We start from the raw sequence: 72089 nt of genomic DNA, 5'->3' as shown, positions 1-72089 counted from the left end.
GGAAACAACCTAAGTGCCCATCCTCAGTGGATTGGATAAAGAACATGTGATACATATACACAAAATCATATCTTTTGCAGCAACAAAGATACAGCTGGAGGCCATAACTCTAACTGAATTAATGCAGAAACAGAAAACCCAGATACTTTTCATGTCACTTATAGGTTAGATCTAACATGCAGTACACGTGGACATAAAGATGAGACAATAGGCATGGGGAATACTGCAGCAGAGAGAGAGGGATAGGGCCAAGGGCTGAAGAACTACCTATTGGGTACGATGCTCAATAGCACGGAAACAGATTCCGTCATATCCAAAACCTCAGCACCATGCAATGTACCTCTGTAACAATCCTTCGCATGTAAACCCTGATTCTAAAATAAAAGTTGAAAAAACAAGAAGAAACGCTTGAGTTAAGATGAGGAGAGTTGTAGAAGCCAAGGTTCTTTTTAAGAGGATGAAGCCTCCAAGTAGCAGGCTGCAGAGAGAGTATTTGGTAAATCTCTCTCTTCTGACCTTGAAAAGATCCAGAAAAGACCTACAAAGGGAAGGAGGTTCTCTATAGAATGCAAAGTTCCCCCCGACAAGACAACCTTGCAAAGTCATATAAAAATATGTCAAATCAATATATTTTGGAGTAACATACTTTGATTTTTCTCAGGACCCACTGTCTGTCTTGTGGGGCTATACCAGAGTCAGGTTGGAATTTGTTATCTTATTGCTACAAAGAATCTGTTTTGTCCATCTTATGAACTCTGTTTTAATGTTATTGCTGGTCAGTTGTTCCTAAACTCCGAAGGGAGGGGTATTAAGGGCCTGTCCAACCTCCCTTCCCATCATCACCTAAACTAGTTTTTCAGATTTCTTTGGAATCCCCTTGGCCAAGGAGGTGGCCAGTTCAGTTGGTTGGGAGTCTTAGAATTTTGTTTTGGGTTTATAAATCCTATTCAGAGCCACTCAGTGTGATAAAAAATAAAACTATTTTCAGATGTGCATAGAATCAGAAAGGTTATTACCATCCGATATTCTCCTAAGAATAACTTAGGAGATGCTTTAAATGAAATAAAAAAATGAATTAAAGAAAAATAAAGATTGAGAATCAAGAGAGCAGAGCAAAGAAAGGACCACATAAAATAAATTAATTCCAAATGAATGTTAATAATTTTTATTAAAAATAATTAGGGAGCTAATTGTATAATTATGTCTTCTGATTTATTAACATGGTAAAAAACATTGACAAGTAGCTTTAATTATTAGTCTTTTTTCTTTTGAGTTCCTGTAATGTCAGTACTTAAGCATTGGATTTTCCACTGATGTAGGGGAAATACAATTAAAAGCAAAATCTCTTCCCAACTCAGAAAAGCTTTCCACAAAGGTATAAGATAAATAAAATAATTTTATTATTGAATTAGCATTGAATTAGAATGTGAGGTGTAGCACAGGTAATCTAAGAAGATTGCAGAAATAATAAAATCTCACCCTTTTATATAAATAAGCAGATAGAAGCAATAACAGACATATTCTCAAGAAAACAACTAGTTTTGAAGTACGAGGACTGGACAGCACTATTGGCCATGCCCAGTTTATCCAGTTTTCACCTGGTAATTTGGGTGGCAGTCTGTGTTAATTGGCTTTATCCAAAAGAAAAATAAAAAGCTCGTATCTTTATGACTAAAAGTAGTTATGCACCAAGGTGTCTGCACAAAATTTGGCTGTCGTTCTCCCCACAAAATGGAATAGTGCCCTTGTTGATGATTACATGTAAAAGAGATGGCTCTCTGATTTTTGATAAATCCATGCATGAGTTGTAAAGTTGGTAATTTTTCTTTGTCCAATTATTTATTTAGCAGTTTAAAATATTTACATCATTTCAAGGGGGCAAAGAAAGAACTGACACGTTTTTAAAAGTGAATGTTCTAAGACAAGGAAAGGGGGAAGGAGGAAGTCTCTTCTCTTATTTTCAATAGGGAAAATTAAGACTCTTATTTCTAATTTGTATTTGCCCTTATAGGGCATATTTTAGCTAGACTTCATAGGTTCTAATACACATTTGTTTTAGTATCATCACTTTCTTATTTTAATGTTTATGGATACATAATACTTATACATATTCACAGGGTGCATGTGGTATTTTGAGAAAAGCATGCAATGTGTAATAATCAAGACTGAATAATTGGGATATCTATTATCTCAAACATTTATTTTTTATTTGTAAACATTCCAAATCTACTTATCAAGCAATTTTGAAATACAATAAATTATTGTTAACTATAGTCATCCTACTGTGCTACCAAACACTACCTCTTATTTCTTCTATCTGACTGTATTTTTGTGACCATTAATCAACATCTCATAATCTCTTTCTCCCCACTTCCCTTCCCACACTCTAGTAACCATGATTTTATTTACTACCTTCATGAGATTAATTTTTGTAGCTCCCACTTATAAGTGAGAACATGTGACATTTTTCTTTCTGTGCCTGGCTTATTTCACTTAACCTAATGTCCTCTGGTTCACTCTGTGTTATTACAAATGACAGGATTTTATTCTTATGGTAGAATAATATTCCATTGTGTATCTATGCCACATTTTCTTTATCTATGCATCCCTTGATGGGCATTTCCCACAGCTAGCATCATACTTGAATGGAGAAAATCTGAGTCTTTCCTCTAAAATCTGGAACAAGACAAGGATGCTCACTTCTACCATTTTTATTCAATGTAGTACCGGAAATATTATCCAGAGCAGTTAGACAACATGAGAAAGAAATAAAAGACATCTAAATAAGAAAGAAAGAAGTCAAAATGTCCTTGCTTTCAGACAATATGATCTTATTTTTAGAAAAACCTAAAGATTAATGAACATAAAATAAATTAATTCCAAATGAATGTTAATAATTTTTATTAAAAATAATTAGGGAGCTAATTGTATAATTATGTCTTCTGATTTATTAACATGGTAAAAAACATTGACAAGTAGCTTTAATTATTAGTCTTTTTTCTTTTGAGTTCCTGTAATGTCAGTACTTAAGCATTGGATTTTCCACTGATGTAGGGGAAATACAATTAAAAGCAAAATCTCTTTCCAACTCAGAAAATTTGAACTAATAAATGAATTAAGTAAAGCTACAGGATACAAAATCAACACACAAACTTGGAAGCATTTCTATATGCAAACAGCGAACAATCTGAAAACAAAATCAAGAAAGCAATGCACTTACAAAAAATAAGACAAAATACCAAGGAATAAATATAACCAAAGAAGTGATAGAGCTCTTCAATGAAAACTATAAAAAAAATTGATGAAAGAAATTGAAGAAGACATGAAAAATATGGAAAGAAATCCCATGTTCATAAACAGAAGAGTTAATATTGTTAAAATGTCCATACCACCCAAATTGATTTATGGATTCAATACAATTCCTATTAAAATACCAACAAAATTCCTCACAGAAATAGGAAAAAAATTGTAAAATTTATATGGAATCACAGAAGATTCAAAATAGCCAAAGTAACACAGAGCAAAAAGTATATCATTGGAAGCATAACATTACCTGACTTCAAATTATACTACAAATCCAAAATAGCATGATTCTGGCATAAAAACAGACATGTAGACAAATGAAATAGAATATAGAACCCAGAAATAAATCTACACATTTATAGTCAACACATTTTCAACAAAGATGCCAAGAACATACACTCGGGAAAAGGTAGTCTTCAACAAATTGTTCTGGAAAAACTGGATATCCGTATACAAAGGAATGAAACTATACCCCTGTATTTAACCATATATGAATATAAAATAAAATGGATTAAAGACTTAAATATAAGACTGAAACAATAAAACTACTAGAAGAAAACATTGGGAAATGCTTCAGGACGTTGTTCTGGGCAAAGATTTCTTGACTAAGACCTCAAAAGCACAAGCACCTGAATTAAAAATGGACAATTGGTATCACACCAAGCTAAAAAAGCTTTTGCACAGCAAAGAAAGCAATCAAAGTGAAGAGGCAGTGTACAGCATGGAAGAAAATATCTGCAAAATATCTGGCAAGGGATTAATAACCAGAATACTTAAAGAACTCAAAAAACTGAATAGTGGAAAAATAAATAACCTGATTTTTAAATGAACAAAATAAACTGAATAGTAATTTCTCAAAAGAAGACATATACATGGGTAATTGGCATATGAAAAAACACTCAACATCATTAATCATAAGTGAAATGCAAATCAAAATTATCGTGAGATATTATCCCACCCTGGTTAAAAACTGCTTTTATCCTAAAGATAGGCAATAGCAAATGCTGGGCAGAGTGTGGAGAAAATAAAACCCTGGTACAATGTTGGTAGGGATGTAATTAGTACAGCCACCATGGAAAACAGTTCGGAGATTTCTCAAAAAACTAAAAATAGAACTACCATATGATCCAGGAATCCCACTTCTGGGTGAATATGTAAGCAAGAAATGTAGTATATTAAAGAGATACCTATACTCCTGTGTTTATGGTTCATTGTTTTCTATATTGTTTCCATTTTTATTTCCCTTCGTATTAAGTGTTATTTCAGAAATAAGTTTGATTATTAACTAATATTATAGCATATACAAATGAAGCTTAATCTGTTTACATTTATTCATTTAAATACATATTTGCTCATAAAATTATCTTTCTATATAGAATGGTTTTTGTTTTTAACATTTGTGTTTTCTTTTTTGTAATTTATATACATTCCAGACTTTAATTTCACATTTCTCCTTCTGTTAATTTCAGAAATTTATAGTATGTAGTAATTTTTAATTATTTATTAGCATTTACTTTTATTTATCTTCAGTTCTAAATTTAAATTTAATGCAGGCCAGCATGGATTTGTCATCCACAAATTTATTCACTGAGAAATGCTTTATTAACAACTTTGTTTTATTTTTTTAAATTGGCAAATCAAATTTTATATACTTATGTACAATGTGATATTTTGAAAAATAACAAATACATATATATATGCGCACATTGTGGAATGGCTAAATTCAGCTAATTAATGTATGCATTACTTCATGTAGTTATCATTTTTTTGGTAATAACAATATCTATTCTCTTATGAATTTTCAAGAATATAATATATCGTTATTAGCCATAGTCACAGTATTGTACAATAGATCTCTTGAACTTATTCCTGAAATTTTGTGTCCTTTGCCCAAACTTTTCTAATCCTACTCCTCTACCCCACCACTCGAACCTCTGGTATAGTTACTATTTTAACTCTCTGCTTCTATGAAGTTCACTTTTTTAGATTCCACATGTAAGTCAGATCATGCAGTATTTGTCTTTCTGTGACTGGCTTGTTTTATTTATTTATTTATTATTTATTTTTCCTTATTATTTATCTTTTAGATTCAGGAGGTACACATGCAGGTTTGTTACATGGGCATATTGAGTGATACGAGGTTTTGGCTTCTATAATCCCATCAGTCAAGTAGTGAACATAGAATGCTATTGATAGTTTTTCAGCCCTTGATCTCTCCTTTCTTCTCCCTCTTCAGAATCTCTAATGTTTACTGTTTCCATCTTTGTGTTCATGTGTACCCAACATTTAGCTCCTACTTATAAGTGAGAACACATGGTGTTTAGTTTTCTGTTTCTGTGCTAGTTTGCTTAGGATAATGCCCTCCAGCTGAATCCTTGTTGCTGTAAAGGACATGATTTCATTCTTTTTTATGGTTGCATGGTATTCCATGGTGTAAATGTAACTTTTTTTAAAAATCCAAATCCACTGTTGATGGGCACCTAAGTTGATTCCATGTGTTTGCCACTGTGAATAGTGCTGCAATGAACATATGAGTGCAGGTGTCTTTTTGGTAGAACAAATTATTTTCTTTTGGGTATATAGCCAGTAATGGAATTGCTGGGTCAAATTGTAATTCTATTTTTAGTTATTTGAGAAATCTCCAAAGTATTTCCCACAGAAAAGCATTCCCTTTTCTCTGCAACCTCACCAATATCTGTTATTTTCTAAACTTATTAATAATAGCAGTTTTGAGCCGGGCGCAGTGGCTCAAGCTTGTAATCCCAGCACTTTGGGAGGCCGAGACGGGCGGATCACGAGGTCAGGAGATCGAGACCATCCTGGCTAACACGGTGAAACCCCGTCTCTACTAAAAAAATACAAAAAACTAGCCGGGCAAGGTGGCGGGCGCCTGTAGTCCCAGCTACTCCGGAGGCTGAGGCAGGAGAATGGCGTAAACCCGGGAGGCGGAGGTTGCAGTGAGCTGAGATCCGGCCACTGCACTCCAGCCTGGGAGACAGAGCGAGACTCCGTCTCAAAGAATAATAATAATAATAATAATAATAATAATAATAGCAGTTTTGACTGGTATGAGATGATATCTCATTATAGTTCTGATTTACATTTCTCTGATGACTGGTGATTCTGAGTATTTTTTTCATATATGTTTATGGCTGGTTGTATGTTTTCTTTAGAGTAGTGTCTGTTCATGTTCTTTGCCTACTTTTAACTTCTTTGTTTTTCTTTATTTGATTTGTTTAAGTTCCTTATAGATTCTGGATATTAGTCCTTTGTCAGATGCATAGTTTGCATATGTTTTCTCCCATTCTGTAGGTTCTCTGTTTACTCTGTTGATAGTTTCTTTCACTGTGCAGAAGCTCTTTAGTTTAATTAGGTCCCAGTTGTCAATTTTTGGTTTTGTTCCATTAGCTTTTAAGGACGTAAAAATTGTTTGCCAAGGTTGATGTATTAAACAGTATTTCCTAGGTTTTAGGTTTTCCTCCAGGATTTTTATAGTTTGACATCTTACATTTAAAAGTCTTTAATCCATCTTGAGTTAATTTTTATATATGGTGAGAGGTAAGGACTCAGTTTCATTCTTTTGCATATGGCTAGCCAGTTTCCCCAGTACCACTTATTAAATAGGATATTCTTTTCCCATTGTTTGTTTCTGTCAACTTCGTTGAAAATCTGTTGGTGGCAGATGTGTGGTTTTACTTCAAGGGTCTCTATTTTGTTACTTTGGTCTATGTATCTACTTTTGTATGACTGTCTTATTTTACTTAACATAATATCCTCTACGTTAATCCATGTTGTCACAAATGACAGGATTTTCTTCTTTCTTGAGGCTCAGTAGTATCCTTTTGTGTATATGTACCATGTTTTCTTTATGCATTCATCCACTGATGGGCAAAAATCACAAGCAATATGACAAAATATTAATATTTGTTAATTATAGTTTTGGCATTGCACATGTTCATAGTACATGAGTTACTATATTCTTGAAAGTTTAAAACTTCTACCACATTTAAAAAATAGTTGTTGATGTAATAATCTGGAGATACTTGGTTGTGATGGGCAGCAGAAAAAAATAAGTAGAGATTGAGGCGGGATGTGGAGTTAGAGGAAAAACACTTTATAGAATACTATTTCCTAGTGCATGTTTACATGACTATGGAAATACTCAATAAAAAGGAAGACAGTAATGACTGAGAAGAGAGAAAAAATGATGCAAATCTTAAAGAACCCAAAGAGCAAAGTCCTTGAGAGGGCAAGAGGGAAGAGATGATGTTAATATAATAAGAACTCAGCAAATGTAGCTGAGTGAATGAGTAAATGAACCAATAAATGAACTTCAGCATCCCTTTGGCTTCTTATATTTAATTACCTTTTCAACTCTCCAAAACAATTAAAAACTTGGATCACTTTCCTTATGTTTATAAGTTCCTTATGTTCTCTCTCTCTCTCTCTCTTTTTAAGCAGAGAATATCCCCTTCTACTTGTAAAAGACAGTAAAGACCATAAAGTTTATTTTCTGCCATTGGTGTATATATTTTACTAAGCACTCAGATTCCAGATGCTGTTTTAGGCAGTGTAGAAACTGCAGTGAGGAATGTAGACAAACAACTATACAGTGTATTATTTGGTGATGAAAAGTGACATCAAGAAAATCAGACAGGCTTAAGAGATAGGACGTAATGAAACCTTATGACAGGTGTTTAAAAAACATTCTTTAAAGGGTGACATTTGAACAATCTTGAATGAAATGACAGAGGGCATGCCATTTTTCTGGGACATTAAGTAATTTCTTCTGAAAAGCATGGAAGTCCATTTCAGTCTTCATATGTCTGTGGAAGAATAGGGTTATTAGATCTCAGGGCTTTTAAAAATTTTTTATTTTATTTTATTTTAAGATCTGGTATATATGTGCAGGACATGCAGGTTTATTACATATGTAAACATGTGCCATGGGGTGGTTTGCTGCACCTGTCAACTCATCACCTATGTATTAAGCCCAGAATGCATTAGCTCTTTTATTTAATTCTCTCCCCACCTTGTTTGCGGCACCTATCAAACTGTCACCTAGTTATTAAACCCAGCATGCATTAGGTATTTTCCCTAATGCTCTCACCACCTTGCCCTCCCGCAACAGCCCCCAGTGAGTGTTGTTACGCTCCCTGTGTCCATGTGTTCTCATTGTTCAGCTCACGCTTATAAGTGAGAACATGTGGTGTTTGATTTTCTGTTCCTGTGTTACTTTGCTGGAGATAATGACTTCCAGCTTCATCCATGTCCCTGCAAAGGACATGATCTCTTTCCTTTCTATAACTGCATATTATTCCATGGTTTATATGTACTACATTTTTTTTTATCTATTTTATCATTGATGGGCATTTGGGTTGATTCCATGTCGTTGCTATTGTGAATAGTGCTGCAATAAAATAAAACCACATGCATGTATCTTTATAATAGGATGATTTATATTCCTTTGGGTATACACCCAATAATGGGATTTCTGGGTCAAATGGTATTTCTTGTTCTAGGTCCTTGAGGAATCAACACACTGTCTTCCACAATGGTTGAACTAATTTGCATTCCCCCCAATGGTGTAAAAGTGTTCCTATTTCTCCACAGTCTCAGCAGTATCTGTTGTTTCTTGACTTTTTAATAATTGCCATTCTGACTGGCATGAGATGGTATCTCATTGTGGTTTTAATTTGCATTTCTCTAATGATCAGTGATGTTGAGCTTTTTTCATATTAGTTGGTCTCACAAATGTCTTCTTTTTAGAAGTGTCTGTTCGTGTCCTTTTCCCACTTTTTGATAGGGTTTTTTTTTTTTTTTTTTTTTTTTTCTTTCATGTAAATGTGTTTACGTTTCTTGTGGATTCTGGATGTTAGATCTTTGTCAGATGGTTAGATTGCAATTGTTTTCTCCCATTCCATTGGTTGCCTGTTCACTCTGCTGATAGTTTCCTTTGCTGTGCAGAAGCTCTTTCATTTAATTAGGTTCCATTTGTTAACTTTTGCTTTTGTTGCAATTGCTTTTGATGTTTTGGTCATGAAATCTTTTCCCGTGCCTATCTTCTGAATGGTATTGCCTAGGTTTTCTTCTAGAGTTTTTATATTTTGAGGCTTTACATTTAAGTCCTTACATTTAAGGCATCTACATTTGATGCCTCAAATGTAATTTTTAACTGTAAGTTTTTACATTTAAAAATGTAACAAAGTAACTCCATCTCGCATTATAGTATAGTTTGAAGTTGGGTAGCATGATGCTTCAAGCTTTGTTATTTTTGATTACGATTGTCTTGGCTCTATAAATAACCTTGGGCAGTATGGCCATTTTCACGATATTGATTCTTCCTATCCATGAGCATGGTATGTTCTTCCATTTGTTTGTGTCCTCTTTTATTTCACTGAGCAGTGGTTTGTAGTTCTCCTTGAAGAGGTCCTTTACATCCCTTGTCAGTTGGATTCCTAGGTATTTTTCAATGCCATCCCCATCAAGCTACCAATGAGTTTCTTCACAGAATTGGAAAAAACTGCTTTAAAGTTCATATGGAACCAAAAAAGAGCCCACATCTCCAAGACAATCCTAAGTCAAAAGAACAAAGCTGGAGGCATCACGCTACCTGACTTCAAACTATACTACAAGGCTACAGTAACCAAAACAGCATGGTACTGGTACCAAAACAGAGATATAGACCAATGGAACAGAACAGAGTCCTCAGAAATAATACCACACATCCACAGCCATCTGATCTTTGACAAACCTGAGAGAAACAAGAAATGGGGAAAGGATTCCCTATTTAATAAATGATGCTGGGAAAATTGGCTAGCCATAAGTAGAAAGCTGAAACTGGATCCTTTCCTTACTCCTTATAAGAAAATTAATTCAAGATGGATTAGAGACTTAAATGTTAGACCTAATACCATAAAAATCCTAGAGGAAAACCTAGGTAGTACCATTCAGGACATAGGCATGGGCAAAGACTTCATGTCTAAAACACCAGAAGCAACGGCAGCAAAAGCCAAAATTGACAAATGAGATCTCATTAAACTAAAGAGCTTCTGCACAGCAAAAGAAACTACCATCAGAGTGAACAGGCAACCTACAGAATGGGAGAAAAATTTTGCAGTTTACTCATCTGACAAAGGGCTAATATCCAGAACCTACAAAGAACTCAAACAAATTTACAAGAGAAAAACAACCCCATCAAAAAGTGGGCAAAGGATATGAACAGACATTTCTCAAAAGAAGACATTCATACAGCCAACAGACACATGAAAAAATGCTCATCATCACTGGCCATCAGAGAAATGCAAATCAAAACCACAATGAGATACCATCTCACACCAGTTAGAATGGCAATGATTAAAAAGTCAGGAAACAACAGGTGCTGGAGAGGATGTGGAGAAATAGGAACACTTTTACACTGTTGGTGGGATTGTAAACTAGTTCAACCATTAAGGAAAACAGTATGGCGATTCCTCAAGGATCTAGAACTAGAAGTACCATATGACCCAGCCATCCCATTACTGGGTATATACCCAAAGGATTATAAATCATGCTGCTATAAAGACACATGCACACGTATGTTTATTGCGGCACTATTCACAATAGCAAAGACTTGGAATCAACCCAAATGTCCATCAGTGACAGACTGAATTAAGAAAATGTGGCACATATACACCATGGAATACTATGCAGCCATAAAAAAGGATGAGTTTGTGTCCTTTATAGGGACATGGATGCAGCTGGAAACCATCATTCTTAGCAAACTATCACAAGAACAGAAAACCAAACACTGCATGTTCTCACTCATAGGTGGGAACTGAACAATGAGATCACTTGGACTCGGGAAGGGGGACATCACACACCGGGGCCTATCATGGGGGGGGGAGAGGGATTGCATTGGGAGTTATACCTGATGTAAATGACGAGTTGATGGGTGCTGACGAGTTGATGGGTGCAGCACAGCAACATGGCATAAGTATACTTATGTAACAAACATGCACGTTATGTACATGTACCCTAGAACTTAAAGTATAATAAAAAAAAAAAAAAAAAAAAAAAAAGGACTGTCTTGGCAATGCGGGCTCTTTTTTGGTTCCATATAAAATTTAAAGTAGTTTTCTTCTAATTCTGCAAAAAAGTCACTGGTAGCTTGATGGGAATCGCATTGAATCTATACATTACTTTGGGTAGAATGGCCATTTTCACAATATTGATTCTTCATATCCATGAGCATGGAATGTTTTTCCATTTGTTTGTGTCCTCTCTTATTACTGTGAGCAGCAGTTTGTAGTTCCCCTTGAAGAGGTTTTTCACATTCCTTGTTAGCTGTATTCCTAGATATTTTATTTTTTTGTAGCAATTGTGAATGGGAGTTCTTAGAAACCTACAAAGTGGCTTAGATCCCCACACACTAATAGTGAGAGAATTTAACACCCCATTGTCAATATTAGATCATTAAGAAAGAAAATTAATAAGGTTATTCAGGACTTGAACTCAGCTCTAGATCAGTTGGAACTGATAGATACCTACAGAATTCTCCACTCCCAAACAACAAAATATACAGTCTTTACAGTGCCACATGATACTTACTCTAAAATTGATCACACAATTGGAAGTAAAACACTCCTCAGAAAATGCAAAAGAACTGAAATGATAACTAACAGTCTCTCAGACTGCAATCAATCAAATTAGAACTCAAGATTAAGAAATTCACTCAAAACCACATAAGTACATGGAAATTGAAAAACCTGCACCTGACTGACTCCTTGGTAAATAATGGAATTAAGGCAGAAATCAAGAAGTTATTTGAAACCAATGAGAACCAAGAGACAATGTATCAGAATCTCTGGAACAAAGTTAAAACAGTGCTAAGAGGGAAATTTATAGCACTAAATGCCCACATACGAAAGCTAGAAAGAGCTCAAATTGACACCCTAACATCACAACTAAAAGAGCTAGAGAAGCAAGAACCAACAAATCCAGAGCTAGCAGAAGACAGAAATAACCAAGATCAGAGTGGAACTGAAGGAGATAGAGACACAAAAAAACCTTCAAAAAATCAATGAATCCAGGACCTTTTTTTTTTTTTTCCAAAAAATTAATAAAATAGATAGACTGCTATCTAGACTAATATAGAAGAAAAGAGAAAAGAATCAAGTAGGCACAATAAAAATGATAAAGGGGATATCACCACAGACACTGCAGAAATACAAACAACAATCAGAAAATACTATAAATATCTCTATGCAAATAATCTAGAAAACCTAGAAGAAATGGATAAATTCCTGGATACATACACCCTCCCAAGACTGAACCAGGAAGAAGTTGAATCCCTGAATAGACCAATATCAAGTTCTATAATTGAGGCAGTAATAAATAGCCTACCAACCAAAAAAAGCCCAGGACCAGATGAATTTACAGCTGAATTCTACCAGAGATACAAAGAGGAGCTGGTACCATTTCTTCTGAAACGATTCCAAACAATTGAAAAGGAGGGACTTTTCCCTACCTCATTTTATGAGGTCAACATTATCCTGATACTAAAACCTGGCAGAGATACAACAAAAAAAGAAAACTTATGGGTCAATAGGTGCAGCAAACCACCATGGCACACATACACCTATGTAACAAATTTGTTCTTTGTGCACATATATCCTCTTTTTTTTTAATTAAGAAGAAATAAAGAAAAGAAAAGAATACTTCATGCCAATATCCCTGATGAACATCAGTGTGAAAATCCTGAATAAAATACTGGCAAACCAAATCCAGCAGCACATCGAAAAGCGTATCCACCACAATCAAGTTAGCTTCATCCCTGGGATACAAGGCTGGTTCAACATATGCAAATCAATAAATGTAATTCATCACATTACCTGTACTAATGACAAACCACATGATTATCTCAATAGACACAGAGAAGGCCTTTGATAAAATTCAACATCCCTTCATGTTAAAAACTCTTGGTAAACCAGGTATTGATGGAACATATATCAAAACAATAAAAGCCATTTATAATAAATCCACAGCCAATATCATACTGAATGGGCAAAAGCTAGAAGCATTCCCTTTGAAAACCAGCACAGGACAAAGTACTTCCCACTCCTGTTCAACATAGTATTGGAAGTTCTGGCCAGGGCAATCAGGCAAGAGAAGGAAATAAAGGGCCTTCAAATAGGAAGAGAGGAAGTCAAATTGTCTCTCTTTAAAGATGACTGATTGTATATCTAGAAAACCCCATCATCTGAGCCCAAAATCTGCTGAGGCTGATAAGCAACTTCAGCAAAGTCTCAGGATACAAGATCAATATACAAAAAATCACAAGCATTCCTATACACCAACGATAGACAAGCAGAGAGCCAAATCATGAATGAGATCACAGTTATTTTCATCTCACAAACTGTACATGTTTTTTAGCCTTTCTTGTTTCCTGTATTGCAGATACAGTAGAAGCAAATATTATACCTCTTTTATCTTTTTCAGGGCCTAAAATTGTATTTATTTTTCAATTGAAACACATTGCTGAAGTTGTTTCGAATAGATATTTATCTCTCATATTAAAGGTGCCCAACAAGCTAAGTCATTTTAGTCTGAAGTATTTATTTGGCTCAGGGAAGTGTTCTACTCTAATTTGATTATCTCTTCTCTATTGTTCTTTATATATTAAAGAAACCTTGTCTCCTGATCAACAATAAAACTTGCACTTGGGGCGAGGACTCATTTTCATTTAAGATCCTCAGGGAACTTTTCTACCATGAATTCTCTCTTTTTCTCCTTTCTCCAGCCTCTCTACTTGCACTTTGTATTCATTACATACATGTGCTTACAATTTATACAATCATAAAAAACCCTTTAATGGTATTTTTGTCATTTGCATATAAAAGTTAATAGGGTCAACTCTTCCATATTTCTTTATCCAATTCAATATACCTCATTCTGACTTCTAAAATAGCTTTCTTAAGTTTATCAATGAGTTGCTAGTTACAAACCCCAAATATTTTTAATCATTTTATCATTTGATACCCAAAATATCTGCGAGTTTTGGGCTCTCTTTTTTTCTTGAAACCTTTTTCTTTTACCTCCTGGGAAACTACTAACTTTTGCTTTGTTTCTCCTCCTATTTTTTGTGTTAGATTTCTTTTAATTTCCTTTTCAGGGTTATCTTCCTTCACTTTACTCAAATGTCAGTTTGCCCAGAGTTTCATTTTTGTTTGTTCTCTTTACTTTAAATATTCCCTATGTAAATATATTTAATTCTATATTTTCAAGTGGAAAATGATTTCTAAATTTATAGCTAATGTAGGGTGACTCTGCTGAGTTTTAACAGCCTCTTAAAATAATTTTGTGTTCAGTTGAAAATAACAGGTAAAAATGGAAATGATTCTCTGCAGTCATTCCCTGCAAGCAAACCTGCTTATCCCTTTTTTCCTAAATCTTGGTGACTGGTACTTTTTGGCAACTGGTTTTCTAAGCAATCACCCAGGTTCATTCTAGATTTTCCTATTTCAACAGCCTGAAATCCAAATGGTACTAAATTATCCTGAGTTTTACTCAGTTAATAATATTTAAAACCTTCCACTCTTAATCACATTTCTAATGCCCTGTAGCATTCATGAGGTCAAATCACTGATGACGTAAACACTTCCTCAAAGGCCCCATCTCCCAAGGCTGGTGCAATGGGATTTTTAGGGAACAAATTCAGACTGTAGACCCTTGGTATATCTGACTCATTTTTTACAACAAAGTGTGGAAACACTTTTTCCAAGAAGGCATGCCTGATATCTAGCTGCTTCCATTTCCCATAGTATGGTTTGGGTTATCAATAATTACCTTGGGTTTCCATGGTACCTTGGGGAAACCATTATCAGAGTTTTGTGGCATGATATTCATTACTATTGATGTTTTTTTCTTTGCATTTCTATCCATGTGTTTCCCTACTAGGAGCCGAACTGTTTAATGAGATTAAAGTGTCTTTTTAAAACAACTTATCTTGAAATAATTTTAGGCTTATACAAAAATTACAAAAACAGTTCACCCAATTTCTTCTCTTCATGCTAACCTGTCTCATAACATAATATATTTATCAAAACAAATAAACTAAAGATTTTATTAAGATTTCTGCAGTTGTTTCCCTAATGGCTTTCCACTTTGGATCTCTTAATGGCAAATTAGCCTCCTATTTACTTAGCAGATTGTAGCTTTTTCTGTCTGCTAAGTCACACTTAAACTAGCACTCAATCTTTCCAATATGCTTCATATTTCCCCTTCACTGTTAATCTTTTCCTGTTCTGTGTTTCTTTCCTGATTTAAACAATTGTATTTCCGTAAAATATATAATTTGGGTTCCTTGGTGGAGGACAAAATTGCCACATGTGATCAGTCTACCATGGACAGTTAATAGCCCAATTATGTAGGATATTACAGAATAAATATGAGGTTGGTTTGGTGATAAAACAGATAAAAATGGGCTAAGAGCTAACTTGCTACATTTGAGTGAGTTACTAAAGAAACAAGAATCTGACAGGATCTAGGAAATGAGATTTTGTTTGTAAAGTTGATTGAAAAAAATTATAAATCACATTGGGAATCCATATGGATAAGTCATCTACATATATAGCTCATATCTGTATCAATAATGTATCCATCTATCACGAATCTATTACTAATGCCCTCTTGAAGTTGAGGACATAGAGGAAGATAATTGAATCTGTTATTCATTTTCATATGTAACAGTGAGTAGCAGTGTAGAAAGCCTTTCTTATTCTATCCCTCATTTGGTAATGGTTTTTCTACAAGCAGTATTTAAATCATTAAAGAACAGAGAATAGAAACAGAGCAAGAGAAGCTGCTTTACAAGTGAAACAAAGTACAACCATTTAGTGCAAGGGTTGGCAAACTTTTCCTATAGAAGCATAGAAAGTAAATATTTTCGGCTTTGCAGGTTATGTGTGTTGTCTGTTACAATTTTTCAGCCTTGCCATTGTAGCAGGAAAGCAGCCAGAAGTACCTAAACAGATGGGCATTACTGTGTTCAAATAAAACTTTATTTATAACAACAGGCAGAAGGCTAGATTTGGCCCAAGGTTGGTAGTTTTCTGACTCTTAATTTAGAAAGAACAGATTATGTACAAGAAGAAATCATTTCCAAAGTGCACAATAATTTCAGGACAACAGCCTGGATGCCAGAAGCACTTAAAGTCCAAGTGCTCTGTCTCTTAATTCATTATTTGCCATACTTTCTCATAGAAATAAAAACAAACCGGTTATTGATAAGCCACAGACTTCCAGCAATAATTTAAGTGACACTGAGGGATCTTAAAAGCTATCAAATAATTATCTTACAAAAAAAAATGAGAAAACAAGAAATACCAACAATAACAAAAAAAACCTCAGCACACCAAAATAATTTCACAGGAAAATGCTACCAATGCTTCAAAGATTAAGTAGATCCAATGATACATTCTAAATCACAGAAAATGAAAAAAACTTTTAAGTAAATTCTATGAAAACAATATAAAGTTGATCATTAAATAAGATAAGGAAGGCACCAAAAAATCCACCTAATTCATAGATAACGATCTTACTCTTTCAAGGAATGACTTCATGTTGTCCATTTGTCAATGAGAATATAAAATGACTAAAATTTGTGTGTATTTTTTCACTATTTATGTTTGTTATCTAGCACTTGACCAGGAAGAAAGGACCAAAGAGAGACAACATTTTCTCTTATGTACATTGTTTGCACATTGCTCCTTAACACGTCCAGCAAACAGAGCATCACCATGAAATTCTGTATTGAGCAGTAAAGAGAGACAGAGAGAGAGAAGAAAGAAGAAACAACAGTCTGGAAGTAGCTTTTTGTCTGTCAGCACTATTCACTATTGAGATGGTAACTGTAGTAAGTGGTAGGTGGTAGCACTAGAGCACTCTAATTTGTGTACGGGATTTAGGATTTGGGATGGAGGAGGAGAAACTATTATATAGTAAGGATAAAATTGGCCCTAAAGTCTTTCTTCATCCTATAATATGTTGAAGATGATAGTACTGTCATAACAAATTGGTCTTAGATGCTTTGAGCAAAATACATAACATGGAAGAAGTGAGCAAACTAGCACTACCTTTAGGGGAAATTCTGTAATTGCCTAAGTATAAAACCATTTCTAAACACTTCTCTGACATTTTCTTCTACTATCAAGACTTTAGCTTATGTAAATAACTAAAAACGTTTGAAATCACACAATTAGGTAATTGATGGAATTAATTGTTGATAAACATAAATTATTTCTCAAAATGATGAATCTGGCCATTAGCCAATCTTGTATGTTATATTCTGAAGTTCACTCTTCAGTTTTCTATATATAGGATAGTTGTGAAAATTGAGTGGAAGCCTTGGCCACACAAATGCAAACTGTGAATTGGGTTGAACACTTCAGAGAATGTAACAATATAGACACAACAGTAACAAGATTTAATTGAAGCGAATATGGGGAAGCCTCTGAAAGAAAAAAATGGTAATGGTTTTTAATAAATTAGTCAAATACTTTAAAATAGGCTTAGTAGAGTTGAACAATAAGTTTTTGTTTTGTTTTGTCTTGAGTTTTAATAGCTATAAAAGGAGAGAGGGATTGCCATGCTGCCATGAAATGGATATAAACAATTTTCAGCTAAGACACTGACCCAAAAGTAAGTTTTCCATCAACAAGAATTGAAAGCAGTCCTTGATTTATGGCATCCAGCAGAGACTGCAATCACAGATAGCACAGCCAGGAAAAGAACACTCATTATTTTAGAGAGTCAAAGAATTGTGGGATTGCACAGACATTACTCTAATAAACATTTTTATCACTTATGGGAAGAAGCCGCTCTCCCTGGTAATAGCAATGATGAGTACTTAAATTAAGGAGAACTTTAAATTGGTGAAAACAAACATCTACAAAAAGAATAAAGAGTAAATAATAAAAGACTGAAAATAAAGGCCACAGTCCACGGTAATCAGAGATGGTGAATGAGTCACTTGGGACCTCCCAAAAGAGATCAGCAAATCTGAATCCAAGTGGTGTTAGAATAAAGACCTTTTGATTGATCATATTTGATTAAAGCTTCCATCAGTTTCTTAGAGAAACATGGAAAATATAAATCTGGAAAACAGAAAAGCTATCAAATAATTATCTTACAAAAAATGAGAAAACAAGAAATACCAACAATAACAAAAAACCTCAGCATACCGAAATAGTTTCACAGGAAAATGCTGCCAAAGCTTCAAAGATTAAGTAGATCCAATGTTACATTCTAAATCACAGAAAATGAAGAAAAACTTTTAAGTAAATTCTATGAAAACAGTATAAAGTTGATCATTAAATAAGGTATATATACTGAAATATTTAGGAATAAGTTGTCATAATGATCCAGAAAAAGAAAAAGTATCTCTCTTTCTTTATCAATCATTGATTGACCTAGGTGATGATATATGGGTATTAATTATATTATTCTTTCAGTTTTTTCTGTATGTGTTACATTTCCAAAAAGAGTCTTGGGAAATGGATATATTAATATTTATTTGAATTTTTGTGCATTTCTCTTTGAAATGTTGTGTGGGCTGGTCTCAAACTCGTGTGCTCAAGTGATTCTCCTGCCTCAGCATCCTGAATAAGCTGGGACTACAGGCATGCACCACTACACTTGGCTTTGTACATTTTAAAGCCATAGAAGCCAATATTCTAAGAAAATTTTAGAAAGAACTCTGATATATATAAACAGTCATAATAACTTTTCTGGGTTGAAGCATGTCTACTCATGCAAACGCTCATCTGTTTCTTAACTCACAGTCTCTCTAAGACAGCTCTAAGAAATGCTGCATCTTTGGAAACTACTTAAAAATAACATTTCCATTCTGTTACACAGTTAAATATGGTAGTGAAACATGAGGTCTTTGTAGATATATTCTCTATAAAATATTTTTAAATTGTTAACATTTTGACACTTAAAGGAATGTACTACAAGTTTGGGAAAATAGTCACTTAGAAATACCACTATTTATTTGGCATCTAATGTGTGACTAGTACCATCCTCATTAATGTGTGACTAGCGCCATTCTAATTATTTTGCATGAATAACCCATAAATCAAAGAATAACCATGTACATTTTAATTAATTTTAAAATAAATTTGGCAGTAAATAACAGAGCCAGGATTCAACCAATATCTGTTTCTTTCAGAATGTTGTTCTTATCAATGCATACATATGAAGAAATTTGAAATTTTCCAACATATCAGGATGTAGGGTTATAGAATATAACTTATAATCTAACAAATATACTATACTAACAGGGGATAGAATTAAAGTAGATTACTTCCACTCTATCTAATAAATTTTAATTTTACTTAGGAAAGAACCTGTCTTCTGAGGTTATGAGGTTATCCCTATAGGTAAAAAAAATAATGACAGAAATGTTTGAATGAGAAGTTCAAGTAGTTTTATAAATGGCCTTCAGCACAGTTGATTTCCCCAAACTAAGATGTCAAAACTGAATAGGTTCCACTTTTTAATTTTTCAAATCTCTCTCTCTGTGCCTTTTTTCTTTTTCTTCTTTTCTTATTGAGACAGAGTCTTGCTGTGTCATCCAGGCTGGAGTGGAGTGGCATGATCTCACTGACTGCAACCTCTGCCTCCGGGGTTCAAAAGATTCTCTTGCCTCAGCCTCTGTAGTAGCTGGGATTATAGGCACTTGCCACCAGGCCTGGCTAATTTGTATTTTTAATAGAGACGGGGTTTCACCATGTTGGCCAGGCTGGCCTCCAACTTCAGACCTCAAGTGATCCTCCTGCCTGGGCCTCCCAAAGTTCTTGGATTATAGGCGTGAGCCACTGCTCCCAGCTTTTTCTTTTCAATTCTCATACTTTACTATTATCTTCCAGATCATCACCACCGTCTAAATATTCCAAATTAAGATAGACAGGACAGAAAGTTTTATTGATATTTGTTCATAAATTAAATTCACTAGACACCACAGTGAATTACATTGACATCACAAAAATATTCACAACTTCTACCCTTATTCTATTTAATATTTATTTAATCTACCACTTCAATAAGTAGAAATTGCAAATAGAGTGAAATAACTCTTGTCTCCTTTTCTGCCTCTCCCTCTCACACACACAACCTGGAATTCTAGCAAACATAAGCTTCAGTGAATAAATTTGGTAGTACATGACAGACAGAGCCAGTATTAGTGTTTAGATTGCACTTAGTATTTTAGATTGTTGTTAATTGTATCTTTACTGCTGTTTAAGTATTTAGTATTAGTATTTTAGTATTGTCCCTTAGTATTTTTGATTGTTGTTAATTGTATCTTTACTGCTGTTTAATTTGCTGGGAAGAATGAGCTTTTAAAATATATAAATTAAGCTGGTCAGATTCGTTTTATACGTATTTTATCCAGAGCTAAAGATCATTTTGTTTTCCACCCTTGCCAACTAAAAGTAGAAAAGTGGTTTCTAAACAACAAAGAAATGGGGGTAATATAACAATCCAAAGAAAGTATCCTTAAAGAGCCTGTGGAGCATCTGAAAAATATTGATCCTAGAAAGCAAATGAAAGAGCACATTGATCTTGGAAGAAAAAAATGGTGGTGGGAACCATGAAAACAGCTGGAGAAAAGTCTTAGCAATAAAGAAGAGCACACCTAACTGACAGACTTGAAGGAAGACTGAAAATGTGAAGGTACAGGAAAATGTTAAGGTGAAATAGAAAGATCATCTTAAAAGTATAAGTCAAGGTCCTTAGTGAATAATAATGCATGTGGGTTTTAAGAAAAACACTTTAATGGGGGAAAGTGATAAACAACAGATTTTAATTCCAGCTAAGCCTCCAAATAGAGTGAATTTCAGAAATCACTAAATCCCAGGCACTCAGTTTTTATACATGTAAAAAAGAGTAGTGATAACAAAGTTCCAGTCACAGGATTGCTATAATGACCCTTTGGGGAGTTTCTGAAGCATGTCTTTGAATTCTTCTCCCAAAGGGATTCTGTCTTAGGCAATGTTAGGTTTGGCATCCATTAAACCAAACAACTGCTAAGGTACAAATAGCCAGTATACTTCCTAAAATATGCTCTATAAGAAAATTAGAGAATCATGGAAAATCCCAAACTGAATTGAGAACAACAGAATAAGGTAAACTTCTCTTAATAGAAAATAAAGAAAACTGAATTGAAATTCTCCTCTATATTTTGCATTTTACTCTGTATTTTATGGACTACTCCCTAATCACACACACACACTTGTTATTTAATTCATTTGTCCATAACGTAGTCTCAAATCTCTCATGTAATCCCACCTCCACCCTTACCACCAAACAATAACTTAGATTCAGTGAGAAAGTTCTCCTAATTTTACCCATTTATCTCTCAGATTTTTCCTGTCCCAATCCACACAGCTAATGTCTAGATCATGCACTCATAATTTCTTGTCTGGACTAGTGTAATTATTCCCTACTTTTTTCCTCCACCTAAATTCTATGTGTCTAATCCATTTTCTGTATTACCAGAACAATGTTCTTTGCAAACATCACAAACACTTGCTTAAAACCTTTCACTAGCTCTCAACTTTCTACAGGGTTGTCTCCAGAGAAAACTTTTTATACTGTAGGAGTGACTGAATGATGTGTCAAAAACTCAATTTACTTACTCAAAAACAACATTTTTATGAAATGAAAGAAAATGGAATAGACCAAAAGCAATAGAATATAAAAGACCTGGGTACCCATTACCTAGTAAGATGTAATATTTTTGTGAGATTTTAATTTTTATGTGTTTATATTTGAGTAATATAAAATATTTTACTATGACTTATGTTTAAGAAAAAGCTTCAAGGACACTTCTGTAGATTATATAGATCCCCTCATAATCTTACTTTTCCTGTATCTACAGCCTAACACCTCAAAGTTTCAGTCATACTTTAGTTGAATAAATAATCCACACTCTTTCACATCTTGGGACAATCTATATAATTGTCCCTTGCTGAAATGTTTCCCCTTTCACTTTCCTGTCAACTTGGGAAATGCCTGCTCAGTTTTCAGTATGCAACTCAAATATCATCTCCTTTGTGAACATTTCAGGAACCCTCCTCCTCATGGTCCCTAGTGCCCCATCTTCAGCTGGTTGTTTTGAACTGGTCTAAAATATTAAGAGTTTGGTGATGCAAAACTATTAGGTTATTTTCGTTTGATCTCTAACAGCATGAGATAGGCAAATAGATGCATATTTTTTGATAACCTGAAACTAGACTACAAACAATCTCTCCAAAAACCCTTGCTTTCTGTTTTTTGGAGGGGTACTCTGATAGAAGGTTACCTAAGACAAATGTTGCATTATTCATGTTGCGTATACGGGGCACCAGGACTCCTCTGAACTGGTTTGTTTGGAATCAAGTCTGGAGAGCAATGCTTCAGTGTATAGAACATGTACAAGACTGGCTAGAGTCTTATGTCTATTAATGCATGTCAGAATGGTGTCTCTAAAGATCTTTTTTTTCCAGAAAATATATTTCCAGTATTATTAATTTCACTAGTGAACACCCCTTTCTAACAATCATTCACTAATAAGCCATTATTTTACAAATGAAAACCAATTATAGTCATGCTAAATAGCAAAGCCTCTATTGTTAATCACGTTAAGGATACCTGAAGCTTGTATTTCAGATGAAAATGTAGCTGCCTACCCTGGACTATGAATTCTGGATTAGGACAATTCCTTAAATGGTAATTTAAACAATTTTTATCTGATAACACACTGTCAATAGCTGACATATTTTGAAGTAAATCACACACATTGTTACACTAAAAATTATAATTAACATATCTTGGCTATTGGAAGTCAAATTTAGTATGTTTTTTACAATGAATTTACCTCACAGATACACAGGTAATGATGAGTATAAAAAATCCACAATCCAACATTTTTGTATATTCAGGGGGAAATCGTTTAATGAGAATATGGTTACGAGTGAAAAGAACATGGCTTAAAATTCATAAACAAAAAAATAGTTTATCCTTAATTTCCAAAGAATAATGTATATTTTACTGTTCCACTTATTGTAATTGGGGCAGAATGTTTAAATAGAATGCTTCTTTCTCCACTTCTGAAAATGTTTTCCACAATATAAGTTTAAGAACATCAAAATGTCTATGAACTTCTCACTTCTGTGTGCAGAATTAGAAAGCTTCCAAGAAATTTATTCCTATTTCTTGGTAGATCCATAAGTCAGATGACAGTTGTAAAAAGAGGTCAAAGACAGTGAAATGAAGGGACTGATGAGTAAATTTCTTTAGAGAAAGTTGTTACCCTAAACACAGTTCTCAGTCCTTCTTTGAGGAAAGGGAAGGAGGTGGTAGTCTATGGAAAATTCTCTTTAGGTGCCTAACTCATAATTGAGGTCAATAGACAGAATACTCCTAGAGGCAAAGGAAAAGTGAGTTGTTTTGGTGGCAGAGCCAGAGAGTGAGGGCTGCTGCATTGTGTTGAGGAAGTGTGATTAAAAACAACATCTCAGCCAGGCGTGGTGGCTCACACCTTTAATCCCAGCACCTTGGGAGGCTGAGGCAGGAGGATCATTAGAGGTCAGAAGTTCAAGACCAGCCTGGCCAACATGGTGAAACCTTGTCTCTACTAAAAACACAAAAATTAGCTGGGAATGGTGCCAGGCACCTGTAATCCCAGCTACTCGGGAGGTTGAGGCAGGATAAATGCTGAAACCCAGGAGTTGGAGGTTACAGTGAGCCGAGATCTCACCACTGCATTCCAGCCTGGGTGACAGAGCAAGACTTCATCTCAATAAATAAATAAATAATAAAAATCCCAACCCAGAAAACTTCTCTAAAATGATAGGAGACAAATAAAATAGTTTTGTTGTAAAATATACATTAAACCAGAATACAAAGCATATTATAGGCAATCCACTGAAAACAGTAAATCCAGTAAATCTCAAAGGAGGTTGCAGAGACAGAAAGAAATCTTACCTTTTTACATAGACAAGCAGAAGGATTCATTACATATGCATTTGAAAGAAAAGGAATAACAAGTCTTCAAGTAAGAGGACTTGACAGCATAGCAAACTCACTTGGTAATTAGGCTGACCAGCTGTGGTAGCTAATAGGCTTTAAAAAAAAAAATTCTCATATGTGTGACAGAAGACAGTTTTGCAATGTCATGCTAGGTGGTGCACCAAGTTGTAGTAGGCTTCTGTCCCGCCACTGGGAGATAGGGCTCTAGCTTCCTTGATTCCATTTTAAACGGGTGCCTCACAGGTCCTAAAGAGTGAGATTCCTGGGTTATAAAGCTGGAATTAGGTTTACTTTTAAAAAGATTTATATATATCTCAAAGCCACAGGGAAAGAATATGCAAGTACATATTTTTGAAAGAAAGTGTTCTGGGAAAAAAAAAAAAAGTGGAAGGGTATGTCTCCCTACATGAGGGAGAGTTATTATTTTTTTCTTCTTAGTTACACCTTCTCCTTACCATTCAAATTATCCTGCTTGCCTTTATCCTTGTCTGTCAGGACAAGGAATGGGTGAATGTTTCCTGTTGACCAGATGTGACTGAGAGAGAGAAATCCACGTGGGGTATGTTCTATCCTATAGGGTCCTGTTGGAGAGGATGAGGGAAGACCTCAGAAGAAAGGCTTGAAAGTATCTTGATGCCCAATGGCTACAGAAGGAGCTCTGAGAGGCGCCCAAATCAGAGGTGCTTTCTGCCCACCTGAAGAAAGTTTTTCAGAGAAGGCCCACAGGAACATTTTACTAATAGAGTAAGTTAACTTGTCCCACCTAGTATGGCCATCCAGGAAAGCTACTTTAGGTATATTCAAGGACCAAGAGTGTGAAACCAGGCAGCTGCATAGGACCTGACTTATCCTCTTATTTTTCCTTTCTCTTGAGGTGTTGAACATGGCTAGGAACACATCAACTGCTGATCAATGGAGAAGAGGCCTAAGGAAGAGAGTAGAGAACATGCCCTTCCTGATGGCAGACCCCAGGCTGAGCAAGACCCAAAAAGATGGGGGTAGTCATTGCTCCTCATATTGATGGAAAACTCCTGCTAGCACAGGTACTCTACACATTTATTTTTATTTTGATTTTCTTATTATAAATTTAACCCATATTCATTATATAAAATATAAAAAGAAAGAGGAAAAAATGACAATAGAAATTACTGTGTATCCTCATAATAAATTATTTATTCTTTAACATTAAATGTTGATTCCACTATCCCTACAATTATATATTATCCTATTCTTTATTTAAAAATATGGAATAATAGTTACAAGTATATACTTAGGGCCTTCCAAACTGAGCTCAGCTGTTTTAATAGGTGTATGACATTGAGTAACGTACTGATTTTCTCTTTTCCTCAATTTTCTAACATATAAAAGGAAGCTAGTACAACCTACATAATAAGGTTGCTGTGACTATTAGTATGAAATTATATGTGAATAATTTGCCACAGAGCCTGATATATAATATTTAGTCTGAACTGAAAGTTGTTGTTATTCCCAGATTGCAAGAATTTTTCCACATACTTGAATACTTGAATATAAACTATTCCACATAGTTGAATATGGAATATTAACAAATGTGCTAACCACTCCACTATATCCTCAATTATAGATTTAGTATAAATTAGAAATTTTCTTTTTATAAAAATTCTACTGTAATTTGTGTGCTTCTTAACATTATATATACATTTTCTGCTCATCTCTTGTTACTTCTCTTGGATTATATACTGTAACTATGTCAAAGGATAATAAGAATTCTCTAGTTTTTTTTTTTAAATAGTGTTTTTATCCTTTATTCCCACATAGAATTTTAAATAGGGCCTGCCCCACATTAGCTACTGATCAAAGATTTAAGAATATAATAAACTAACATATGCCCCTCAGCACATGGATCACTCTCAGAGATAGACCGTATGTTAGATTACAAAACAAGTCTTAAAAAATTCAAAAAAAATGAAAAATTTTTTTCAAGTACCTTGTCAGATAACAATGGAATAAAACTAGAAATCAGTAATAAAAAGAATTTTGGAAACTATACAAACACGTGGAAATTAAAGAATTTGCTACTGAATGACCAGTGGGTCAATGAAGAAATTAAGAAGGAAGTTTTAAAACTTTATTGAAACAAGTGAAAACGGAAATAAAAGGTTCCAAAACCTATAAAGTACAACAAAAACAGGTAAGAGGAGAGTTTATCGCAATAAGTGACTACATCCAAAAAGTAGAAAACTTCAAATTAACGACCTAACAATGTATCTTAAGGAACTAGAAAAGCAAGAGCAAACCAAATCCAAATTAGTAGAAGAAAAAATAATAAAGATCATAGCAGAAGTAAATAAACTACTAAAAATACAGAAAGTCAAATGATAGTGTTTTGAAAAGATAAACAAAGTCAACAAACCTTTAGCAAAACTAAGAAAAAAGGAAGTAGATTCAAATAAATAAAAGCAGAGATGAAAAAGTAGACATTATAACTGGCACTACAGAAACTCAAAGGATCATTAGAGACTACTGTGAGCAACTCTATGCCAATGAACTGGAAAACCTAGAAGAAATGGATACATTCCTAGACACCTGCAACCTACCAATATTGAATCATGAAGAAATAATAACAATAACAAGTAACAAGATGAAACCATAATAAAAAGTCTGCCAGCGAAGAAAAGCCCAGGACTTGATGGTTTCACTGATGAATTCTGACACACATTTAAATTGAGCTAAAACCAATGCTATCCAAAATGTTCCAAAGAAAAAGGAGAGAATTCTTCCAAAATCATCATACAAAGCTAGTACTGCCCTGATGCCAAAACCAGATAAACACACAACAGAAAAAGGAAAACTACAGGCCTGTATCTCTGATTAACATTGATCCAAAAATTCTCAACAAAATAATAACAAACTGAATTCAGTAATACATTATCAACATTGTTCATCATGACCAAGAGGGATTCATCTCAGGGATGCAAAGATGGTTCAGCGTTTGTAAATCAATCAACGTGAAACATCACATCAACAGAATAAAGGATAAAAACGATGTGATCATTTCAACTGATACTGAAAAAGCATTTGATAAGATTCAACATTCCTTCATGATGAAAACCCTCAAAAATTTGGGTATAAAAGGAACATAAATCAACACAGTTAAGAGCCATATGTGACAGACCCATAGCCAGTATGACACTGAATGGGAAAAAACTCTAAGATCTGGAAAAAGACAAGGATGCCCACTTTTACTACTTTTATTCAACATAGTACTGGAAGTTCTAACTAAAGCAATTAAACAAGAGAAAGAAATGAAATGCATTCAGATTATAAAGGAAGAAGTCATATTATCCTTATTTCCAGATAGTATAATCTTATAGATGGAAAAATCTAAAGACTCAACCAAGAAAACTATTAGAACTGATAAACAAATTGAATACAATTGCAGGATACAAAATCAACATTCAAAAGTTAGTAGCATTTCTATGTGCCAACAGCAAACAATCTAGAAAAGACACCAAGAAAGTAATCCCATTTACAATAGCTATGAGTAAAATAAAATACCTGGGAACAAACATAATTAAATAAATGAAAGATCTCTACAATGAAAACTGTAACACATTAATGCAAGAAAATAAATAAAGAAAAACTAATAAAAAGATATTTCTTGTTCATAGATTGTAAGAATGAATATTGAAGTGTCCATAGGACCCAAAGATAATAACAATAACAAGTAACAAGATGAAACCATAATAAAAAGTCTGCCAGCGAAGAAAAGCCCAGGACTTGATGGTTTCACTGATGAATTCTGACACACATTTAAAGAGAGCTAAAACCAATCGTATCCAAAATGTTCCAAAGAAAAAGGAGAGAATTCTTCCAAAATCATCATACAAAGCTAGTACTGCCCTGATGCCAAAACCAGATAAACACACAACAGAAAAAGGAAAACTACAGGCCTGTATCTCTGATTAACATTGATCCAAAAATTCTCAACAAAATAATAACAAACTTAATTCAGTAATACATTATCAACATTGTTCATCATGACCAGGAGGGATTCATCTCAGGGATGCAAAGATGGTTCAGCGTTTGTAAATCAATCAACGTGAAACATCACATCAACAGAATAAAGGATAAAAACGATGTGATCATTTCAACTGATACTGAAAAAGCATTTGATAAGATTCAACATTCCTTCATGATGAAAACCCTCAAAAATTTGGGTATAAAAGGAACATAAATCAACACAGTTAAGAGCCATATGTGACAGACCCATAGCCAGTATGACACTGAATGGGAAAAAACTCTAAGATCTGGAAAAAGACAAGGATGCCCACTTTTACTACTTTTATTCAACATAGTACTGGAAGTTCTAACTAAAGCAATTAAACAAGAGAAAGAAATGAAATGCATTCAGATTATAAAGGAAGAAGTCATATTATCCTTATTTCCAGATAGTATAATCTTATAGATGGAAAAATCTAAAGACTCAACCAAGAAAACTATTAGAACTGATAAACAAATTGAATACAATTGCAGGATACAAAATCAACATTCAAAAGTTAGTAGCATTTCTATGTGCCAACAGCAAACAATCTAGAAAAGACACCAAGAAAGTAATCCCATTTACAATAGCTATGAGTAAAATAAAATACCTGGGAATAAACATAATTAAATAAGTGAAAGATCTCTACAATGAAAACTGTAACACATTAATGCAAGAAAATAAATAAAGAAAAACTAATAAAAAGATATTTCTTGTTCATAGATTGTAAGAATGAATATTGAAGTGTCCATAGGACCCAAAGCAATCTATAGATTCAATGCAGTTCCTATCAAAATACTGATGATGTTCTTCACAAAAATAGAAATAACAATCCTAAAATTTATGTGGAACCACAAAAGACCCTGAAGAGCCAAAGCCTTCCTGAGCAAAAATAACAAAACAAGAGGGATCACATTACCTGACTTCAAATTATACTACAGTTATAATAGCCAAAACAACATAATACCAGTATAAAAGCAGACACATAGACCAGTTTAACAGAATAGAAAACCCAGAAGTAAATCCACACATCTACAGTAAAATCATTTTTGACAAAGGTGCCAAGAACATACATTGGAGAAAAGACAATCTCTCAATTAATGGTGTGGGGAAAACTGAATATCCATCTGCAGAAGAATGAAACTAAATCCATGTCTCTCACCATATTCAAAAATCAAATCAAAATGGATTAAAGACTCATAGCTAAGACATGAAAATATGAAACTCCTAAGAGAACACGTAGGGGAAACCTTCCAGTACATTGGTCTGGATAAAGATTTCTTGGGCAGTATCCCAAAAGCAGAGGCAACCAAAGCAAAAATGAACGAATGAGATCACATCAAGCTAAAAACTTCTGCACAGCAAAGGAAACAATCTACCAAGTGAAGAGCCAACTCACAGAATGGTGGAAAATATTTGCAAACTACCCATCTGACAAGGAATTAATAAGGAGCTCATCAACTCTATAGGAAATAAATTGAATAATACAATTAAAAATCAGGCAAAAGATCTGAATAGACATTTCTCAAAAGAAGACACACAAATGGCAAACAGGAATATGAAAAGGTGCTCTACATCACAGATCATCAGAGAAATGCAAATCAAAGCTATAATGAGATATCATCTCACCCCAATTAACATAGCTTTTATCCAAAAGAAAAACAATAATGAATACTGACAAGGATGTGGAGGAAAGGGAATCCTTTTGCTCTGTTGTTGGGAACGTAAATTAGAGAAACATACAGAGATTCCTAAAAAAATGAAAACTATAACTACCACATGATCTGACAATTCTACTGCTAGGTATATACCCAAAAGAAAGAAAAACATAATATTGAAGAAATATCTGCCCTCTCATATTTACTATACCACTGTTCACAATAGCCAAGATTTGAGGGCAACCTAAGTGTCCTTCAGCAAAAAAATGAATAAAGAATATGTGGGCCGGGGTAGTGGCTCATGCCTGTAATCCCAGCACTTTGGGAGGCCAACTTGGGTGGATCCTTTGAGGACAGGAGTTCAAGACTGGCCAACATGGTGAAACCCTGTCTCTACTAAAATTACAAAAATTAGCCAGGTATGGTGGTGCTCACCTGTAATCCCAGCTACTTGGGAGGCTGAGGCAGGAGAATCTTTTGAACCCAGAGGCGTAGTTAGCATTGAGTTGAAGTTGTGCCACTGCACTCCAGCCTGCTCCAGCCTCAGCGACAGAGTGAGACTCTAGCTCAAAAAAAAGAAAAATATAAAAGAAAAGAAAAACATGTGGTACCTATACACAATGGTTATACTTTTTAGCAACAAAGAAAAATGAGTGAGACTCTGTCATATGCAACAATATGAATATAAGTGGAGGAGATTGTGTTAAGTGAAATAAGCCAGGCACAGAAAGACAAACTTTGCATGTTCTCACTCATCTGTGAGAGCTAAAAGTTAAACAATTGACCTCATGGAGACTCACGGAGACAGAGAGTAGAATGGTGATTACAAGAGGCTGGGAAGAGTAGTGAGGTGGGGGCAATAGGAATGGTTAATGGGTACAGAAATACAGTTATATATAATGAATAAGATTTACTATTTGATAGCATAACAGGGTGATTACAACAACAATTTTGCTACATTTTAGAATTACTCAGGGAGTACAATTAGAATATTTGTAACACAAAAGGATCATGACTGCTTGAGGTGAAGTGTCCCCTGCTACCCTCGGGTGATTATTACACATTGTATGTCTGTATAAAATATTTTATGTTCCCTATAATTATATACACCCACTATGTGCCCATAAGAATGAAAAAGAAAAAAATTAAAAAGAAAATAATTCTACAATAAAAAACAAACTAATACATGAAGAAACGAATAGGTAAATGACTGAATAAATAAATGAAATATGTATGTAATTAAAGATTACCTTTCTTAAGATACCGCTGTATATAGTTTTCCATTATTAGATAGCCAGATCAAAAATAAATAGTTCTACAGAATTTGGGTAAGATTTCATTTTCTACAAAATTTGCTAAATTTTTTTAATTGGACATAATACTGAATCAATGTTTATATGATCACAAATATAAAGTTCCCATTAAGGAATCTTTAATTTAGCACATTTAAACAACATTAACCTTACTGTAAAGCTTTCTGGAATTGGCTTGGTAATTCTATTTACAGACAGGAATGGAGAGTTAGTTTTGTTTCATTACAGAATTAGCAGTTTTACTAATGACTGGGAAATTGTTCTTGCTGAAGATGAGGGCAAACATTTTAAAACAATAATAACTGATTAATGCAGAAGTTCCTAAACTGTTTTGCACATTAACATCTCTTTGGGAATTTTAAAAAATTTCAAAACTGAGCTCCACTCCCTACCCCCACAGACCAATGAAATAATATTTCTCCACCCCAAATCAAGTAAGTCATAATCTCTGGGGATGAGACAGGGACATTCATATGTTTCACATTTATTTTTATTGAAGTATTCCAGCTAATGGCAGGCAAGTTTGGGAACTACCAATGGCTTGGTGTATGACTAAGTCTCTGGCTTATATTAGCAGTAAGAGCAGGCACTCTGAATCAATTTTAACATTCCACAAAGCACGGATAAAACTTTATTTGCATGCCTACTAAATCTGCTGTGGAGAAAAATATAACTTTGGAAATCCCAATGTGCATATTTATTATACTTTTACCATTGCCCTATCAAGTAGCAAAAGCATATTTATCTGTCATAGAAATAACCACATCTGAACAGACATTCCTATAGCACATTTACAACCATTTAGCTTCCTGTTATAATACTGGATAAATAAACCCCATGAATATGGTAAGTAGCCCAGCTTACAAGATTTCTTAATATATCAGAATACTTTTTTGAATTTGAAACTTTAAAATCTCTTAAGACTTCACATTATATTTTTAATAAAGAAGAAATTAAGCTGAATTTTATCATCATTCTACTAATACTAGTGCATATCAATTTCTCATTAAATCTTCAATGAAAAAATATCCATCATAGTCAAAGGCTACAAAGTCTCAGGAGAAATAAGTATAATTTTTTTGGAGATAAATTATACAGCATGCTGAATATAGCTAATAACTTAATACCCTACATTTCAATATCACAAAGAAAGTATGTTTCTAATGTTCTCATCACAAAAGTGTTAAATATTTGATGGATGGGTATGTTAATTAGCTTAACTTAATAATTCTACATTGTATTCAAAATTCATAGCTTTTTACATTTGTTGGTCGCTTGTCTGTCTTTTGAGAAATCTCTGTTCATGTCCTTTGTCCACTTTTTAACGGGGTTGTTCTTTTCTTGTTGAATTGTTTAAGCCCATTGGAGATTGTGGATATTATGGCTTTGTCGAATGCATGGTTTGGAAATATTTTCTTCCATTCTGTAGGATGATGTTTACTCTGTTGATAGTTTCTTTTGCTGTACAGAAGCTCTTTAGTTTCATTGGATCCCCTTGTTAATTTTTGTTTTTGTTGCAATTACTTTTGAGGACTTAGTCATAAATTCCTTTCCAAAGCCAGTCAGCATCTAGAAGGATATTTAGTAGGTTCTCTTCAAGGATTTTTATAGTTTTAGGTCTTACTTTTAAGACTTTAACCCATCTTGTGTTAATTTTTGTTTATGGTGATTGGTAGGGATCCAGTTTAATTATTCTGCATATAGACAGCCAGTTATCTCAAAGTCGTTTAATTAATAGAGACTCAAGACTCATTCCTCCATTGCTTATTTTTGTTGACTTTGTTAAGGATCAAATCATTGTAGATGTGTGGCCTGATTTCTGGGTTCTCTATTCCGTTCTCTTGTTCTATGTGTCTGTTTTTGTACCAGTACCATGCTGTTTTGCTTACTGTAGCCTTGAAATAATAGAAGAAGAAATGATAAATGTTTGAGGTGATGTAGATCCCAGTTACCTCAATTTGATCATTATACATTGTATGCATATATCAAAATATCACATGTAGCCAATGTACATAGCTATTATGTATCAATAAAAAATAAAATAAAAATAAAAAATACAAACCACACATTTAAAATACATACAAATAATCAATAACTGGAGCTGCAATCCCATTAAGACTTGACTGATGTCTGCTCTTGAGGCCAGGAAGAGAGATATATAATTAAAAGCTATATGTATTGAAGAAGGGAGAATGTACAATATGTTAAGATAGTGGAGATGAAGGAATAGAAAATTCTTAAGAGAACTTAAAAAGATAGAGAAAATATCAGGATGAAGATAATATTTGAATTGAAACTTAAAGAATCTATATAATTTCATTGGTGTAGTTCATCTTCCAATTGTTGGAAACACATTCTCACCTCCTACTTTTCAATCACAGTTTTTCATGTAGACTACATACTGTAATAACTCCTAATAAGTCTAAATAAATTTAATTAAAATGCCATTTCAAGATAGAATATCTCCTGGAATAACTTATCTTTAACCATTCTATTTAGAATACTTTATAATGGAGATATAATTATCATACATGGAAAGCAAAGAAATAAATCCTCATTGTTAGTTACTTATGTTGAAATCAAAAACTACAACATCATGTCATTAAAAAAAATTTTAGGTCTAATTTAACTGGCTGCTTGCCATTTGGTGACACATATCTATTTGGCACTGCTTCCATGATTGTTATGTTTTCTGATTCTTTTAATATGACACAATTGCATGTTTGTGTATTAATAATTAATTAAACTAAAAAACAGTTTTGAAGTTTCCAAGCCAATAAATTTTCACGTGTGAACCTGTAATAACAACAATAGCTAATATTTACTGAGGGTTTACTCTCTAGTCCAGGCAAGATACTAAGGGATTTATGTGCATGATCTCCTTGAAATTTTACACAAACCTAGGGAGTTAGTTATTTTAATAATCTTCATTATACATATTAATAAATGGAGGCCCAGAAGTATTGTCATTTCCAAGGTCACAGCCAATAAATAGAGACCTTAGTTTCATCCCAGGTAGAAGTTCGGTACCATGTTCTTAAGCATGACAGCTTTCTTCTACCTCTTATTTTTAGCCATAGCACAGACACCCCCATTCAAACTGTAATTTTTATCTAATTTAAATTGGACATCTGTATTCTATACATTAATTTGCATACCACTGTTGCTTATTATGGAATTAGATCTGGAAGAATTTTATAGTCTGTTTGTGAGAGACTACTTATTTATAATATTGTTCCATAGAATATGTATTATTTGGTTAAAGAAAAAGCGTATTCATCTATACATGATATATATAGGATATTTATCTACATATGGCCTCTTGACATGAACCAAAAAGTGGAAGCCTCATTTATTAGAAGATTATTATTCAACTCAGTTAAGTGCCCAAAATAATCATTTGCATGCACTATAAATGTATAATGAATGTTGAAGAGATGAGTGCGTGAATGCTCTATCCTCTGTAAGAGTCAGTTAACAAAGCTAGTACATGCATTATTATGAGACTGTGTGTGTTTTGATATTTTGACAATTGCAGCAAGCAATTAATTTGTTTACATCCCCTTCTGCAAGGTAAAGATAGTAATTTCACTTTAAAGGAAATGGATGTGGGCATAGTTCATCATTCTTTTCTTTAGCATTTAGCATTCAGAGAGTAAATTCCCTACTGGCTAGGATGCTAGGATAAGAGCTGCCCCTAAAACAAGAAAATAACCATAATGTTTACTAACATTAACATGAGTAAAAAAGTAAAAAAGTAAAAACGAAACAAACACACACAAGTCAGCTGAAGTAGAGTGCAGAGATGAGAAATTTCAGTGTCAAGTAGTGCTTCTCTCCACAGTGGTTAAAATGTTCCCAGTTTGTGTGAAATCTATGATTGATTCTCTTTCACTTGGAAGAATTTTAGTATCCCCAAAGGGAGAACTGTAAGATTACTGCTATTACTAAAATCAAACATTAGGAATGAAAATCCTACCCTCTGGCAAAATAAATGTTTTAATAATCAGCTAAATATCCATATCAGTGATGCTGCTATAAGTTGTCATTGATAACAGAGCTATTTCGAATTTTAATGTCAACATCGCTCATGGCTTAGCATTACAAATTAGACAACCAAGGATCCCTGTATCCTACATCATTAAAGACAAATTCAATTCCAGAAAGCACATTGCCGTTATTTTACTATTCTGAACATATTTTCATCAGGGCATGACATTATTGGGCATGGATTTTATAGATTTTTATCTCTCTTATATTCCTATTAGGATAGAACATTTTGACAATGGCTACAAAGACCTATTTTGGTATATGTTTATAAATAATTAACAAAATTATTGTCACATTGGTGTGATACTTCTACTAAGACAAAAACTAGATTTATTTATTTTTCTGGGGCAAGAAAAATAAATAACTACAAAAAAGAGATGAAGGAAGGAAGAATAAGGGTCTGTTGTTAGATCTAGAGAACTTGAAATGAGAGTGATCTATTAAAACATTTATTATCAATCTCTCAAGGGCCACAATAAACATCTGCAAACCAATGTGCTTCAGAAACACTGTTCTGGAGAAGCACAAGTTTAAGAAATGCCATATATATCATCACCTGCTTAAGTAAATACTTTTTATTGTCTTCAGAAAAGCATCCGTCAGCTGCTGTGTTACCAGAACAAGTCAAAGTCTGTTAACATTTATTGATTCTAGTATTATGAAATGATGAAACTTCAATTTTTGTGTGAAAACAGATGACTGGGGCAAAGACAAGAGATTCTCACCAAGAAATTATCCTAGACTGACTACATTATTTCAGATATGCTTTTCTGTTTGCTGAAGGTGTGAAAATGAGCCATTGTGTGAAATGTGCAGCCTTAACCCAAGACATTTCAGTAGCAAAGACACTAAAAATAAAAGCAGAAATGTGTATCCCTCTGCTGGCATTGATAGTGTTGACTATTTTCTGTACTTGAATGATGCAGTAAGAAGCTGGTCGCCTAAATCTATTTGGGCTCTTTCTCCAATATGCTGACACTTAATTGAACCTGGCAAAACAAGTCATCCCAAATTCAAATGACCCTCTCCACATTGGAGAGGCACAAACAGGTGGAATAGCAGTTTATGTTCATTTCTGGAATATAACTGTGTGAAACCATTCCAGTGAGACTTTGCTGCAAGAAAATAAAATGAACTGTACATAAAGGGAAAGCAGGATTTAACATAGAGTGTCCATAGTGCTATAGGACCTTCTTAAGTGTATGTAAGTGAAAGAATCTGGGCCTTTGAGGTAGCACCAGAAAAGATTTTAATGTCCAGATTTTATGTCACAAACTGAAATATGTCAGATGGTAGCAATGGGGTTTCTACCCCATTGAATCAGCTAAAATGTCATCAGCATTTTAAATGACCAAAAGCAACATAAAAAAATAAATGAAATTGTGTAAGTATAAAAATTGTATTAAGGAGAGACAAATACTACTCAAGTAATGCTCTAAAATTATTTTCTATAATGGATTCTTTTCCAGCTTCAATAAGTAAACTGACATGGTGGCTTGTATTTCAGATGGATAAGCAATGACATATAAATTCAGCAAACCTCGCCTATCTGGTGAGCCAACATTCTGATGTGTACAGGCATCGACCATACAAGAAGTAAAGAAATCTTTATATAAACTATTAAATGATTGTCTTTGTAGTTGAAACAAAGCAAAGATTCATTATTTTCAGTTTTTCATGTTAATTATTTTTAAATCCCTATCTCTGGCATTTGGAAAGAGTGAGTAATTTTACTATATCAAGAGCACAAAATAGCCTTATCTACTAATGAAATTGTGCAGGAGGAATGAAGAAACAACAGATGACTCCATCACTACTAATATTTGACTTTTTAACAATTCAGAACTTCCTGAATGAAGCATATATTACATATTTACCTTTAACCACGAATGCTTCATCAAATCTCACTAAAAAATAGCATTACTTCGGCAATCTCAAATATTCAGACAAAAATATAAGATCAGGGAAGAACTTCTAAACAGTCAAACAGCCACTCTAAGTTTGCTTCATGTAGAATAAACTCCTCATAAAAGTTTGACAATAGTATTTCCAAAGTCGTGTAAATTAGTTCCACTCTTAAGAGAAAATTTCCTAACATCAACTTTAAAAAAAAAGAAAACCTACACTCTGCCAAATAAGAAATGAGACATAGAAAGTCAAACCAGTAACCAAATTAATTAATTAACGTAAAAAAGCCCTCTGTGGTACACCATTGTTCTGGTATCTACCTCATTAGCCTTTGAGAGTGTGTTTATATAGTGAAGAGTATATTACATGTTCAGGTTGGAGATTTATTACTAATGTACTCACTTATTGATTTAAAAATCTTTTCTTGAGAGGGCACTATATACCAGGCACTATGAAAATGGGGAGAACAATATAGTGATTAAACCTCAGTAGATTTAATACAACAGACCTAGAGAAACCAATAAGTGAGTAAGAATGACAATGAATTTCTACCACCCTAGGAAAATGAAGCCAAAATTTCTCAATTGGTGGTTTAGAAATTTAGAAAACTTCTCAGTCAGTGGTGATTAGTAAGGAGTTAAACAGGCAACCAAGGAAGCAAGCAAGCAAACAAACAAACAAACAGGAAAGTAGAATTTCAGGGTAGGTAAAGGCTCCAAGTCAGTGACTCCAATTCCATCTCTTAGATTTTATCTCTCCTTGTGTTTCTTACAGTTCTATTACTGCTAGTGCTAACCTAAGACCCTCACAAAATATTTCCGGAATGCAGCTCTAAATTAAGTAGGTACAAAAGGCCCCTCACTTGGTCTGTCTTTATAGTTGAGACAAAATTGAGGTATTACGAAGTCCTTTCTAAATATGAATGGAGAATTACTTAGAAATAAACATGATGAATTACACACAAATATTTAGTTCAATGTCCTAAATTTAATGTCCTATTCTAATATCCATCACATATTCCTGAGGAAGACTTCTAGTTTGGTGGAGCTGGGCTCAGTGAATCCTCTTCCTCCCACCAAAAACGATAAAACTAAACAAAATTGTTAAAGATGACCATGATAGAAGTCTTGAAATTCATCACAAGTCTACAAATAATTAAGAATCATTTATTTTTAAAAAGATAATGAATCTCAGGTAAAACACAGTTAAATCTACTGCAATTTAGCCCACGACTACTCCTACCCACCACTCATTTCCTTCAGAGCAGTAGTTATACCAGGACAAGGCAGGCCAAGAAAATGAAGGATGTTGATGTTACAGGGCACTGACTTGATTTGGAGAAGCCTTGAGAAACCTCATGTCCAGGATCTTTGTTAAAAAATAGAAACTGAGATAGCAAAACAAACGATAACAGCAACAACAAAAATCCAAAACAAAATAGCTTCTATTGCTCTAATTTTATTCCTATGATATATAATTTTATTCCTATGATATTTATACCTAGGATAAAATCCTATGATTTTATTCCTATGATATATTATCAAATCAGTTTTTAAAATTTCATTTCATATAATTTTATTTTAAATCACTTAAGAAAAGATATAAATATATTTATGCAGTCATTTATATTTGTCTATGTGATTACAGACTACCTTTATTTTTTATGTGGTTTGATATAAATATATGCATACTGATATGTCAATATCATATATGCATATCAGCATATTTATGTATATATACATAGTTTTCTATACATACACATACACACAAACCAGAAGAAAATTAAAATGGAACACTAGAAGATATCTATTTAATACAAATTACAATAGTAAAGAAGGAAAAGAGGAACAAATAGATATGAGATATATGGAAGACAAATAGTACTTTTGCAAATGTATAGCAAATCATATTAAAAATTACATTGAATATAATTAATTAAAAGGCAGAGAATATGAGGCTGGACTTAAGCCAAAATAAGATCCATGTGCATACCGTATTCAAGAGATACATTTTAGTTTGAAAGACACAAACTGGTTGAAAGTAAAAGTCCATTATTGTGTTGCTATAAATACCTGACTGGGTAATTTATAAAGAAAGGTTTTATTTGGCTCATGGCTCTGCAGGCTTTAAAGAAAGCATAGTTCTGGCATCTGCTTCTGGTGAGGCCTCAGAGAGCTTACAACCACGGTGGAAGGCAAAGGGGAGCACCAAATTACATGGTGAGAGTGGGAGCAAGAGAGGGAGAAGGCGGAGGTCCCAGACTCTTTTAAACAGCCAGACCTTGTGTCAAGTAGCTGAGAGAAAATTCAGTTATCACCAACGGGATAGTGCTAAACTATTTATGAGAAATTCACCCCCATTATCCAAACATCTCCCACCTGGTCCCACCTCCAACATTGGGAATCACATTTCAACATGAGATTTGGAAGAAACAAATATTCAAACCATATCAAAAAAGATAGACAAAGATATACACTATGTAACAGTAAACATAAGTGATCTGGGAGTGCATGCAAATATAATAAAATATAGACATTAAGAAAAAGCTATTACTAGAGAAAGAGAAAAATATTTTATACTGATTAAAAGGTCAGTTATTATTGGGAATGTATGTGTGTACATATATATATATATAAAAAACATACTGAACAATAGAGACTCTAAATACATAAAGCAAAAACTGACATAATTAAAGGGAGAAATAGAGAATTTAACTCTGATAGTTATAGATTTCAATAACCTATTTTTAATAATTAATAGAAAAACAAGACAAAAATTAGCAAGGATATGAGATACTTGCAATTGATAGAACTGATATTTATAGAACACTACACCTAAAAATCATAATATGTATTTATGTCAAGTGCACATGAAACATTTCTCAAGATAGAGCATACATTATACCATGAAATAGGTCTAAATATATTTAAAAATTTGAAATCATGCAAAGCATATTCTCTGATTATATCAGAATTAGAAAAAAAACAACAAAAGAACATTTGGGAAATCCACAAATATTTGAAATTAAGCAGTACACTTGTTAATAGCATATGGATGAAAGAACAAACAAAAAGAAAAAGTGGAAAATATTTTGAAGTGAATGAAATAAAGTCACAGCATATCTCAATTTATAAGAAACCATTAAAACACTGCTAAAAAGGAGATTTATAGCTATAAACACCTATAATAGAAAAAAGAAAGATATTAAGCAAGTAATCTAACTTTTTACCTTAAGAAATAAGGAAAGAAGCCCCTTATTGAAGGGTGGAGAAAGAATCTCTGAAAATCCACTCCTCCATAAAAGCAACAAAAATGTTTGCCAAAAAAAAAAAAAAAAATCAAAGTCAATGTTTTTCAGAATTCTGGAAATTAAAAAAAGTCGTGCAACCATTTGAACAGTATTTATTTCTGATAAAAATGCTGAATCTAGATAAGAGTACATTTTGTGGTGGTTTAATTTGCCACATTCCCACCTTCTCTTCTACACTTCATGATAGCTTCAAAAACCAACAGTTTAACAATCACAATAACCATGAAAACAGGCAGTGAAGGAAAAGGTAAAGTTTAAATTGCCTAACCAAGCATTGGAGGTATGTCTCAACATTAACATAGAGCTACTTAGCAAAGATTCATAGACTTACTTGTTTAAGGCATGTGAGAAAATCTCTGTTCGACCATCAGGCAAACCAAGCAGAGATGTCAGAAGCTACACACAGAATATATAGTTAACAATAACTTGTTGTATATTTCAAAATAATTGTAGGAATGAAATTGAAATGTTTCTAACACGAAGAAATAATCAATACTTGAGGTGATGGATACCCCAATTACCCTGATTTGGTCATTACACATTGTATGCTTGTATCAAAATATCACATGTACTCCACAAATAAGTACAATAATTGTGTTTACATAACAATTGAAAATTTTTGAAAAGTTAAAAATATACAAATTATGCAGAATTAGTCCAGAAGAGTAATAAAACAGTTAAACAAACATCAAATGGCAACAACAAATAGCAACAATGGCAACCCCTGGCTGGGTGGTCTAATACTGAGTTATCAGATTAAGTTACAGAAGTGTTCAGTTTCAAAGGTTTTCAAGACATGCAAAGAAACCAGAATGTATGGCCATGTAGTGTGTGGGAGGGAAGATTAACAGAACTGTACCAGAGGAGTATTGACACTAGATTTACTAGACAAAGACTTTAAATGAACTACTGTAAATATGTTCAAACAACTAAAGAAAACCATGTGTAAAGAACTAAAGGATTGGCTGGGCATAATGACTCATACATGTACTCCTAGCACTTTGAGAAGCTGAGATGTGTGGATCACTTGAGCCCAGGTATTTGAGACCAGCCTGGGAAATCATGGCAAAACTCCAACTCTCAAAAAAAGTATGAAAATTATCTGGGCACGGTGGCATATGCCTGTAGTTCCAGCTACTTGGAAGGCTGTGGTGATCACATGAGCCTGGCAAAGGTGAGGCTTCAGTGAGCTATGATCACACCCCTGCACTCCAACCTGGGTGACACACCAAGACACTGTCTTAAATAAATAAATAGAATAAATAAATAAAGGATTATATGAGAATGGTGTCTTATTACATAAACAATAATAAAAAAGGTAAATATCATTTGAAACAAAGAACTACATTGAAATTTTGAAGTAAAAATGTTAAATAATTGAAATTAAAAATTTTACTTGAGTGATGCAAAAGCATATGTGAGTAGGCAGGAGAAAGAAACTATGAATTTAAGTAGAGGCTAATCAAAATTATCCAGTCTGAGAAATGAAAATAATAATGAATGAAGAAAAATAGAGAACCTCAGAGTCCCACAAGGACATCATCACTGTGCTAACACATATATCATGTGACTCTCAGAAGGAGAGAAGAAAGATAAAAATGTAGAAATAATATTTGAATAAATAATGACAAATAGCTTCCTAATGGAAGAAAAATATTAACCTACGAGTTAACAACAACAACAACAACAACAAAACTTCAGGTACTATGGATTTAAGCAAATCTAAATTTAAACATATTATAATCAGACTGTCAAATTCAAAAACAGAAGATCTTAAAAGCAGCAAGAGAGAAACAACTCATCGGGGATGAAAGTCTTCAATAAGATGAACATTAACTTCTGATCAGAAGCTATGAAAACCAGAAAGCATTGGAATGACATACTAAAAATGTTAAAACCAATCTATTGTAAAAAAAGAATTATATATCTACATAACTATGTTCCATAAAAGAAGGAGAAATTAAGACATTTTCAGCTTCACAGAAACTGCATATAATAATCTCAAGTGATGTGGAGAAAGCATTTGACAAAATCCAGTATTTTTCATAATAGTACTCAATAAACCAAGAAGGCAAAATTATCTAAATTGATGAGATATTTATATAAAGCATACAGCTAACACCATACTGAATAGTGAGACACTTAAAATTTTCTGCTTCAGATCAGAAACAAGACAACGATGTCTCTTCTTGTTAATTATATTCAACATTTTATCGGAGGTTCTAGCTAGAACAATTATACCAGAACAATCAACAAAAAGCATCCAGATTTCAAGAAATAAAACAGTCTCTATTCATAGAGATATGGTCTTGCATATATAAAATCTTTGAAAATTCACTAAAAAACCTATCAGAACTAATAAATGAGTTTATCAGGTTACAGGATATAGGATCAATATACGAAAATAAATTTTATTTCTATATACTGGCAAAAAACAATCTGAGAGTAAATTAAGAATATAATTCCATTTATAGTAGCATCAAAAATAAAATAGTCATTTAACATAAGAAGAGCAAGACTTTCATCTGTGGACTACAAAACATCTTTAAGAAATTAATGAATTTCTAAATTAATAGAAACACATCTTGGTGTTCATACATCAGAAGACTTAATAACGTCAAGATGGCAATACTCATCAACTTGATTTACCTATTCAGTGCAATTCTTATCAAAATCCCAAATCACTTTGTTACAGAAATTGACATACTGGTATTACAATTCATATGAAAATGCTATGATCCAGAATAATCAGAGAATCTTGAAAAAAAAGAACAAATTTGAAGAGTTTATACTTTTGATTTCTAAACTAAGCCATAATAGACAAGATCACATATTATTGGCATAGGAATATACATATAGATCAATGAAATAGAATTCAGAGTCCATGACTCAACCCTTACCTTGCCTCCATGGTAAATCATTTTTTGACAAGAGTGTCAAGATTCATCAGATGAGAAAGAATAATCATTTCAACAAATGGAGTTGTAACAATTGGCTATCTACCTGCAAAAAAGTAAAATTGTACTACATCTCACATCATATATAAAAGTAAACTGAAAAAGTAACTCATATAATATAAAATTAACTTAAATCATACACATACATGTAAGAAAAGTATGTAAAACTATTAGAAGACAGTATAGGAGTATATCTTCCAGAATTTAGGTTATTGGGCAGTATTTTCTTAGGTATAATGACAAAAGCACAAAGTACAAAAAAAGTTGAATTGCACTTAATGACAATTAAAAACCTTTGTGCTTTAATGAATTCCACTGGACATATGGCCATATGCAGAATGGGAGAAAATATTTACAAATTATATATGTGATATGTGACTTGTATTCAGAGTATACTAAGAACTCATACCTCATTAGGAATTAAATATTTTCATCCCCCTAAAATTCATATTTTGAGGCCTTAGCATGCAATGTGAATATATTTGGAGATAGGGCCTATACAGAATTAATGAGGGTTAGATTTGGCCATAAGAGTGAAAATCTCATGATGTTATTAAATCACTTATAAGAAGAGACACAAGGGTGTTTGCTATTTCTGTTAACAGGTGAGGATACAAAAAGAAGGTGGCTATTTACAAGTCAGAAAGAGAGCCTGCACCAAAACCTGACCATGCTAGGACCAGGATCTTGGACTTTTCAATCTTTAGAACTGTAAGAAATAAATTTCTGTTGTGTAAGCCACCTTGTTTGTGGCATTTTGTTATGACAGACTAAGCTAAGACATGCCTCAGTAATAAAAAAGACCAATAACCTAATTTTAAAAATGGGGGCCAGGTGTGGTGGCTCAACGCCTGTAATCCCGGCATTTTGGGAGGCTGTGGTGGGAAGATCAGGAGGTTGGGAGATTGACATCATCCTGGCTAACACTGTGAAACCCCGTCTCTACTAAAAATAAAAAAAAATTATCCAGGTGTGGTGGCACATGCCTGTAGTCCCAGCTACTCGGGAGGCTGAGGCAGGAGAATCACTTGAATCTGGAAGGCGGAGGTTGCAGTAAGCCAAGATCACACCACTGCACTCTAGCCTGGGCGACAGAATGAGACTCTGTCCCCTTCCCCCCCGCCAAAAAAGGGGAAAAGGATTTAAATAGACATGTATTCAAAGAAATTCTGCAAATGACCAATAAGGGCATTAAAAGATGTTAAATGTCATAAGTCATTATGAAAATGCAAATCAGAACCACAGTGAGATGTCACTTCACATACACAAGAATGGCCATAATGAAAACAACACGGACGGTAACAAGTGTCAGAAAGAATGTGGAGAAGCTAGAATACTAATACACTAATAGTAAGAATGCAAAATGGTGCAGTCACTTTTAAAACAGTTTGCCAATTCCTAAAAAATTTAAACCCCAAATTACCATGTAATGCAGCAATTCTACTCCTGGGTAAATACCCAGTAAAATGGAAAACATATGTCCACACAAAAATGTGTACACAAATATGCATAACTGTATTATGTATAATAAACAAGTAACTCAAATGCTTACCAACTGATGAATGAATAAACAGATATATGTAATGTTCTTCAGTCATTGGTTTCCTGATATATGTTATGACGTGCAAAAACCTTGAAAATATTTTGCTAACTGAAAGAAGCCAGACAGAATTGGTCACATACTATGTGATTAAATTTATATGAAATACCAGAAGAGGCAAATGAATGGAGACAGGAAGAAGATTAGTGGTTTCCAGGGGCTGAGGGGAGAGAAAATGAGAAGTGACTTAATAGGCATGGGGTTTCTTCTTGGGGTGACAAAACTGTTCTGGAATTTGATAGTGATGATGGTTGCACAGCTCTGTGAATATGCCAAAAAGCACTGAAATGTATGCTTTAGTAGGATGTATATGATGGTATGTGAATTATATTTCAATAAAGCTTTTACACAAAAAATAAAATGCAATGACGTTGAAAGAAAGAGATGTCCAGTTTGAAAAGAAAATAAAATTGTCTTAATTTACAATCAACATGATCTCGTATATATAAAGTCCTAAGAAATACAGAAAAGGTACTACTGGGTCTAATAAATATGTTCAACAAATTTTCAAAATACAAGATTCATATATAAAACTTATTTATACAATCATGCACTACATAATGATGTTTTTGGTCAATGATGGATCACATATATGATGGTGGTCTCACAAAATTATAATGCAACTGAAATTTCCTACCACATAGTGATATGGTTTGGCTCTGTGTCCCCACCAGAATCTCATCTTGTAGCTCTCATAATTCCCACGTATTGTAGGAAGGAGGGTCCCAGGGGAAGATAATTGAATCATGCAGGTGGGTCTTTCCCATGCTGTTCTCATGATAGTGAATAAGTCTCGTGAGATCTGGTGGTTTTAGTAATGGGAGTTTCCCTGCACAAGCCCCCTCTCTCTCTTTGCCTGCTGCCATCCATGTAAGATGTCACTTGCTCCTCTGCCATGATTGTGAGGCCTCCCCAGCCATGTGGCACTATAAGTCTATTAAATCTCTTTCTTTTGTAAATTGTCAAGTCTTGGGTATGTCTTTATTAGTGGCATAAAGCAGGCTAACACACATAGTGTTTACTATACTTTTTATCGTCATTTTAGAGTGAACATCTACTTATTAAAAAAAAAACCCCTTAACTGTAAGACCAACTCAGTCAGGTCCTTCGGGAAGTATTCCTGAAGAAGGCATTATTATTATAGGAGTGGACAGCTCCATGCGTGTTATTGCCCTTGAAGACTTTCCAGTGGGACAAGGGGACAGTGATATTGATGATCTTTACCCTGTATAGGCCTAAACTAATGTATATGCTGGTGTCTTAATTTTTAACAAAAAAATTTAAAAAGTTAAAACATTGAAAATAGAAAAATGTTTATGTAATAAAGATGTAAAGAAAATATTTTTTCAGCTGCACAATGTGTTTGTGTTTTAAGCTAAGTATTATTACAAGACAGTTGAAGTGTTTGTAAAATCTACAGCAGTGTGCAGTAATGTCCTGGGCCTTCACACTGACTCAGTACTCACTCACTGACTCACCCAGAGCAACTTGCAGTCCTGCAAGCTTCATTCACAGTAAGTAGCCTACACAGGTGTACCATTTTTTATGTTGCATTTTCACTGTATCTTTTCTATTTTTAGATATGGTTAGATATATAAATACTTACTATTGTGTTATAATCGTTGACAGCATTCAGCACAATAGCAGGCTGTACAGGTTTGTAGTCCAGGAGCAATACACTATACTATATAGCCTAGGTAAGAAGTAGGCCAAATCATATAGATTCATTTAAGTATACTCTGTGATGTTTGCACCGTGATGAAATTGCCTACAAACACATTTCTTAGAATATATCTCTGTGGTTAAGCAATACATAACTGTCTGTTTATGTAGTGACAATGAACATCTGTAAACAAGATTATGAAAACAATTTCATTTTCTATAGAATCAAAAAATGAAATAAAAACATATTTAGCAATATAAATGAAAAACTTAATGAAAATGACAAAAGCATTTCTGAGAAAAATTAATGGAAATGTAATTAACAGGAGAGACATTCTATATTCATGGATTGAAAGATCCAATATTATTAAGATGGCAGTTCTCTCAAAAATGATCTGATGCAACACTAATCAAAATCCCAATAGGCTTTTGTTTTCTTTGTGAGAAGTAAACTGACTCTACACTTTATATGCAAATGAGAAAAACCCAGAATGACTAAAACAATTTTGAAAATAGTAACAAAACTGAGAGACATTATATCCTAGTTTCAAAACTTATTACAAGATATGGGAATCAACACAGTGTGTACTGACACTAGATTATGCATATTTTACAGTTGGATAATACAATATACATATTATTAAATATACATATTTATTCAGTGGTATATAATTCTTTTTTTGGAGAAGTGGTACTTTGCAGGATTTTTAGCAACATCTTTGGTACTACCCTTCACTCCCAAGTAATGACAATAAAAAAAAATCTTCAGATACTGTGGTAGGCTGTTTTTGTGTTGCTATAAAGAAATACCAGTGACTGGGTCATTTATAAAGTAAAGAGGTTTAGCTTGTCTCCTGGCTTTGCAGGCCATACAGGCAGAGTGCCAGCATGTCATTGGCTCCTAGTGATGGCCTCAGGAAGCTTGCATTCATGCTGGCACATTCAGAGGAGTCAGCTTATCACATGGCAAAAGCAGGACCGAGAGAGAAGAAAGATCCCAGACTGTTTTAATAGATATACTTCTATAAGAAAGTATAGAAGTAACTGAATGAGAATTCACTTATCATCAAGAGGATGAGGCTAAAGCATTCACGAGAGACCCACTCCGATGATTCAATCACCTCCCACCAGGCCTCATGTCCAACAATGGGAATCACATTTCAAGATGAGATTTGGAGGGAACAAACATTCAAACCATATCAGATATTGAGAAATATCCTTTGTGGAGAAAAACAGCTCCCAATGGAGAACCACTGATATAGATCAATGAAAGAATTAAGTGTTCTGAAAGAAATTCTTATATTTATGATGCATTCATTTTCAATCACTGATAGGTTTTTCAACAAATGGTGATGAAGTAATTGGATATCCATTGGCACAAAGCTGGATATAGCCTCTTACATGCTGTCCTACATGAAATTAACCCAGAAAAAGTCATAGTCTAAATGTAGGAGCTAAAACTACAGAATATTTAGAAGAAACCGTAGCAGAAAATTATTGTGACCTTGAATTAGGCAAATATATTTTAGCATCATCTATAACAAAAAAAATCAATAAATTGGACTTCATAAAATGTAAAAACATTTGTACTTCAATAGTACCATTAAAAAATGAAAAGATCAGTTCCAGAGTGAGAGAAAATATTTTCAAATTATGCATCTTATAAGGGGCTTTTATCCAGGATATTATATAAAGAATCTTTGTACCTCAATAATAAGATAACCCAAATTAAAAATGGGCAAAGTATTTTTATGAATTTTCACCAAGAAAGACATAAGAATGAATAATGAGCACATGAAAAATGCTGAACATTAGCAATAAGGGAAACATAAATTAATACTCCTGTAAAATTCTACTTCACCCACTAAAATTGAAATAGTCAATAAGATAGTGTTGTTGAAGACATGGGGAAACAGGAAGTCTCACGTGTTGCTGATAAAAATTTAAAAAGTCACAGCTATTTTGGAAAAAAATTTTTTTGTTTCATAAAAGTTAAATATAAGCTTATTATACAACAAGTAATTCCACTCCTAGGAATCTACCCATAATTTTAAGTATATAATAATGTATTATTTTACATAATAATGTATATTAGAATATTTCCATACAGTGACATATGCATGAATTTTCACAATAGCATTATTTATAGTAGCCCCATACTGGAAACAATCCAAACACCTAAATGTATAAACAAAATGTGATCTATCATACAATGGAGTACTATATAGCAATGACGAAAAGAATAAACTTCTGATACATGCTGCAATATGAATGTAAAAACATTATGCTAAGTGAAAGAAACCAGAAAGAGGAAACCACATATTTTTATAATTTCATTTATATGAAATACTCAGAAAAGGCAAATCTCTACAAAAAGAACAGGTCAGAGTTTGCCTGGCACTTAGGATGGGAGAAGGAATTGGCCACAAATGGCCAGAAAAGATATTTTTAGGGTGATACAATGCTAAAACTGGATTCTGGTAATGGTTGTATGATTCTGTTACTAAAATCATTAAACTGTACACTTAAAATGGGTGATTCTTTTTTTTTTTTCTTTGCTTGTTTGAGACAGGGTCTCACTCTCTCCCAGACTGGAGTGCAGTGTCACCATCGTGGCTCACTGAGGCCTCAACCTCTTTGGCTCAAGTGATCCTCCCACCTCATCCTCCTGAGTTGCTGGGACCATAGATGTGAGCCACCATGCTTGGCTATTTTTAAAAGTTTTTTATAGAGGTAGGATCTCACTGTGTTGCCCAGTCTGATCTTGAACTCCTAGACTCAAGTGATCCTCTTGCCTCAGCCTCCCAAAGTTGTGGCATTATAGGCAGAACCTACTGAACCTGGACAAAGTGGGCATATATTTTATTGTATGTAGTTAATGCCCAAAAAAGTTGTTTAAAAAGGTATATATTTCTAATGTTACATAATTTTTTACTCTGAGCTTGAGAATCCCATATTAATCCAATTACCATTAGGGTTTGTTCTCTTCCAGCCCTACTTTGAGGAACGTTGTTGCTTTTCTTCTCAGCTCCTGTCCATTGTCTGCATGGAAGTAACCACTACACAAGATCTCAGGCACGGGCAATCTGCTAGACATCTTTGATTTGTAAAATGATTATCGAGAGAATGAGAGCTTGTAGTTCTCTCTCTCCCAAGTTTACTTAGAGATTTCCTTCTTAGTTTAGTTGTACATCCTGAGGTACATGCTATTTCTTCAACTGATGAATACCATGAATTCCTCCACTTTCAGGGAAGACCAAAACCTCAATATACAAGAATTGTTTTTTTCCCTCAGTTCAACCTCAAATCAATAACAAAACCATGAATTATAACTCGTATAACTCAGTTATAACTGAGAAGACTCATTTCATCCCACAGGATATAGATATGTAAATAAACAATTATCATCAAGTAAGCAGGAGGAAATGTTCTGAAATTTCCGAGGAGGGAGCTGAGCAAAATTTTTCTAATAGTGGAGTATGGGACTGGGTAATGAAAATCAAAAGGGATTTCCCAGCCAATGACTGGTGGAAAAGACTATTCTAAACAAAGGAGAGAACATGCATAAATGATTATTGAAATTGCTTTATTAAAAAAAAGATGTCCAATAAATATTTCTTATAATGAAATGCACTTGGTGAACTGAAGCATTTAATGTAGCTGGGATGTGAGGCATAATTGAAAGATTAATGGAAAATTTAAAATGATGTGTTGGAGTTAAGATACAAGAATACTGAGAATCTTGTATATCCTATTAAGGAATGCAGACTTTAGTCAATGTTCAAAATATAAAGAGTTTTTAATTTTTGTTTTATTTTAAACATAAATGGCAATCAGTTTTGTATTATAAAAATATCGCTTTAGGGGTTCTAAGGAAATTCTGACATGGGAGAAACACATGGCAAACTAAAGAGTTAGAAGGCTGTTGTATAGAGTTCTGTAAAGACACTCCGTATTTTTATAACCCAAATTAAACAACCAGAATTAATAAACAGGAGTGCAGACAATGGACACTATTATTTAAAAGTATATTACATTTAGAATACATTATTTGAGAAACTGAAATTACCTATAATGTGTTTAAGATGTTTCCATAATATTTTAGTACAAATTTTTATAAAAGGAATGGCTATATTATAGCCCTAAATTTTATACCCATTGACAAAATGATGATAATTCTTACTATTTATTTGACATTCAAAATATAAAATTAAACATGGATTTACATACACACATATATGTATATAAACATGAATAATAGATAAATCTGAAAATATAAAGATAAGAGTAAACAAATGCACAGTAGAGATAAGTACATTTAATAATAATGGATATTAGAAAATTGCTTAAAAATATACACATAAACATTCTCACCATAAAATGTAAGTATGTGAAATGATGTATATGTTAGTATACATTAAATATTCTCACACAGTTTGACTTTGCAAGATATAGAATTTGTTTATTTCTGAAGGTTACACTTATCATTTAGTAATTATTATTTCTTGACATGTTTTGACTGTTGCATATCTGTCTTCCAGGAGCTTACAAAATATTGCTTGAGGTTAGGAAGAAAGAGTTCCTTTGAAGATAAAAGGGCATCTCCACTTCCGAACTCACTTTCTAATTTCATGTAAGCCATGTTAACATTCAATAATTGCTCAGTATGGACATTTCCTTTGGGTATATACATAGAAATAGAATTGAGGAATCATATGGTAGTTCTATTTTTCATATTTTGAAAAATCTCTGTACTATTTTTCATAATGACTGCACCAGTTTACATTCTCATCAATAGTGTACAAAGATTCCCTTTTTTCTACACCTTTGCCAACACTTGTTGTTTCTTGTCTTTTTAAAATATTTATTCCAACATGTATAAGGTGATACCTCATTGTGGTTTTCATTTGCAATTCACCGATGATTAGTGATGTTGAACACATTTTTAAATGTCTACTGGATGTTTTTCTGATGGCTTTGGGAACAGTATCTATTCAAATCTCATTTTTAAAATTGAGTAATTTTTTTTTTGCTATTTAGTTGTATGAGTTTTTATATATTTTGAATATTAACGCCTTATGAGATGTATGGTTTGCAAATGTTTTCTCCCATTCCATAAATTGCTTTTTCATTTTGTTGATTTTTTTTGGACACAAGATTTTTAGTTTGTTGTAGTCTCGTGTTTATTTTTGCTTTTCTCATCTGTATTTTTGGTGTCTTATGCAAAAAAATCATTGCCAAGAACAACGTCAAACAGCTTTCTTTCTATGTTTTCTTTTAGAAGTTTTAGAGTTTCAGGCCTTATGATTAGATTTTTAATTCATCTTGAGTCAATTTTTGTGTATGGCATAAAATAAGCATCCAATTTCATTCTTTTGCATGTGGATATTTACATTTCTTAATACCATTCATTGAATGGTATTCTTATTTTCCCACTGTATATTCTTGGTGCCATTTTCAAAGATTTGGTGACTATATATGTGTGGGCTTGTTTCTAGGCTCTTTATCCTCTTTTATTGGCCTAGGTGTCTGCTTCTATGTCAGTATCATACTGTTTTGATTATTATAGGTATGTAATATAATTTGAAATCAGATAGCATTATGTCTCCAGCTTTTTTCTTTTTATTCAGAATTGCTTTAGCTATTTGGGGACTTTTGTGAGCCCACACAAATTTTTGTAATTTTTGTCTATTTTGGTGAAAAATACCATGGAATTTTGATATGGATTGCAATGAATATGTAGAATGCTTTAGGCAGTGTGGGCATTTTAACAGTATTAATTCTTATAATACACGAACATAGAATATCTTTTCATTTATTTGTGTCTCCAAGTTTTTAAATAGCAGCTTTATTTTCAATAGCTAAGCTAGCAAAACAACCTAAGTGGTCCATCAAAATGTCCGTAAATAGATGAATGGATAAAAACAATGTAGTATATAATAAAATATTATTTAAGTATAAATAAGAAAGAAATCCTGCCATTTGTGACAACATGAGCAAAGCTGGAAGACATTATGCTAAATGAAATAAGCCAGATGCAGAAAGACAATTACTGTATAATCTCACTTATGTGTGTAATATGAAATAGTCAAAATCATAGAAACAGAGAATAGAATGGTGGCTGCCAGGGGCCAAAGGGAGAAAGGAAAGTGGAGAAATGTGGGTCAAAGGTTACAAACTTTCATCTATTAGTCCCTCGTCACACTGCTATAAAGAAATACCTGAAACTGGGTAATTTATAAAGAAAAGAGGTTTAGTTAATTTACTGTTCTGCACGCTGTACAGGAAGCATAATGCTGGCATCTGCTCAGCTTCTGGGGAGGCATCAGGAAGCTTTTAATCACTGCAGAAGGTGAAGGGGAAACAGGCAAGACTCACATGGCAGGAGGGGAAAGGGGTGAGGCGGTAGCACACAGTTTTAAACACCCAGATCTCCTGAGAACTCTATCATGAGAACAGCACTAGGGGGATGGTGCTAAGCCATTAGAAACCATCCACATGATCCAATCACCTCCCACCAAGTCCTATTCCAACACTGGGGACTACAATTCGACGTGACATTTGGGTGGAGACACAGATCCAAACCATATCATTTCAGGTATAAAATGAATACGTTCTGTGCATCTATGTACAGCATGACGACTACAGCTAATAATGTTGGATTGTATACTTGAAATTTGCTAAGAGTGAATCTTGAGCATTCTCACTACACACACACACACAAGTAAACTATGTGGGGTGATGAATATGTTAATTAGCTTCATTGTGGTAATCATTTCATAATGTGTATATGAAATCAGCAGGTTGCGCACCTTGCATATATACCATTTTAATTCGTCAATTATTCCTCAGTAAAGATGGAAAATAAAAGTAATTTTCCAAGGTGACCAAAGACTGTTGCATACATGTGAATTTTTAGCATCTGACACTGCTTCTAAATTACATGATGGTTTGGATTACTGCTTCCTGCAAGATGAGCTAACTTTAGACCTCCATCTGTAAGAGACCTTTCCTTCTTTTCATGTGCCTTTGTTTAGAAAGTACCAGAACATTAATGTGGTTGAAAGTGAGTGTAGGGATATCATATATGCCTAAACATAATTTCTTCTATTGATCACAGAATATTCAACTTCTCTTGCCTTATCCCATCTTTTAACCATTGTTATAGCTTTGCCAGTCATCTCTCTAACAAAGTCACAACACTGGTAAAAATGTGGTAGAGACCAGAGAAGATTGGTGACTGAATACATCTATCTAGTTCATGTTATTGGAAAACATCAGATTACATATCTCCTGACAACATGTTCCTTGAGGCAAGAGTGGATGTCATTTCCCCATCTTAGCAGGTCCAGGATCTGGCACATGCAGGGGATATAGAAAGCTCTCCCTGAAAGAATAAATAGTGATCCATCATATCATTTATATATGAAAGCATGCCATTTATTTTATGCAGACTAAATCAGTTCTTTACACACAATTGCAGTGTATTATTTTGATGCTTTCCCCACAAATATTTAAATGTAACTTTGTAGTGCAATATATAGATAGAAAATAGGGACTAAAGGTCATTATTTCCTTTTGTTACCTGCCAATATTTTAGCTGAAGGCAAAGTTCTACAAATAAAAATGATTAATTTATATAGGTGAGTTAGTTTCTTAAAACCAAAAACAAAGTAGACTTTTTTCTGTAGAAGTGAAGTGCCCCAAAACATAAAATATTCCTTTTGATGTGGTGAGACTTTAATGATTTCCTTTGAATGAGATTTCTAAGTTTGTGGTGGAATAGGCCATCAATAAGTTCTCTTACACGCCAGAACTGTTAGTGTAGTGTCATGAGTGGTAACTTTAGTAAAAATTAACAACCAAGAATACTTTCTTTGTTTCTCACATCTCATTTGGTGCTCTACATTTCTCATTTTCATTTCAGCTTTCTTTTGGTTTCTTTTCTACTTTTTCCCCACATTTAAGTCTTAGTTTGTGTAAGAAGTATGTATTAGACATGTTCTTGTCTGAGATGACACATGTCTTCATTCTGTTTGAAGTTCAAAGCAATGCTGGCTTCTGGATTTGGATTATGAGCAAATGAATTGTTCTTACCTTCCAACAAAGATGTCCTGCAGCAGGGCTGCTCAGAACAAAACTGTGCTGTCTGCATTGTGCCTTTGCTTTTTATTGACTATTTCATTATGTATGGGGACATGTTCCACCTTTGTTAAGCAGTCTGCTTACTCTTGCTAAATATCACATTCTTAAAAGGCTTTTGGAATGGAAAATAACCTAACACTCTGTTGAGATTTGTGACTGTCATCCTTCTAGTTAGAATTACTCACAGATCGTGCAACAGTAGCAGTGACGCATCCGTAATAGCTGTCAGCCAGGATGGTCATTAAGCGCTGTCTGCAGTCGAGTCCTGTGCCAGATGGCATCTCAGGAACATGAGACAGAGCATTTGAAGTTGCCAAGATTCATTCTGTGCCCTTTTAACTTAGGGCCGGTGGAAAAATAAAATAAAGCAAAAATACTTGTGAGAGTAAAATTCCTACCAGTAGTTTTCTAGCCTTAGGCTTTTTTGTTTATATACAAAGACAAATCAGTCTTCATATTTAGAAATGAATATTTCCCATTAACGTATATGTATATATCATATACAACATTGCTTAGTTAGATATGTATATATCATATACAACACTGCTTATTTTCTAAAATGTGTTGCTCATTATGATACTGTACTTAAAATGGTGATTTTTTCCTGTGTTTTGTGGCATGTTTAGCAGATCCTTCAGCCAACATTTCTGATAATTTTTCAAAATAATTTTTCTCTTTTCTTTTATATCTGAAAATTTTTTCATGCATGAATTTGAAAACTATTTTTTACTAGTATGCAATTAATTATTTCAGGACCATTTATTGTATATACAATTCTCATGTTTTTGAAATTCCATATGGATTACACTAAATTGTCTGATATATGAGAGTTTCTTTTTTGGGCTATTAATTGTGAGTCAAAACATATGTTCTTTTTCACACTAGTGCCACACTGTTTTTATTCTTATTTTATTGAAATACATTTGTAATTAGGTAGTAACGACAATTCTTTCTTTTTCATAATAAGAATTTTAGCTTTATCTACATATGATTCCTATAAATATAGTTTTGCATTATTTTGTCAAGTTCTTTAAGAACGTATCCTGTTGGAATAGTTACAACACATGCGCATGCTGATTTTGTGATAGTTCAAGAAAACAAAGAAACATTTTAATTGGTAAATAATTATTTCACAATTTAGATTTTTGTCTCCCTGAAAACAAATTATCTTTGTAAAGATGTAAATATATTTAATTTAATAGGTGCAACAGGGCCGGGCATGGTGGCTCGCGCCTATAATCCCAGCAATTTGGGAGGATCACCTGATGCAGCCTGGTTAATATGGTGAAATCCCGTCTTTACTAAAAATACAAAAAATTATCTGGGCATGGTGGCTTGTGCCTGTAAGCTACTAGGGAGGCTGAGGCAGGAGAATCACTTGAACCCAGGAGGCGGAGGTTGCAGTGAGCTGAGATTGTGCCATTGCATTCCAGCCTGGGCAACAAGAACGAAACTCCATCTCAAAAAAAAAAAAAAAGTGCAACAGTAGAATATTATCTATTGCCTAACAATTACTCTAGTAAAAATACTGTAAAGGAAATCTAACCAAGAAGAGTTCACCTACTCCATGCTACTCTCAACCCTCCTTTTCTAATAAAAAGACACATACTATAAGATTAGGACTGCAATGACTTTACAAAATGGCTCACTGAGTCCTTGAGAGGATGCTACTTCAGGTTTAAAGATATTTTAGGATTTTCTATATGGAATTTCAGAAGGTGGTGGTGGTAGGGGATTGGAATCATTGAGAAATAAATTGGTTGGGGAGCTGTGATGATTTGAAGGGAAGCTTAATAAAAATGGTTTGGAGGGAGCGAACACCTGAGGGCAAAGAAGACGGATTGCATGTCGATCTCAAAGGTGACTGTTTCCTGGTAAAGGGTCTAAATGCCTAGTAGCAATTCCTTTGAGACTCACAAGGAATTTCAAGATAATAAATAGTTTTTGAACAAATTAATAAATAAATTAATTACTTTCACTTATCCTCCAATTTCTTTCTAAAATTACTGCAGATCCTCTTCGCCTAGATTTTCCATGGTGGTAACCAAGGAGAGAGCGAAGGGATAGCATAGTAAGGTGAAGGGACAATGGTCTCCTCTTACTCATTACTTTCAGGGGAATGGAGTCTTATTCAAAGTTTCAGGTAGTGAGTAAGTGTAGGGAAAGGGAACCCAGAAGGGAACTAGCAGAATTCCCAGGCTTTTCATAGAGAGAGGTATTTTATGTTTTTTTTTTTTTTTTTAAATCATATAGCAAATACTTTTAGACTTGTTATGTGCCAAGTACTCTGAGTGCTAGGGATAGAGCCAAAAGGAAAATTTACAACAGTAGATGACCTCAGGGAATTAATATACTAGAGGAGAGAGAACTAAAAATAATCAAAATTAAGAGAAAAATACATAATGTATCACTTGAAAATTGATATGGGAAGAAATAAAACAGCATCAAGGAATAAGAAATGCTGATAAAGTAAGAGAAAATGAAGTCAGAGTGGGAGCAGGGTGCCAGATCACTTAGCAAATAACTATGGGTTTTTTTCTGAGTGAGTCGTAAACTCACTGGAAAGTTTTGGGCAGGAAAGTGTCATGATCTGAATTTTGTTTCTAAAATGATTCCTCTTACTGCTCAGTTAAAAATATACAGTAGAAGGCAGGGGAGGAATCAGGAAATTGATTAGGAAGCAATTGCAGTAATCCAAGCGAGAGATGTTGAGGATGTCAGATCAGGCTGTAAGCAGTGGAGGTGGTGAATAATCTCAGAATTTGAATGTTCCCAAAGCAGAGCAAACAAGATTTGGTTAAATATTACATATGAGGTGTATATATGAAGCTATTAGTCTACAGCAATAGAATTGGAAGTAACTGAGATGGCAGAAACCTAAAAAGCAACAGATTCGTCTGGACATAGTAGAATTCAGGAGATTAGTTTTGGACAAATTATAGTTGAGCTGTCCATTAGATATTTAAGTAGAGATTTTGCATAGACATCTTGGATATCTGAATCTGATTTAGTAGGAGAGATCTTGGATGGAAACATAAATCTGGGAGTTATTATATAGAAAGTATTTAAAGCCATGACATGGGATGAAATCACCAAAGGAGTGACTGTAGATACAGGTAAGGGCTGAGGAATGAGCCAGTGATACTACAATATGAGCTTTGAGGATGAAGTAGAATCCACAAAAGAAGCTGAGGAGGAACATCATTGGCTTAGGAAAAAGACCTACAGAGTGAGGCATCAAGGAAGCTAAGTGAAGGATCAGAATGGATAGCCTGTACCAAGTGGTGCTGATAGGCAAGTGAGATGAGGGCTGAGAATTTGCATCAGTAGTAGCAGCATGGAGAGCACTAACACCCTGGCTAAGAACATTGCTAGTAGCATGGTGGGTATCAGAGATAATGGGAGGAGAACATTGAAAATAATTGTTATATACAATGGTTTTAAAGGGTTTTGCTATGGGGTAGTACCTGGAGTGGAAAGTGGGGCTAAAAAGTGATTTATGACTTTGTTTGTTCTTAATTGTTTGCTTTTTAAGGTAGGGGAAATAACACATTTTTATGTCAATCTGATGGTCCCGTGTAGAAGAAAAAGTTGAAGATGTGCAGAGCAGGGTGGAGGGGAATTGCCTGAGTCCTATGTAGGTTAGAAGAGATGAACTCTACTGCCAAAGTAGAATTTAGGAAACAGTAAGAATTATAAGCCCATATATTTAAGCCACTATTTGAGCCTTGAAAAGGGAGAGAATAAATTTAAATATGTTAAATAGACTAGGATTTTATTTTGTAGCTTGATTTTTAGTCATTAGAGACATTTTACTGCATTTCCTTTAATTTAGTGCAATTTTCATCAGATTTTATATCAGCACAATGCTCAATTCATAAGCTCAATTTACAACCTATCCAAATTTTGTGCTTGTTGTGGAGCTGTTTCCATATCATGGCAACAGATGGAAAATAGATTCTATGTGGAAGAGGAGAAGGCTTCATTTATCAGTAAAGTAGAAAGTAGAATTATCCCCTGAGAAATAGTGAAACCATGTGAAAAATTGAGATCCAAATCTAAATAAGTACTCTGTGCTCTAAGTACTGAGATGCTATAAAGATGTCGGCCCAGCTCCACCATATGGAGATTTCCTTCTCACTCTTTATATGTTCATATAGTTCCAGACAATTAGATGTGCAAAATGATAGTCTTCCTCACTACAGTCATAGTGATTAGACCAGAGGAGAACCTTCACCCAAGTTGAATCAATGTTGCTTTCTTGAGAATTAGAAAATTACAGCCCTTCCAGTATTGACTGATTTCTTAAATGACAAAAAAACATGGATTAGCTGTGTTTTATGTTTGCTGGACTGGCAGAAAAAGAAATTGGCCCCCCAAACTGTGGAATATTACAGAACTATTTAGAAAAGCAAAGATGAAAGATGTAGAGAGCCCTGAGATTCCTATGGCTGCTCATTAGCATATTTAAGCACATTTCTCAATCCTGACTTAGTGTTCCACAGAATGTTCCACATCCTCACTGGACTAAGAAGGGAGAAGAATACTGGAGCTAAGGGGTCAACACACTTACGTAGAGGGACACTGTACAATAACACTGACATGGGAGATGTCATGGGGTGTGTGGATAGGAAGTCAAGTTTCTATTATGCTCAAGTTTAGAAAAGAACTTTCAGTCAAGAGGTTGAGAACATAAGGGGTTTTCAGAGAGCACAGTAAGGACAGTCAAAAAACAGCTAACAGAGATTAATCAGAAAGGGGTAGCACAGCATAGGATTGCAGGTGGTTGCTGGATTAGACAAAGGGAATACAGGTTGGCATTTTGGGACGTGAATGATGGTAAGACTAGATGGACATGGAGTTATTAACTGTACAGTAGAACTGTGATAATTTTGCACTACTCTGAGAATCTGACAACACGTTGCTATGATGTATAATACTGTCAAAACTTATCTCCTTTGGTTGCCTAAAAAAAGACCAGCCCTCTTAGCGTCATTCACACTCGCTTTCTAATTTCTGAAGAAACTAGCCTTGAATGCAGGGACCAATGAATGTTTGTCTCAGTTTCAAAGGATGGGAGGGCTGAGCTCCAGGAATGAGTTGCTCTCCTGTAATGTCTATGACTCTTCTCTAATGATGTTATAAAGAAGTTAAACTAAATGCCTAAAAATGAGTGCAGCTTTATTTAATCCACATTCTGAAAATCTCTCACCTATAAACCAGTAGAAGGTAGAAGAAACTGCAACTGGTGTCATTGCTTTTGCTAGTAAATTTACTATAAGGAATAATTTTTTTTCCAATTTTAGAGCTCAGTATTAAATACTAGGATGAACCATGGGAATGAACAAAGGAGAAACAAAGTAGACTTTCTGTAAATTAAGTTTGCCCTGTAAATCATCCTCAGTAATTACACTAGGGCAATCGACTTAGAATTTAATTAATTATTCAATATTTTAATTTAAGGTCAAGTTTTGGACAATATGGTTGTGGAACAAAGAGAAATTGGTTTAACTTTGAACTTTGCCTCCTAGGCTATGGTAAATTACAGGAGCCATAGAGACTCTCAATGTCATCATTTGTTAAAGAAGGCCATTTTCTATTTCACAGATTTTTTCCTGCAATTCATTATTCAGTACATATAATATACCTCACAAAAAAGTCAGCCCAGAATAACCCTTGATTAAATACTTGGTCCCTGCCCTCATTTCTTAAGCAGCAGCCAGTGGTCATGGGCCCCACATAGCTACTTCATCATGTGTGGGGCTGACTGTTGCCATGCTCATACTACTTCATAGTGGACAATTAGTTTTAGAAACAACAAGTTCTTAAAGACCTATTTATTTAAATTCTCTGTATTTATAATGTTTGAGAGACAGATAATAATACTAAAAAATAAATATTTTTTATCACAGTCAAAACTGTTTCCCAAAATTCAGTCTTCATTCTTCCCCATGAACATAATAGCAGGAACATGCTATTATGTCTAGTCTTCTTAGAATATTCTGAAGCCTAGCAATTCTCTTTTGGTGGACACAATTCAACCTGTTAATTATATACTTCTTGTTATTGTCATTATTTAAAATATTTTTCTAACATGCTAGCATTCAAATATATCTTAGTTTTTTGAATTTGTTATGAAAAGAAAATAATTTGAGATTATGGTCACAGATACTTATGAACAAGGAATTAAAAGACATGACTAACGTAATTGGCAAGAGATTTGCCTTCCTTTCTCACAAGTGGAAAAAGCCATGGTTGCTGCTCTTAAATTAACTTAGTTCATTATTAAAATCAGGTAAAATAACCAACTCATGTTTCCCTCTCATTTTGCAATGCTCACTGATGTTTTACAAATTGAAAACTCTACCTTTTCATTCATTTGCTGTATGAATTAAACATTAACAAGATTCAAAGAAGCTTAAAGCCTAGGAAAAAGGTCAATATACTCCAGGGAAAAACTGAAGGTTATTATTTTATGCTATTTTACTATAGCACTGTAATTTACCACTTAAGCAATCCAGATGGAATATTGATACAGCTGGGTGAGACAAAGTCAACAGCAGGCCTACTTAATCTCTTAATAGGAACTTTCTCAATCTTAACCTTATTATCAGGATTTAGGCTTTTCCATAACACTTCTGACAAAGTATTCTTTAAGTTTTATATATTTTCTGAGCTTATTTCTTCACTGAAAAATTTGATCCATGCCTTATTCATTGATGAGATTTTTAACTAATCACAATTGCCAATAAATAAGATTGCAACTTTATTTTTGCATTCATAAATTACACTTAATTAACTGTTATATTTCTACAACTAAGGTTTGAGAGATAAATATAAAATTACTCATCTTAGTAATGATGACAGAAATTGAGCTACCAAAACAGTAAGATAATCTGATTTCTATCTCAAAGAAAAATGTCTAGAGAAATCAATTAAGAAAAATTAACATTTAAAAACTTTGTTATAAGGCTAATGGCTTGTTTTATATTTGAATTTTAAAGCCAGTAGTATAAAGGATGACTCACAGGTTGGAAAATGGTTTGTGCCATTTTCAGCTCAAATTGGCACCAAAACAAAGCTGCTAAAATTGTTAAAATTTGGGATTATTACCTCTTAAAAATTGTTGTAAATTGATTCATAGAAGAGATACCTTCTCTGTTAGAACTACTTGGAAGCATTTTTGCTATTAGATATTATAATACTTACGGATAATTATGACCAGGTTATTATTTCGTTTTGGGCTGATTACAAAATATTAGTAGCTGGTACTTTTTGTATAATATTATCATGATTCATTGAAGTGTCATTCATAATGTAAAAATACATTAAATAAACTATTGGCAAACTAAATAATATAATGAAAGTGTTATAGTCAGGTAGTAGATATAAGTTTACCACATAGGGCATTGACAAGAAAATAAACCTAGTAAGTAATAGGATTATATGTTTAATGACTTCAACAGAGTGGCTTTTTGGGAAGACAATTATCAAACGCGTCCATGTGAAGAGAGTCCACCAACAGGCTTTGTGTGAGCAACAAGGCTGTTTATTTCACTTGGGTGCAAGTGGGCTGAGTCTGAAAAGAGAGTCAGCAAAGGGAGATAGGGGTGGGGGAGTTTTATAGGACTGGGGTAAGCAGTGGAAAGTTACAGTTAAAGGTGGTTATCTATGGTTAGCAGAGGAGGGGGTCACAAGGTGCATGGTGGGGAGATCATAAGACTCATTGTTCAGAAGAAGAATGTCATGAGGTCGATGGATCAGTTGGGGCAGCGCAGGAACAAGTTGTAATGGAATGCCATAAGGCTAGTCAATCAGTTAAGACAGGAGCTGGAGGCTTCACTTCTTCACTTCTTTTGTAGTTTTAGGTTACCCCAGACTTCTTGGCTCCTGCAGGCCATCTGGACTTGTATGTTCAGGTCACAGGGGTTACAATGGCTGAGCTTCAGCTCAGAGGCCTGACAACAGTCACATTGGGAAAACATCTTAAAATGTACCAAGAGACATTTGGTTGAGAGACAATAGGATTTAATCCATAGGATGGTAGGACATTGTGATTAAAAGGAGAAAAAAGTCTATAATATGAAATAATATCTAGGATTCCCAAAAGGGCAGATATTATAGCTAATAGACTATAGTGTTCTGTGTTTCCAATGATACTACATTCAATGATGACAAAAGAAAAAAAAAATATGGGCCTGAAGTCCTTTTCATACTTACCAAATTATTGATTTTAAGAGTAATTAGTATCGAGAAACTCTTCTCAATCTCTTGAAACTGAAGCTAAAAAGTAATAATTTAATCAGATTGTATTTTAAACTTTCAACTAGTAATAAAGGCATTTCTGAGAAAGACTATTATACAAACTAAAATTAAATACAATTAGATAAGGCAAAACATGAGATCTGTATCACAAACGCTACAGATTTTATTTCCAGTTAAATCAGATATGCCATACATTGCTTGTGTACTAAATATTGCACTTTGACATCAACTGACTTATATGGAAAACAACCTTATGATGTTCAGTAGTCATGATTTTCAATAAAAAATTATTAAAGTTAGAAATGTAAATAAACCTGTATGCAGCATGGTCCTGTGTATGAGAAAGAAATCATCCAGGGTAGGTCAAATTCTGGAATGTCTTTCGGACCTCTAATTCCTGCCTGCACTGTTACGCATTTTCTTGAGTCATCTTTTACCTTTAAATAAAAGCCCTATGTGGGAATACCCTGTAAGTCTAGTGAGTACTTTCAAACATCTGAAGTAAGGAAAACAATCTAGCTGCACACTGGAAGAACTGGGAAATTTACATTTTAACTCATGCTAGATATCACAACCAAGGTTATTATTTAATTGTTTTAGGGTGTGGCCCGAATTACAGGAGGTTTAGAAGCTTCAGAGGTAATTCTAATATGGTGCTTATAGTTGGGAACCACTGAACTGAACAAAGATTAGGCATGTCCACAGGAGAATATTCAGAGTAATTAGGAAAGCATGGTATTTGGTATAGCTGGGACAGCAGACTCTTTCCTATTTCAGCCTCTTTGAGAAGCAGAAAACCCTGAGTCTCTGGGTCAGATCAGGAGACATCCCAAAGCTGTGTTTTCTTTTGTTAGTTTTGTGTGATTGTTACAGAATACACCATCTGAGACAAATCTGGCTCTTGGATATTACCAGTGGATAAATAGCCGACAGTGCTATAGAAAATTGTATACATAGAATTTGTTTCAGAGTTTTTGATCATGAACAGTGTTGTTTTACATGGAAAAGGAATCCACACTCTGGGAAGCTTCATCAATGAAGTGCACAGCATCTCAAGACTGTTGAAGTGGATGTTATTAAAGAGATGGCTTATACCATTTTCTCATTCTAATCAATACCCCCAATAAAGGATTTCTTGCTTTAAAAGCCTAAGAATCAATTTTGCCAAATTAGATTGGTCTCACAAGGAAATGGAAGGAACAGAAAATTAGCCGCAGTCCTAAGTAAGAGTACAGCAGTCTATGGGGGTATTTCTTTTTATGTCTGCTCTAAAGTTTTTATTTTTAGTTTTTTTCTTTTTCACATAAATTTAAATACAAATGTGCAATTTGATGATGAAACATTTGTAATTTTTATCTATTGTACAGATAAAATTGTTAATCTGTTGTACAGATATTTAGACCACAAATTGTTTGGAACATATTTGCTTCTTTTTAAAATTAATAACTAACTGAAAACATAAATGTTTTTCATGTCAATTATTTTTCATGTCATAAAATAATCAAATATAGAGTTATCTGCTTTATATGCAGAGAAATTTCCACTTAAATATTTCTTTAAAAAATTATTTCACAGAACATTGCTATTTTTCCCCTTGATACACTACATTCTTTTATATTAAAACCATTGTTTTGTCTCCCTTTACTGTATTTAACAAGGACATATTTAAGTAAGCCCAGTTTGGAAAAGTAGTTCTTAGGGAGAAATAAAGATCGTAAAACTTTACAGGCAATCCATGTCTATTTCATTTAGACTTTAATTATTTTTACCTTAAAATCTTATATTTTAAAGCAAAACCAAAAATGGTTTTAAATATAAAATTTTATCTTTGATTTCTGAGGTAGCAATATTCAATAAACAAATATGTTTCATTAGGAGAAAAAATATACTTTTCAAGAATATAAAATCTTATTTAATTTAATTTATTATTATTATTTACCATGCAATACTATCTAGGTTGAGACAAAACTTTACTATGAACAGCTCTAGCCTAATTTCAGGGGTAAACATATGGGAAGAACATTTAGTAATATACTTACTTGTAAAAGAAAAGCCATATGCATTATGTGGGTACTTGGTGTCCATAGCCTACAGCAATCTCTTGGTCTAGATCCATAATGAACAATGAAATCAGGAATTGATTTCTGCCACTGACTCTTGGATGACATTTATAATTTGCTACTGCTTGTTGTTACATTAAATCTCAGTTTTCTAATTAGACTTTACAATCTTTAAGAACATGAAATGTTGTTCACTTTTCACTTTCCATAAATACCTAGAGCACTGTCTAAGTCTGCCAATCTAATTATTCCTGTAGTCTGAAGCTGCCCTAAAGTAGTTGAAATCTAGCCAAAAGGTCACAGATGTTTAGTCTTGGAAAAGACCTTGAGAGACACTCCTGTTCATATGCCTGATTTGGCACACTGAATAATTTTTTGTTTTCAGGCAGATGGCATCTGGGCTTACATGTATTTCTACTCTAAAAAACACTAAATGAATATTCCCTGTTTTCACCTGAAGACTCATAGGATTTCCTGTCTTACCGGGCAACATAACCCTAGTTAGACCTTATCCTCTGCCTTCCACATTTTGTTGCATTCCATCTCCCATAAACTTCTATTCTAAATTTACTTCTGTTCTCAATATATACACCATCCATGACCATTTTCTTGGTGGTCAGGATGAATCAATAAAATAAATATAGAAGGGTATCACTTAGAATATTTAATAACAGTTATGGCACAGGCCCAGTCTTATCAGATTGGGGGTAATAAACAAATCAATGCCAGCTACATTTAACTCTATGGTCATATTGATGCACACCAAGTAAATATCAGTCTTAAAAATATACAGTCTCATAGAAAACATGAGAGTTAAAGAGAATCAACTGTGAAGACTGTATTTGTTTCCTAGGGCTGTTGTAACAAATTATCACATACTTGACAACAAAAACAAACAGAAATGTATTATCTCCAGTTCTGGAGGCCAGAAGTCCTTAATCAAGGTGTTGGCAGGGATTAATTCCCTCTGGAGACTCTAAAGGAGAATCTATTCCACGCTTTTATTTTAACTTCTGCCTGCAACTCTTAATGATCCTTGGTTAAGTGATTCATACTTTCAATGTCAGCCACAAACTTTACATGGACTTTTCTCTGTGTGTCCAATTTCCCTCTTTTTTTGTTCCCTTAAAAGGACACCAGTAAAAGCCTACCCTAAATTGAAGATAATCTCAAATTGAGATTCTTAACTTAATTACATCTGTAAACTCTCTAATTTAAAATGAGATCACATTCATGGATGGTGGGGTTTAGAACTCGGACATTTTATTTTGTGGGACGCTATTCAACCCACTACAAAGAACATATATCCTGGGTGTTTTACATACAGCCAAATCTTATGTCTTAAATTTTATTTGATAAGGCAAATATTATTCACTCTGTTTTTCTTATGTGAACGCTAAAGCTTAAAGAAATTGAGTGCCCATTGTGTTAGACTGCATTGCCATAAAAGAATCCCTGAACCTGGGTAATTTATAAAGAGAGAAGATTTATTTTGGCTCACAGTTCTGCAGGCTGCACAGGAAGTATGGCACTGGCATCTGTTCCTTGTGAGGGTACAGAAAGCTTATAATTATGGCACAAGATGAACGGGAGCAGGCACATCACATAGTGAGAGCAGGAGAGTGAGAAGTGGGAGAGGAAGTGATACACTCTTTTAGATAACCAGATCTCATGTTAATTCAGTACAAGAATGTACTCACTATAAGAAGGAGGGCACCAAGCCATTCTTGAGGGATCTGCCCCCATGATCCAAATGCCTCCTACCAGGCCCAACATACAAAACTCGAGATTACATTTCAAGATGAGATTCATAGGGGACAAACATCCAAACCACATCATTCCATCCTTGGCCCTGGAAATCTCACATCCTTCTTACAAAGCAAAATACCATCATGCCTTCCCAACAGTCTCCAAATGTCTTAAATCATTCCAGCATTAACTTTAAAGTCCAAAGTCTTATTTGAGGTGCAAAGTAAGTTCCTTCCATTTATGAGCTTATAAAATAAAAAAATAAGCTATTCACTTCCAAGATACAATAATGACATAAGAATTGGGTAAACATTCTGGTATGGTTTGGCTGTTTCTCCATCCAAATCTCATCTTAAATTGTAGCTCCCATCATTCCCACATGTTATGGAGGGACCTCGTAGGAGATAATTAAATCATGGGGGAAGTTTCCCCCATACTGTTCTTGTGGTGGTGAATCAGTCTCACGAGATCTGATGGTTTTATAAGCAGAAATTTGTTTCGTTTGATTCTCATTCTCTTTTTTGCCGCCACCATGTAAGAAGTGCCTTTCACTTTCACCTTCTGACATGATTGTGAGGCCTCCCTAGCCACGTGAAACTGAAAGTCCACTAAACCTCTTTCTTTTGTTAATGGACCAGTCTCTGGGTTGTTTTTTGTTTGTTTGTTTGTTTGTTTTTATTAGCAACATGAAAACAGACTAATACAGTAAATGGGTACAATAGAGTGAACTACTGAACACTACTGAAAAGATAACCAAAAATGTGGAAGCAACTTTGGAACTGAGTAACAGACAAGAGGTTGAAACAGTTTGGAGAGCTTAGAAGATGACAGGAAAATGAGGGATAGTTTGCAGCACCCTAGAGACTTGTTGAATGGCTTTGATCAAAATGCTGATAATGATATGAACAATGAAATCCAGGCTGAGGTGGTCTCAAATAGAGACGAGGAACTTCTTGGGAACTAGAGCAAAGGTGACTCTTGTTATGTTTCAACAAAGGGACTGGTGGCATTTGCCCCTACCCTAGAGATTTGTGGAACTTTGCACTTCAGGGAGATGATTTAGGGTATATGGCAGAAGAAATGACTAAGCTGCAAAGCATTCAAGAGGTGACTTCCATGCTGTTAAAAGCATTCAGTTTTAAAAGGGAAGCAGAGGATAAAAGTTTGGAAAATTTGCAGCCTAATGATGCAATAGAAAAGAAAACCGTTTTCTGAGAAATTCAATCTGGCTTCAGAAATTTGCATAAGTAACAGGGAGTCAAATGTTAATTGCACAATGGGAAAAATGTCTCCAGGGTGTGTCAGACACCTTTGTGGCAGCCCCTCCCATCACAAGCCCAGAGACCTAGCAGGAAAAAATGGTCTCATGGTCCAGGCCTAGGGCCTTCCTGCTGTGCACAGCCTAGGGACTTGGCATCCTGTGTCCCAGCTGCTCTAGCCACAGCTAAAAGGAGCCAGGGTACAGCTCAGGTCATGGCTTCAGAGGATGCAAGGCCCAAGCCTTGGCAGCTTCCACATGATGTTGAGTCTGCAAGTGCACAGAAGTCAAGAATTGGGGTTTGGAAACCTCAGCTTAGATTTCAGAGGATGTATAGAAATGCCTGGATGTCCAGGCAGAAGTTTGCTGCAGGGGTGGAGCTCTCATGGATAACCTCTACTAGAGCAGTGAGAAAGGGTAATGTGGTGTTGAAGTCCCCACACAGAGTCCCCACAGGAGCACTGCCTAGAGGAGCTGTGAGAGGAGGGCTACCATCATCCAGACCCCAGAATGGTAGATCCACTGACAGCTGGCACAGTGCACTTGGAAAAGCTGCAGACACTCAATGCCAGCCTTTGAAAGCAGCCAGGATGAACTCTGTACTTTGCAAAACCATGGAGTCAGAGCTGCTCAAGACTATAGGAACACACCTCCTGCAACAGTGTGCCCTGGATGTGAGGCATGGAGTCAAAAGAGATCATTTTAAAATTGGCTACCCTGCTGAATTTCAGACTTGCATAGAACCTGTAGCCCCTTTGTTTTGGCCAATTTCTCCCACTGGGAAAGGGTATATTTGCCCAATGCCTGTATCCCCATTGCATCTTGATTTTACAGGCTCATAGGCAGAAAGGACTTGCCTTGTCTCAGATAAGACATTGGACTGTGGACTTTTGAGTTAATGCTGAAATGAGTTAAGACTTTGAGGGACAGATGGGAAGGCATGATTGCTTTTGAAATGTGAGGACATGAGATTTGGGAGGAACCAGGGAGGAATGATATGGTTTGGCTGTTTCCCCACCCAAATCTCATCATACATTGTAGCTCCCATAATTTCCACATGTTATGGGAGGGACCTGGTGGAGATATTTGAATCATGGAAGGCAGTTCTCCCATACTTTTCTCATGGTAGTGAACAAGTCTCACGAGATCTGGTGGCTTTATAAGGGGAACCCCTTTTCACTTGGTTCTTATTCTCTCTCTTGCCGCCATGTAAGAAGTGACTTTCACCTTCTATCATGATTGTGAGGCCTTCCTTGCCCCACGGAACTGTAAGTCCACTAAACCTCTTTCTTTCTTAAATTGCTCAGTCTCAGGTATGTCTTTATCAGCAGCATGAAAACAGACTAATACACATTCTCATTTCAAAAGGGAGAAATTGGCCAAAAGAAAGGGGCATCAGGCCACATACAATTCTCTGAAACCCAGAAGGACTGGCAATAACTTTTAAAGAAAGCACCAAAATCATCCTTGCCTCTGTGTCCTGCATCCAGAGTACACTGGGATAAGGGGTGAGCTCCTGAGGTCTTGGGCAGCTCTGCCCCTGTGTCTTTGCAGGGGGAACCCCTGTAGCTGTTTTTGTGGTTTGTAGGTGAATGCTTGCAACTTTTCTAGGCTGAGGTTGCAGTCTGCTTTGGCTTTACCGTGGAGTCTGGAGAGTGGCAGACCCATTCAGACAACTCCTTTAGGCAGTGTGATGCTGGAAACTCTGTGTGGGGCTCCACCTCCACATTTCCCCAGAGCACTGCCCTAGCAGAGACTCTCTGTGAGAGCTCTTCCCCTGAAGCATGCTTTTGCCTGTGCAACCAGGCTTTTGGATACAACCTCTGAAATCTAGGTGGAAGCACCAAACTTCCTTCAGTCTTGCATTCTGCATGCTAGCAGGTTTAACATCATGTGGAATCATGAAGGCCTATGGCTTGTGCTCTCTGGAGTGGCAACCCAAGCTTCACCTGAAATCCTTTGAGCCACAGTTGAAGCTGGAGCAGCCAGGATGCAGGCAGCAGTGTCTCAAGGATAAGCAGGGCAATGGAGCCTTTGACTTGGCCCATGAAACTTTTCTTTCCTCTTGGGCCTTGATTTGGAAGGGAGACTGTGATGGCAGGGCCTGTCTGCAAGATCTCTGAGATGCCCTGAAGTCTTTTTCCCATTTTCTTTGATATTGGAACTTGGCTCCCTTTTAGTCATGCTAATCTCTCCAGCAAGTAGTTGCTCCACAATCCACTTGAATTTCTGTCTTGAAAATGATCTTTTCTTCTCTATCACATGGCCAGATTGTGAGTTTTCCACTCCACCTTGCTTTTAAATATAAATTCCAACTACTAGTCATTTATTTGGCCCTACATTTGATTTAGGATATTAGAAACAAGAAGGCCACACCTTGAATGGTTTGCTCTTTAGAAATGTCTTTTGCCAGATAACCAACTCATTACTCTTAAGTTCAAACTTCCACAGATACTTAAGATGTGGACACAATGCAGCCAAGTGCTTTGCTAGGGTGTAATATGGGTGACTTTTGCTCCAGTTCCTGATAAAATTATTACTTCCATCTGAGATCTCATCAGCCTGACCTTCACTGTCTATATTTCTATCACCATTTTAGTCACAACCATTTAATAAGTTCCTAAGAAGTTCCAAAGTTTCTTCTTTCTCTCTTCTTTTGAGTCCTTCAAACTCTTCCAACCTCTGCCTGTTACCCATTTCTAAACATGCCTCCACATTATTAGGTATCTTTATAGCAAAACTTCTCTCCTGGGTACCAATTTTCTGCATTAGTCCATTTCATTGCTATAAAATAGTACCTGAAATGGAATAATCTGTAAAGATAAGAGGTTTATGTTGACTTATGATTATGCAGGCTGTACAGTGAGCATTGTGCCGGATGTGTTCCTGGTGAGGAACTCAGGAAACTGGCAGTCATGGCAGAAGATGAAGGGGGAGTGGGTTCATTATATGGTGAAAGTGGGAGCAAAGATAGGGGGAAGTGTCACATGTTTTTTAAACAGCCAGGGCTTGTGTGAACTCATTACCAGGAGTAGGGCACTAAGTCATTCATGCAATATCCACTCCATGATCCAAACACCTCCTACTAGGCCTCGCCTCCAACATTGGGGATTATATTTTAACATGAGATTTGTAGGGGACACACATCCAAAATATGTCACCCATCAAAAGAGTAACTTAAAAATCTGGAATTAGAATTTAACTCTCTCACTAAAACTTTAAGGTTTCTCTTTTATAGCAAGCACATCAACTGAGCAAGAAATAAAATCAGACTCATCTCACAATAAGCATATAAAAGACAAATATCTTATTTTATTTGTTCTCTTTTATGGTTTGGTTTCAAAGATATATTAAACTGATTATAAATTTATAAAATGTGTTACAAGCAGGGATATTCATTACTTTTTATTATTATTCATGCAGTGGAAAGTGTTAAAAGAAAAGATGGATGTTATTGAACACAATCATAGACAACTAGACAACTGAGTGGAGAGGATGATCAACCTGAAGCCTGGCTGAGGAGAGTGAAGAGACGTGTGATGGCAGAGAATAGGCCAGGTTTAGTGTGACATTTCTAGGTCGGCAGAATTAATATGGCCTGGCTCTGTATCCCCAGCTAAATCTCATCTTGCATTGTAATCCCCAAGTGTTGGGGGAGGGACCTTGTGAGAGGTGATTAGATCATGAGGGCGGTCCTGCCATGCTATTTTCCTGATGTGAGTAAGTTCTGAGGAGATTTGATGGTTTCATAAGGGACTTCCCCCTTCGGTCTCTGT

The 72089-nt window shown here is 34.5% G+C and overlaps 1 long non-coding RNA gene across 1 annotated transcript; it reads left to right on the top strand.

The window, feature by feature from the left end:
- The first annotated feature begins 13999 nt into the window (after positions 1–13999).
- On the top strand, positions 14000–44551 carry LOC103883198. The gene is made up of 4 exons (XR_002521160.2): positions 14000–17982; positions 24935–25101; positions 25232–25400; positions 44180–44551. It is a non-coding gene; the product is annotated as an uncharacterized LOC103883198 (long non-coding RNA).
- The last annotated feature ends 27538 nt before the right edge of the window (positions 44552–72089 follow it).

Source organism: Papio anubis, chromosome 4 (assembly GCF_008728515.1).
Source record: "Papio anubis isolate 15944 chromosome 4, Panubis1.0, whole genome shotgun sequence".
Taxonomy (NCBI): Eukaryota; Metazoa; Chordata; class Mammalia; order Primates; family Cercopithecidae; genus Papio; species Papio anubis.
Note: the sequence above shows the minus strand (reverse complement) of the source record. Positions and strands in the feature narration are given on the sequence as shown.